Below are 72,089 nucleotides of genomic sequence, written 5' to 3' on the forward strand. Positions count from 1 at the left end.
CAACCTATTGAGCACCAACTGATGAGAATTTATTGCAGGAGTTAAGACAGGCACCTACCATGAATGTAAGAGGAATTAAAGTGCACCAGAGTGCTCTTTTATATCCAGTACTCCTGATAACGTTCTCACATGCTCACAGTAATAACTCCGCATTTGATTTTAATTGTTTAGCTGGCTGGACAGTGATCTCTATCTATCAAGCACTTACGCTATTTAAACTCACCACTGAGGTATCTGGGAACTCACGGCGGGCATCCACTGATATCTCAGTCATATGGTTTACAGCCCCTGAATGTTTACCATAATATTTTTACTTCTCTGATCCCCAAGACCATGCTCTGGGATCGAAGGCATGTGGTGGGGTCTCTGTTTAATCTGTACAGGGAGACGGAAGAGCAAACCTTGCTAATGCACCCGCACACTCTCTGTCTGGCTATGGGAACGAGCATGATGTTTCTGTTACAAAAGACTTCACTGCCTGCATTAGAAATGGCAGTGAAGTAGCCTGAGGGATATCCCTGTGTGTTGTGCTAACAACATATGTTAGATCTATGCCAACATCCTCCTCATTCGCTCTCCCAGGTGCCTTAACTACAGCTGAGACACAAAGGCTGGTGGTACCTGCTCCAAGGGGAGAAGAGCCGGGACCAAAGAGGTAAATGCTGGAGACAGCTTTCAGGAATGGAGAACATGAGTTATGTGTCATGCATTTGTTTGGTTTCAGAGCTAGCAGTAAATCCAGACCCCTGGTAGGACCTAATTACCTCCCATCTGAACACTAACTCAGAAGCTAAATGCTGTCGAGGAGAGATGGGGACTCATTTCCAAGAACACAGGCACAAACACATTTTTATTGGCCATAGAGAATGGTACTGTGTGTGCCAATATAGCATGGATGTCTGACTCAGAACATAAAGTGCAGGTGCCAGCAGCAAGAAGATGCTGCTAAGAAATACCAGCTCTCTGGGACTGCAAAGTATCAGCTGTCTGGGGAGACCAGAACTGGGAACAGAAAGAGCTGCTGATGACTGAAGACATGTTTTCTTTGCCATCTCATCAGCTCATCTCGCGCTCTTCACCCTGGAGTCGGAGTACAGAGCCGTGGCAGCAGGAGTGATGGAGCTGCCCCTTCTGAGACTGATCCAAAAACTCTGACCCCCTCTTCCTCAGGGAAACTTGCAACCTCAGAGACTCTTCATCCACATGGGAGAGGAGTGAGATGACAGCGTTAGATAAATGCAGCTATTCCTCTCCTCCTCACAGGATGTTCCTGGCAGCGGATAAGACCTCGTGGCTTGCCCTCATCCCTGGAGTCTGCTCTAGGAGGTAATCTTCGGAGAAAAGAAAATCAACAGCATTAATATATGTTGTACAGTGCCTTGCACAGTGTATCCCTGATCTGACTGGGCCTTTGGGCACACCAGACCTACAGGTAATAACAACAAACAGTGACTGTCTCTGAGGATAAGAGCGGGAAATGAAATTGTCTTTGGATAAAAATAGTTCCTTTTGATTGTGTATTTTCTGCTGGCTCTTTGCCTTCAGGCAATGTATGACAACTTAAGAAGCAGGTTTTTTTATCCCCTAGGCAATGTTTTATTGCTCTCTGCCTTAAAGTCAGTCAATATTTGTAATTATCTGTCCATCCCACAGGTAACCACAGGACTTTTTGGGGAAAAAAAAGAATGAAGATGGCAGCACAGTTTCTGACAAGATTTGGAGAATTAAGATGACAAAAAGCAGGCTGGTTGGCTTAAACCTCCTGCACTGATCCGAGAGACTTTCTTGTTTTATACATCCTCTGGTCCTTTATACTTTAATGTTATGCTTACTATGCAAAACCCATGTAGGTGCAAGTGCATGTCTTTCTGTGTGTATGCACTTGCATATGACTATATTTGCTTATTTGCATATGTGTATGAATACATGCAGCACATGTGGGTGGTGAGAAGCTAAAGGAACATTTTCAAGGTTGACAAGACCAAAATTTGATCCTTCTTCAACCAGCTGGGTTTTTCTAAGTGCATGCTGAGGCAGCAGGAGAAAGAATCCCCTTTTGGGCTAAAGCATGGAGCGAGACCGAGGCTGAAGGAGGATAAAAAACCCCAGCTCATCAGCTTGGTGCCGAAGAGTTAACTCAGCACACAGGGTTTTCTGCCAGCACAGTTATGCTGCCGACAAGCCTCGATAGTACAGACGTCCTCTCCTCCCTGGTACCCAATGCGAGCCAGCAGAAACTTGCCTGGAGATGAGTCTCTCGAACTCTGCACACAGGATCCTAACAGCCCGCGTCCCTTGCCAGCTATCAGTGACAGGGCTGACACGGAGAGACAAGAGGGCACAGCTGGCATGCAAAACCCTGCCATCAGCATGCCCGCATCTGCTGAATCTGTTGTGAGCAGTTCACCCAGCTGGGATTTTAATACAGCTACATCCCTCCTTTTGGAAAGTGGCATTCTTCCCCCTTAATAATAGAGATGTGAAAAAAAGAACCAACACCAAATTAAATGTTTTTAGGGTAGCACACATGTGTGAAATTTTAGGCCTGTTGACCTTGGCAGGGTCCCCGTAAGAAATTAGTACAAAATTAGTGGCATTTGTTGTTCTGAGAGGCCGTCAGCCACGAAGGCAAAGGCAGGCAGAGGGAGAAGCAGCCCGCTGATGCAGGGCCCAATCCTGGAGATCCTGCCTGCGATCCCGCGGCACTCCGCAGGTTTGGGTGCAGGATGCCTGGTGGGTAGTGGCGAAATGAGGGGGTGGATGTGTGGCACAGTCAGTCCTACGCTTCACAGTTCCTCAATTGCAGCTGCCATCAGTGGGAGTTTATGGCACCAGGCACCCTACACCCAAACCTGCGAAGCACGGCGGGAGCTCACGGGTGCTGACAGCTCTTGTCACCTCCCGGGAAGTGCTCAGACCCACACAGGACCGGGCCACACACACCACTCCCACCTGGCATCTCGCCTGTCGGCTACTGACACCGGCTGCGAACTCTAACAGATTTTTTTATTCCGTGGATGGACAGACAGCTCTCGACTTGACCCAGCAGATTCCTTTCCTTTCTTCCACGGCCTTTATATTTTAGTGAAACGCCTTAAATAGCATTTGTGTAATATCATGCTTTTCTGCTGACCCATATTCTTAGCACAGGTTCAAACCCTGCCGGCAGCTGCTCCAGGTTCAGCTTGTTAAATCCTCCCTGGGTAGCTGGGGAAGCAGAATTAGTTATCTGGGAGGAGAACCAGGTGCTAGGAGCATGGGAGGGAAACGTAAGGGACAGCCCCGTTCCCGGAGGTGCTAGGGCTGAGCCCCGTGTTCGATTTCTCTTTTGCTGTGACTCTCACAAGCCAAAGCCCCTCGCAGGCATGAACCTGGGCACTGATTTAAAGGCTGTGTGCTCTGCTAGAGATAGGGGAAGGATTTAGGGCTGGAGATGATTTCTGAATCCTGATGCTGGATTTTGAGGTGCCTGGTGCTTGGGGTGGAGTCCAGAGCCAGAGAGGAGGTGCTGAGTTCCCTGCACCTCCGAATAAAGCCAGAAGAGCCAGTGGGCTGAGTATACAGCTCAGTGTAGCTTACCCCATACGAAATGCTGACACTGGCTGTATAACATAACGGCACCACTTCCCCTGCCTCATAGGACATGGATGCATGCACGCTGCAAGAAAGAGCTGATTTGCAATTGATGCTCACAGAGCTGAATGCATTTGGGGTTCCCTTCTTCCCACCTCCTCCCCTTTCACACAGTATCCTCGTGACAAGGACTTGGGATGACGGAGATCCCAAGCAAAAATCCCTTTTCTCTGAATCTCCACTCCTTTCTCTTAAAACTGGTCATTCTTCAGAACTGTATATGAAATTTGTTATATTTTACTTTCTCCTAGCATGGGGACATGTGGGTGCCAGTCCTTGCTCCAAGAGGCTCTTTTTTTGGGCAAGATTCAAGAGCAGGGTAATCCCCAGGAAGGTAGGAAAATGTGGATTTGAACTTCTGCAGGCAGGAGAGGAAACTGAACCTGTATTTGCCACAGCTAGGGTGAGTGCCTTCACCACACTGCTAGTAGGTAAATAATATGTCCCTGTTTTCTCTATCCCTACTTTGTGCTAAAAATCCATTTTCCAGTCTGGACCACCTGGAAAATACATAGTTTGTGGATGTCACTGGGCTTAAGCATGTGATAAAGACTGAGTTGCTAAGCTGTAATAAGGTACTCAGGTACTTAAGGATCCTAGAGAATATAGCTGTCAGAAATGTAGCTAAAGATTTGAGGCGTCTACAGGAGGAAGCACAGGTTTGTAGGCTCTTTCTCCTGTACCGGAGTTACCAGAATTTGCCCATATCCTCTTCCAGACTTGAGCTTTGCCCTATTCATAGCACAGTAATAGGGTTCTACCACCGATCAGTTTTATTAAGTCTCATGAAGTTGCTGAAGTAAACTTTGCCTCCAAAGCCACTATAGTATAATGAATGCTTATATTGTAAGCTGGTAAGTCCACAGTGTATGGTCCTTCCAAGAGCAAAATATTTTCTTTTCAGTCTGATAACTCATCTGGAAGCCTATAAATATGGAGGGCAATCCCATATTTCCCCAAACAAGAGATGGGCAAGGGGTTTTTTTTTTGGTTCGATGAAAAAATATGCTTAATTACAGACCTCAGAAAGAACTTAGGCAGCTCTGTAGTTGCAAATATGACAAAGAAGATCAGTCTTTCAGAGATGTGGTAACAACAAGCAGACCAGAATGGACCCATTAGCAGCATGAACCCATTCCAGTTGCCTAAATATTTCTAAAAGAACTGAGAGCGGAAGCAGACCAATAGGCACCAAAAAATCCTGTGGAATGACTTTGTTGAGCTGGCCAACTGCTCCGTAGTTCCCAAATCCACCTTTACATAAACTGGAGAGGAAATAGTAGAGCACTGCAAACACCTCTAGTAATTGACCATGCTCTGATATTGGAAAGGTAAAATATGATCATTCATCCCTCAATTTAAGAAGTCCAGGTAAAGTCCATTCTGGTTTAGCTCTGTTGAAGAGATATTGCATAGGGATACATTTTAATCTTTAATGAGAGTTTGGACCAGACAATTAATCTCTGTCTTTAATGATGAAGATGTGGATAATATTGCTGGCTTACTACTGTAAGTCGTCAGTGTTGGATGAAGGTTACTATGGGAGCAAAAAGTGATGGTATGTTTCTCCCTGGTTGAATACTTACAGGAAAATCCTTTGCTGGCTTGCTGGCCACAAATAGAACTCGCACAGGGAAAAACAAAGTTCTGCTGAACTTCAGGAGTCCCAGCATTTAGTCTTAAACTTCAGATTTTGTAGGAGGAAATGCAAAAAAAGAGAATAACACTTGCCTTTTTGGAAAGAGACAGATATCATTTAAACCCTGCCTGGGAAAGAGATTAAGTACTTGTTGGGAAGCCAGAACTGCAGTAAAACATTGATAATTTTCTTTTTTCTTTTCTTTTTTTTTTTTTTTTTTTTTTTTGTGCCACACATTCACTCAAATCCAAATAAATATTTCCCTTCTCAGATACTTTTCTCTCAGGAGTTACTGAACATTGTGACACTTTGAGGGAAGGTGTCTGCTCTGCTCCTCCCCTTTCCCACTTTTTTTTACAGAGGTGCTACAGGGCTCCCTCCAGAAGTCCCTTACCCTCCTCTTGGAGCAGTCCCCAAGTTCCAGCACTGCAGAGACCACCAGAAGGTGCCTGTGCCAAGCACTGAAGGCCTCTGCTGACATGCTGTGGGCATTCAGGGCACGGCTGAGGCCACAGCAGAGCCTGGAGGAGATGCCACATTGCCCCCGAGGAGTGCTAAAACACTGCCAAGGACTTTAATGCTCTCCAGAGCAGCTGAGGACCCAGAGGGCACAAGCATAATCCGTAACCATATTGGTCCCTTCCCTCCCACGCCACCCCCTCGCCTCCCACGCACACCCCGCTGTGATCTGTGTTCATCCAAAGTGACATTACGCTCGGGTACTTTTTGAATACCTGAATCCCTGAGTCAGACAGACAGACTTGTCTGTAATTTCCTAAGCTCTGCCATGGATGGTTATAATTGTCAGTTCTGGCATCTGCCAAGAAGCCCCTTGAGACAGGGGCACCAACAGACTTTTGCCAGGGCTTATGTTCTGTGCTGAATATCCCACGGGAGCAGCTCAGCTACATAAAAAAACACTAGTCTGTAATATTTTGGATTTCTCAGAGAAGCCTCCAACACACTGACTCGTACCTAGGAGCTGTTACGTGCCCCAAGTCAAATACATGTAATTATAAAGTAACTGCAAGGGTGAACAATGTATCACACATCATCATTTGAACATATGGACTCGCAGATTCTATGTAATGAGCAATAGTCTGTGTATTGCTCGGATCTCATACAGCCTGGGGAGTAGGTTATATATTCATACAGTGTGATGTGGCACTTCTTCAGCTTATATGTCCCCACAAAAACAGAGGAGCTGCCGCAGCCCTGCAGTGATGCTGCTGGATGTGAGACTGGTCAGAAAACCACCAGTTTTAGGTCTATGTGCATCAAGTCCGTGAGCCCATTCTTAGAAATGGCCGTGCTAAACCCCAGCTCCACAGGGTGCCTAACCAAAAACTGGCATAGGTTATGTCTCCTCTAGTGAAACAGGCCCAGGGCACAGGCACAAGGAGTTGCATGCTGTTCTCGGCACTGTCAAATGGTCAGTATGGGCCCTGGAAAGGTTTTGATGTGGATCGAATAGTGCTCTTCCAGCCAGCAGCCAGGGTCAGGGACTGCCACAGGCCAGACTGCTCTCGTGCCTGGGCACTGCGAGGGGAAAGGATTTCATTACTCCGGTTTATGCAGCCGGCATTCAACACACGTAGGTCCAAAGCTGGGAGTATCGGCTCAGCTCAGCTCAGCCCTGGAGCTCCTCCATCCCTACCCGTGCCTTCCCCCTGAGCCCCACTGCCCCAGGCCAGGCTGCTCCACCAGCTCAACTGAAGGCATTGCCTCACCTTGCTAACATCCCCGCGGCCACAAAATTCTCCTGGAACTGGGGATTTCTGGGCTCAAACACACACAACACCAGCTAGATCTGGCCTAACCCCGGGTCTGCAGCCCCATCTTGGTATGGAAAAGTAGGGGTAGTTAGCAGCAATGTCTTCATCAGCTGTTTTTCTAGAAGGGGGAGTGTTTCTCTGCGGGTTGCTTGTGCTGAGGGCAAGACACGCACCTCTGCGTCATGCATGGACACAGTGACAGCTGTGACAGCTGTGACCCAACCGTCAGATCTCCTGTGAAGCATAAGTAGCCCTGGTTCCTATCCCAGGGATTCAGGACTAGGAAGTCCCAGGTCCGATGTCGTAGCACCCGGGAGCAGGTGGGCTTTCCGACAGATCCGGAGTTTGCTGCTACAAATGGTAACCTCAAATTTCCGTTCTATGGGGAATTCCAACATTTTTCATTCATCGTTGGCATAAAAAGCCCCCAGGTTTAAACTTCCCATACTGCAGATACTTGTGAGGAAATATAATTGCCGTCAGCTGAAAGGTTTTGCTTCTGTTTTGATTTGGAGAGCTTTTTCAATTTTTTAATTTAATTTTTATATATGAATAGAGCATAATAATTATTTTAATTATAAACAATATCAGATATGGTAATGCAATAATTCATTAGTATTCTAATTGTTAAGTGTTACTGTAACTGGTATTTGCTTTGGTAATTGGTATTTTAATTGGCAATTGCTGTTCCAAATGGCCATTGGGGTAATTCTTACTAGTGACTGGTAATTACAATGGAAATTGTTAATTGGTATTCTAATTGGTTTGGTAATTCATATTTGGTTTTCTCATTGGTAACAGAGCAAAGTGGCCATTTGTAATAGATAATTGGTTTGGTAATTGATTTAGCAATTGGCATTGTAGCGAGTACAAAATAAGTGATCAAAACACACACATTTATTAATAATATAAAATATATAACATTTTGAAATGAAAGCTAGTTTAGGAAACTGACAATCAAATGTTTCCAAACCAAAAAACTCTTACGAAAATGTCTAATTTTAAGAAAAATGCCTTATTTTAAGGACTTATTTTTAAAAACGGAAATTTGTGGGCATCAACAAGATCCTTTCAATGTTTCAATTTCAGCAAATAGTTATTTTCCATTAAATAAGTATTCTCCTGGAGAATTTTTGACTGGCTTAACTGTACCATCCTGCGGCATCAACACCCAAACCTGCTACAGAGCTGGTCTGTCACCCGCCTGCTACCCCTGAGGGACAACATAGCAGGGTGAAGCATCTCTGCAGGTACACAGGCAGTTTTGTAGGCACCTACCTCACTCACAACCCCATGGCATCAGCATAGCTGCCTCTGAAGAAAGTCCTAAATGTTACTGAACCAAGGGTGAGTTTACACGGGCAATAGGTGTTGCCTCCTCTCCTCTTATTAAGATGACTTGACATGTGTAGGATCACGTGGCCGGGGATCAGCCCCATGGCTGAGCTGGTCCTGCTGAAACCCAGCCCCAACAGTACCCACTTGCACACCTCCTGGGCATGGTCCCCGGAGGAGCATTTCCTCGTTATCCTGCTTTGAAACATCCCCTCCTGAACCATCACGTCTCCCTGCAGATAGGGGAGAATTTTCCCCAAGGTTGCTCTTCAACCAGGATATTTAATGCTGTATGAAGTCAGATATGGCAAAAGAAGCTGGGTCATCAAACAGATTGTTCCTCATTTCCCATATACACGTGATGATTGTTTCCAGTACTGGGGGTCCTTTGTTTGACATATTCTGCAATACAGGGAATTCATAGTGCAATCCATTGGGTGGGAAACCATGCGACTTTAAAAAAAAAAGACTTTGGAGTGCTGATATGCTAATGACATCCTTATAAAGACAGCAAGACTAAGATCTGAAGGGAAGAGTAACTAAAATTGCTCACTACAGCCTTTGATGCAAAAAATACTTGGTTGCTTATATAACTGATGGTACAAATTTTCACAGAGAAATATCCAGAACTGCCAGCACTATTTCTGTCCTATTATGGCCTTTGGAAAACTATTGATTTTCTTTCAGATGCATCAAGTTGAGCATCCAATGTACATTCTTCCTGGCCAAGATGGTTTGCCTGAAGATGTTTGAATATCTGGCTCATTAGACTGTGTGCTTCCATGATCAGCATAGAAATCCAAGATAGAAAAGACCCCTTTGGTCATCCAGCCCAACCCTTGGCACTGCAGAATTGTTCCCTCTCCCTCCTATACATTTTTGGTTGTTTTATCCAGCCCAGTTATAAAAGCTTCAGATAATGGATTCCCCCTGGAAAACCGCTCCCCACCAGTGACCACTGTTATTATGAACTGGGACTGGGATTACATCCAGTTACAAGAAGGGAGATTTCAATGCGATACGTACAAAAGGAGAGTGGGGGAAGCAGCCAAAGGAAAGCTATGAACTGAATACAAAGAGCCTGTGTTTCAAAGTAAAAGACCCACCGCTTAACAAGAGAGTATAAATTTTGAGACTGCATCTATTCCAGACAATCAGGAGGTAATCTAGACCTTTAACTACAAAACAGAAATTCCTCAGAGTTGGGTGGGTTTTTTCCATCAGCCAAACGTCCTTCAGCAGGTAGCAGGAGTTTTGACGAGAGTTCAGTTGCTAAGACAGACATTTTGAGGGCCTGATCTTCAAACTGTGAAATTCTGCTTGTAATTTCACCTACCTGAATTCCAAGAGAGATTTCCTTCTCTTTCCTCTCCTTCAAATAATAATAAGGACGGGAAATTATTTTTAAGAGGCTCCTTATAAACTGAAATATGAGGGTGCATTTCTAACATCATTTTTGAGACCACCTTTATCCTTCTTAAATTATTTTCAAGCTCTATGAGGGTTTCAGCAAAACAATTCAAAATGCTTGTCTCCACTACCCAGTAATTCAAGGCTGATTTGTAAATCCTTACACAATGTTAATGGATTTTGTAGTGTGTAATTATATTTTTCAAACACTTCTCCTTTTTCTTAGTCTTTTCCCAAGTCTTCTTTAATTTAACCAATCAAAAATCCATTTATTTCTGATTTGAAAATTAGTTAATGCAAATAAAGCCCGGCTGACATTTGCAAGTCATTTGCAAACACCCTTATAATCTGCAATCACTACTCTTTCCTCTTCCAAAACCACATTTACTCGTGTCTCTGTGTGATTGATTGTGTGCTGGGTATATACTTTGAGACACATCAAGAAAACATGATAAATTGCAGCTGGTAAGTATGTGTGCCACATACTAATTATTATTCACATGTAAGAGTTTTGGCTATGTCTACGTTGGAGCCCACAGCAGAGACTCCTTCAAAATTAATGATGAAGATACCTGAAGAAGTTCTTCCAACACAGCAAAGACACTAGCTGGGGTCAAAACCACAAAGCAGCCACCCTGTGCACCATTGTGCCTAATAAAGCCCACGTGCACTGAGTTCTGGCTCCATGCTTTATTGATATACTGTATTGCTTCTGGATCCGGTGCAAGTATTAGTATGGGCAGATCATACCACACTCCTTTGCAGGGTAGGCTTGTCCTTCATTAATCTACGGGCAGTGTTGAAAGATTTGCTACCTTATTTCTGTCACAAGAAAAAGCAAGAGAACCATAAGTCTTATTAAAAAGCACAACATTAAAGACCTAGGTTTCTACCTTCCCCCAACTCTTCATTTCTGAACTAACCTCTCCCCCAGTATCATCAAATGCTTATCTTCTCTCCTTTTGCATATATTTTTGAAGCTAGTTTAAGCTTGAAGCTAATCTTAAAGCTGGTATCAGCCTCTGGCTGGGGACACCTTCCATGCTAGTAGCAGTGCTGGTCAAGTGATTGCTAACATTACTGATTTGGCACTTTTTCTTTTTTTTTTCCTTCCTTCTCCCCAAGAGAAACTGCAGGGAAAATACAGGACATCTTGTTTTGAATTCTGACTTACATGTTTGATAGTTTCAGTAGCAGTTAAAAAACCACAAGGTTACATCACCAAGTTAACCTTCACTTCTGCAAAGTGCAGTAACCTTATGGTCCTGGAGAAGGTGGTTCAACAGCAACATTGGCCTAAGGACCAGCAATCTTCAAGTGCACTTCCATTGCAGGCAGCAATGCAGCATGAGGATATCAGACAGGTTTAAACACATTAGCTCAGGTACTGGAAGCTGATTTACTGCAGTGCCACAGAGCTCTACATGTGCTAATTTAAGTTGCTTCTCAACTAACAGCTGTGTCCTTGCAGTAATTGCTATGACTTCTATCTGTTGTTTTCTAGAGTCTCACTACAAGAGAGGCCAAAGTGGAATCAACTCTAGATTGACATCTACATTTTGGTATGTACGTGCAGGTGTTTAGGTGTTAAACATAGCTGTCCAAGCCCCCAAGGTAAGTCAGCAGAGAGGCAGTCAGTGCAGTCAGTGGAATTTGCAGACTAATTCAATTAGCTCCAACTTACAAACTTATAGCTTGACCGGGTTTCCAGAACTACGTGCATCTGAAGTGCCTGGATATCTGAGATGTCTATCCTGGAGCAGCAGGTATGATCAGGACCTACAGAAGATCCATGCACTTCTGAAAGGGTAGCTGTAGGCAAAATGCAATGCTCTAAAGAGGACTAGATTGCACTGAGGTGTGTCGTTATGTCTGTTCAGTAGTGGGTCACCTGAGTCACTTGCCATGATCTCTTGACTGTATTGACTACGTCTTCACAGACTACCATGGGAGCTCAGACACCCTACATGCAGACACCTACAAGTAGTCACTTACATTTAGGTATCTTAATATGGGGGTGGCCGTCACTCCCAGATGTGTAACTCCCAGAGTACATCATACTGATGAGTAAGTTTGCTGCTGTGATGACCCTAAAGGATGGATGTAGGCTTCAGCCTGTACTGAAGGACCAGACCACAGTGACTTCCCATTCGGGTGCACAGCAGTGTCTCAGTACACAAGTAAGGGTACTCCGCTCTTCTCCTTTCCTTCCCTCTCAGGTCCCCAAGATCTTCACCAACCTCACCACTGCAAATGCTCACATAGTTCCAGGATGTACTACAGAAAAAAATTACACCCCTATTCCTGCCCTTAACAAGTCATGTCCTGTCCCCCACCTCCCAATATCTAAAATCTCCCCTTCCTTCCTGATGAGGTCAGGAAAGTTTTGCTTCATGTCCTTCATATGGAACAGCCTAGCCCTAAATACAAGAGATGACAGGCAAATGAGGGTACAACATCCACTGGGAAGTGGGTAGGGGTGAAAAAGGACGTGAGTAACCAAAAAACAATGATGTAGCAGCTCCAATTAGACTCGTCTCTGTCAGTGAAACTTGGGGAGGGGGGTCAGTTATTGGTGGCTTGGTTTCTTGCTTTCCTCTCTTCAATGTGAGACGTCGGTGGCTAGGCAGCTGGTGTGCTGTGACAGCTGCTTCTCACGCTGTTCATAATCGCCCCATTGATACCTTGCGCTGCCTCTGGCTGTTTGTTGTATCCACCTGTTGCCTTTGGTCTGAGCTCCTAAACCCTGTGTTACAAGGGCTGTTGCTTTCCAGGGTGCTCTCTCCAACCCTGCCACGGGCCCCCCATGTGCTATCACAAGGTGAGCAGTAAACAATGAAGCACCCAATTATTTTAGGAACAGTGCCGCAGGAGCTGGTGAAAAGGTTTAAGCTAAGCAAAGTTGGATTTCTGGTAGAAAGATTTGGCGCTGGACATGTTTTATTATGGCCATTTGGCTAATTACTAATGTACTATTTCACCATCTCTCACTGCACTAATGTCAATGGAAAGAAAAAACAGTAAGGAGAAAAAATACATTTACGATGGTTTTGTATGTGTTTTTTTTAAATTCCTGTGTCCATATATTCCCAATATGGGGCTCTGGAAAATTTGGAGTCTTCAGATCTGTAGAGACTTTCATCTGCTTCTAAACACTGCCAGCTCAATGGACGGATTGATTGCACTTGGGACAGACAATCACATTATAAAATGATGTATTTCATAAAAATAATACTTCCCTTTTTTTCTCCCAATTCAGCCAAGTATTCCAGAGCATACTACCCAAAATTATACAGGAAAAGTAGTGAATTTACAAAGTATCTGTTATCTGCAAGAGACACTGACTCCAGTGGTGTTGTTGCCTGCATTGCATTCTCTAGTTTAGCAGAGAGGGAGGTGGCAAAAGCTGGAGTTTTTTATATAATATGAAGATTCACAGTGACTTTACACACAGTTTAGATGAAACAATGAGGAAACTAATATTCAGAAAATACTGAAGACTCAATAGAAAAGCTCTAGTTTATCTCAGACAGTATCTGAACCTTTCCATGGAGGGTTTGCTCATGCCAGCGTGCACACATTGTTTATCAGAACATCATGTTCCTAAAGAATTTGACCTTGACTGTGGTTCTTCCTGGGTAACAGAGGCCTACAGAAATGAAATCTAAAGTAATGAGTAATACGGAAGCACAGAAACTCTAGATCGGAGGGATCTCTGGAGGTCATCTGGTCCAGTCCATATTCAAAGCACAAGTCACAGAAGGTAGCTCTGGACTTTCCCTAGTTGACTTTCAAATATTTCCAAGGACAGAGACTCTACACGCTCTCTGGGCAGCTTGCTCCACAGCTTCACCACCTTCACTGTGAAAAAAAAATCCTAATATTTCATGTGAATTTCCCTTGCTGCAACTTAGCCTTTTTTAACCATTTGTTAAAAAAGACTGAAAAGTCTTTACATCATCTCTTATGAAGTAGAGAAGGATTATCCACCTGCTAGCCTGAAGAATCTGGGCACAGAAACATTATTACAAGGAACAAGAACTGAAACAAAATTTTAGGCTGATTTCCCAAGGAAAAGAGGTTCACAAGATCACATATTCAATGTCTTTGTGTTTGTTGCCCACTAATAATTTCTGAACTTGATAGTTTGTTTCAACCAAGTATGATGGAAGTATAGCAATCTCAGTTCTACAAGTTTGGTGAAAACCGGTGTGTGGGTAGATGAGATAGACCATTGTCAGTACCCTCACTGACAAAAAGCTGCAATTTGAACTCAATTGTTATTAGATACCTGAGGATCCACACAGCACAAAGGCATTCTGAATGCCCCAGCTGAAAGAAAAGATGTGATCAGATGGCTAGCGTTGTATTAGTCATCAGAGAATCCAACCACGGGATACAAATCCATAGGGAACTAGGCTTCATTAGTTCTGCTGCTCATGAAATGCTGTGGTTTTTTTACCTTTACTCTTATGCTTCAGCTGAGTGGTCATAAATTTCTACGAGCAAAAAAGCTCCTTCATATAATCTCCCTTTATATATCACCCTTCTCTTACATGAGAAAGAGAATGGCTAAGAATAGCTGGTCAGATGATTTACTATTACAATTTTCTGCGGGTATATGGGATTTCTGGATGTCACTCAGCTGCCCTTAACAATAGCAAGGACACAATTGTTTCCATAGTAATACCCATTCCAAAGGGGTGAAGGTGTGTGTGTTGGGGGGAGAGTACAAAGCAAGTGGGAGGCACAGTTACACAGACTTGCATCAAGGACAAAAATCAGGCACAAGAGAATTTGATTCTGCGATCCTTGCTATAGAAATTCCTCTTTTAAGGTCATCCTATTGCACCAAATCCAGCAGAAAACTGACTTGGGCAAGTGTGCAGGCTAAGACTCTTTCACATTTTAGACAATGTAAATATGTGGGAAAGCTTTACGTCTTTTGTCACTCTTCTGTCTTGAATAACTTAACCACAACTGCACCACTGTTAATGAGAGAAGACATCCCTAGTTTGTGGTGACAGAATAGTACACCTCGCCATACTATTTCATTTCTTACTCAGTACATTAGACAAGTGTGGTCCAGCAGGCTAGCCTCCTAAATAACCTAATGGTCTAAAATAGATGGTCTCTCTGTGTTGCTCTTAAAAAGAGTTAACCAAATAACTTCCTGACAAACAGGCTAAACGTCTTACACCTTTTCATCTAAAAATACCTTTGGAACAGAGAAATTCTGCTGCTGCAGCATCTGTCAGGGCTTTTCTGCCGCATTCTAGTATTCTTGGTCACCCTAAAGAAAACAAGCATTGCAGAAACAAAGGAAAGCCAACACTGAAGTAAACAAAGCACTTCTGCCTCTCTCTTCTACGGTTTAATAGAAAATGCTCATCACATGGTCTCCCAGCTGCAGCAGGAGAAGTACCCAAGAAGGTTTTAATAAAAATAGCTTTTATAAATGACTGAGGGAGGAAGGAAATTGAAGAATTTATCCGTGATTCCATTTGTCCAAGATGGCTCCTGGTGCTGGTGCTAAAAGCTCTGCTATTGACTCAGCCGGTTATGTGACCCTTTGAGCCAGAGCCAATACAGATGAGCAGAAGATAAGCTCAAGCCTCAGAAATAGGAAAAGAGCATTGGAACGTAGATAATAAAATAATCTAGTTCATCTTCTAGTCCTTAAATGATCCTGTTGTTTTTTAATATTCTGCAATATGAGCTGTGAATCTAAATATTCAGTAGCTGTGAAAAGAGCACATTTTATTTCTGAATCTCCTCCCCAGGTTGGAGTTCAGAAGTCAGCTTTCCCTAGCCAACCCTAAAGGATGCTTCCAAGACAGTGCTCTCTCAGGGAGACGTCATGTTGTTGATTTTCCTTGAGATAAAACACATCTTCTGGCCCTTAATTTTTTTAGTGTTTTCTTCATAAAGTGAATTGATTCTGGAAGCCAAAAACCCCTTTCCAACCACAAAATGATGTGAGAAAATCTAACTCTTCTCAATAGGGCTTCAAGATGGGGTCGTGCCAAAACACAATCACAGGAGGGCTTCCTCTGAAGAACCCCTCTCCCACCAGCTGTTTGTCCCGTTCTCTTCCTTAAGTTAATGCTGCAAGGTGAGCTGCATGAGCTGATCCCAGGCTGATCTGCGTCCAGAACCTCATTGCCATTAAGGTAGATTTATTTTCCAGTGGATCCAGGGACGGTGTGGGGCTGTGAAGTGATCAGCTGTCAGCACCCATTTCCCCCTCGCCCTAGTAAAGAAAATGTTGAGTGGGCTTCAGCTTTGTGATTTGGGTTTTGTTGTTTAAACCTGCAGTTGTAAAGCACACACACCCCCACCCCCCTCTGCTTTACAGAGCTGAAAACGCTAGGTGACCACTCCGTCACACAGGTGCCACAAGATTTAAGGTGAATATTCTGAAACAACAAAACCTGAGCTGACAGTGCTTCCGTGACCAAAGTATTTTATTAAATGAAAACAAGCATGCAAGTGTACATTTTATGCTGAGTACTATATGACACTATAATGAATAATTTGTGGGGCAGGAAGGGATAGCATTAGCAATCTTTGACCATATGAACAGATGTAGCCACAATAATTGTAATAATTGTGGAAAAGGCATAGAAAAGCTGGTAGGGGCAAAAGAAGTAGCCAGACTGTCTCTTGAGGACCAGACTGTGATACAGCCTGAGGGCTGGCACAAAAAAAGAAAGGGAAGGTTGTGTTTCTTTCTCCTTTGGAGTCGCTGCATGTTTCTCCTGAAATGCAGGGGCAAGCAGGTTCTCCAGACTCACTACGCTTTCCTGTGCCGGGCAAACTGATGGGAAGACCCAGCCTGGGGAGGGAGCGGAAGCTGACGGGAGCCTTAAGCACTCACACCTCGGGCTACCCAGGGGCACAGCTGTACCAGTGCACACCGAGCAGAGTGTGCTACAACAGGGAAAAGACCCACTGCAGTCCTCTGCAACCTGTGGGGATGGATGAGGAGAGCAGATGCTGAGGTACCAAGTCCCTTTTCCTTCTGCAGCAGTGACAGAGCAGTGCGCCTTTCCCTGGGATAGCACTTACGCACTGCTACTTTCAGTCCGTTTTATCATAGCTGGGTTTTATAGTCATTACGATAGCAGTTGAGCTCTTTCCCTCACCCTCCAATAACGGCCTCATTTTATTAAGTGCCGTACAAACACATACACAGAAAGAGTGCCTCCTCCGCACAGCTACATCTCTGAACGAACTGGAGCTAGAAAATGTGTAGTTCTCATCCAAACTCGTAACTGTTTCTTTTTTCTGGAACTGAACATGTATGCCACATAGACAAGATATATACTGTCCCTATTTAAAAACTGATGTGATGGGTTGTTTTCATATCTAGCAGGAACAAGGAAAATGCGAACAAAAGTCAGGAGAGAAAACAAATCTGTATATTTCCATGAAAGAACCAATCTATTTTAGAATCATCTTAGGCCGTGTTTTCAGTTGGGTTTTGTTTGTTTATTTGTTGGTTTCTTTTGCCATACTGATGAATTATATCAATTTGCATCGCACAGAAGTTGCAGATACAATCCTATGCCTATTTCCATTAAATGCAACATTCAGAGCACCCAACATCACTTGGAGACTTTCCTGACTTTGCTGCCTCTGTACACCAGCAAAGGTAGAGCATCAGGAAAAAGCTTTGTCATCTTGTTTTTCTCAATTCCTTCCCTTCACCACACAGTTGTTTTGTTTATTTATTTACTTTAGGAACCCACTTTTTTTTTTATACTTTGCTATGCATATTTATAATGAAAAGATGATCTGTGTCCTCATTACTGCTCTATTGCTCGATGGTGAAAAAACACGTTAACAAAGGAAAATGCTTTTCAGTCAGCTCATAATGTTCCCTGCTGTTCAACTGGGACTGTAAAGAGTATGGTTTAATGAAAGAAGGTGAGAAGGTGAAAAAAAAAAAAAGAGGGTGTTTCTCTGCATTGAAAGATCACTTAGGAGCAGCAGTGATTTCCTTTGTGTTAGAAAAATACAAAAAATAAGGTTCAAAAGCAGCATCCCCAAGGTCAAAGAGGCCCATCCTCTCTAACACAGTATACTCACTCTCCTCCCCGGCAACCTCCTTTTTCCACCTGGACCAGCATTTTGTAATGGAGAGAAAAGAAACTCATATGCCTCAGCCAGCTTTTAGCTCTGAAGGAACATGCAAAAATGCCATAGCAGGCGCTCGAAGCTGCATGCACCATTAACGGAGCAGCTCATGAACCCTTACCTAGAGCTGCAGCCACAGATTCAAACTCTGCAGGAAAAGAGACTCCAAAATCATGATCTTTAAGCTCATGAGATTACTGCCATTTGCTCCGGAGACTTGCGATGGAGAGTGAGTCAATACCAAGCCACACAGAGCAGAGCACACAGCGCCGAATGGTTCAAAGCACAGAGCCAATTAGAGTCGCTGAAGCTGGAAGGTGCTGCTCCGAACGGGAGCACCGTGTCATGGCTTCACACTGAACACAGCAGCTTCTTTCCAGTGTGCCGGAGTCGAGACTGGAGCATCAGAGGGAGACTGAGAAAGGAAGGAGGAGCGGACGGTGGACTTCAGCCCAAAGGAACATTTCGAAGAGTCCTTCCCCAGGCATCAGCAAATGTGTGACAGGCAACAGATGTCAGATAAGCAATTCCCCGCCTCTGAATCTGGGAAAGCCTTTGTTTTAGAGCAGAGGTTTCTCCGTAGCAAGTGCTCACCGATCGTCTGGCTCTTCTTCTTTTCTGTCATCTTTGTCCGGAGTTGGTGGAAGGAACATGATACAGCACAGTATCGCTGCCATCAGAGCAAAAGAAAAAACCTTGTTAGTACCCTGCAGTGCCACCCACAACAGAATAGGCAAAACATTGCAAAAAATCAATATAGCAGAAGATTAAGCTCAAATGCATTCTGCCTGGTATGGTTACTAACACCTGTCAGTAGTAAACTGAGAATTTTTTAAAAACGTATGCATTCGTAACTGTGTTACATGTCTCTCTCCTCTTTTTAATTCATTGAGTTCATAACCTAAATTACATAGAACAGTGGCTAAATTGGTTCATCATTGCTCAACTCCAATTTAAAAGGACAAAGCAAGAAGCTGAAGAGAATAATATTTAGGGAACTGGATAGCTTCGGGGGATAGTTAATGATGGGATAGAGAGACTTGAATGCCTGCATCACTGGTTTTAATTTGGTTCAGGGGCAGTAGTGACACAAAGTCATTACTGTATGAGAGCTGTTCGTTTTCCTGCGTGAGATGAGTTGGTGGTCTCGGTCTGTTCCTAGCTGGTGGACATCTGCGTTACAAAAGCCAGCAGCACATCTCCCACTCTCAGCAGCTGGCGGAGTCGAAAAGCCAAGGTCAGGCTGGGGGAAGAGGCAGGGCTACCGTGCCACCTGAGCAACAGGCTGAAGCGTGCTGCGGGGACAGCCCAAAACAAGGACACTGCCATGCCTCGCCAGTGTCACGAACAGTGACTGCCTGCTGGCAGCTCAACCCTTTCACAAGGGACCAACATTTGACTAAATATGGAGCGGGATAAATAGCAAAGCCCCTGGGTAAGCCACTCACTTTCATGGGTTCTGTCATTCCCTGGGCTGGTTTTTTTTCATTTGTCGGATGGCAGTAAAGCTACTTCTGGACAATAACATTTCTGATTGGCTTTTTATTGTTATTATTTGCAATGTGTTAGTGCCTGCAGGTCACAGACGGGATTATGACTGTTGTGATAGCTGCTCGCAAACTACTAGTAAGAGATGGTTCTCGCTTTGATGACCTTATAGTTTAAACAGAAAAGCCTGAGAGTGGTGAAAGAAAGGAGATACTATTATCCTCATTTTACAGCTGGGGAGCACCAGCACAGAAAGACGGACAGCAGGACGTCCTGAGGTGCTGAGCTCATGGAGCTCTTGCTGAATTCAGTGAAAGTTGCGGGTGTTCAACACTACTGAAAAAAGGGGGCCAACATCACACAACAAGTAAGGAGGAGAATCAGGACTTGATGGGTCCCAACCCAACCTTGCTTGTTTGACAGCTTGCGGAGAAAACTTAGAAAAGCTGAAAAATCATGTTGCCTTGAGAGTACTTGTCTGTGCCGCAGCAGCACCTGAACATGTCAGGTCCTCCGGCTCTGTGGTTTGGGAAGAGACGGCTAGCACAGGAAATGGTCAAGGTTTAAGGTCTTGTTTTTCAACCTTTTCTTCTCCTTGTCCAAAGGAATTTCTATCATGGCCCTGAAGATATGCAGGGGCAGAACTGTATTTATGGTGAAGACCCTCTTCAACTTTTTCCAGAGACTTTATGCCTGTGAAATGGTGGAAGGGCTTGTGGGCACCCATGGTGCTCATTGCTATCCTAGCAGCAAAGTCTCCTAAACTGGACAGATAAAGATGAGCCTTTGGGACAAGCAGCCAGTCTTCTAAATTAGGAACTGGACATAAGACCAAATCTTGTCTCTCATTTGAAAATGATTTAAGAAACTGCCACATAAACCTTGTGAAAACCCATTTGCCTGTGGGCAGGACACAGGATAAGAGTGTTAGAAGCCAGTGTACTTCCAAGTGCCTCTTGGGAGATCATTTATGTCTTGTTTGATAGTTGTATCTACCTATGGATGAAGAGAGAAAAGTGAGCAAAACCTCCAAGCTTATATGAGGCAGCAGCAGGAAACACTCTTGAAGAGAAGAGGTGGAGAAATCTTGAAAGCAGCCATGGAACTCCAGGGTCTGTAAAACCAGAAAGCAAGCGATCTTTCAGAGATAACTGAAGCATCTAACCTGATTGTTGTATGGATTTTTGCTAAGTCGATCATCAAGCTCACTTATTAGGCACATCTGATCAACTTAAATAGATAAATAAAATGCTTCATGGATGGAAGACAACATTCATAAAGTGGCAGACAAAGTTTATTTTTCATAAAAATATGAAATACAGGTATTTGGAAAAAAAAAAACCTGAGAGGGCAAGAATTGGTGGAATTTGTGATTTAGAAAGAGCATAGGATCAGCTGGATTATCTCATCTGTTACCCCCTTTCCTCTTCTTCCTGAAAGGAGAACGGAAGGAAATTCCAGTTGCAACAGTACTGGGGGTGGCCAGCAGATACATGACGGATGCACTGCTTTGAAATATGTTAACTGGGAGCAACCAAAAGAAAAGTGAGAACATCTGCTCTCAGGGTCTAGGTCCACCCTCATCTTTTCCTTCAGACCTTATCTTTGTTATTGAATGGTTTTCTCTCAACTGGCAGCAAGGCTTAAAGTGCGAGTAAAGACAAGACTGCAAGTAGCCCTCCACTATTTAAGCATTTTGTAATCATGCACTTTAAAAAGGCAGCCGTCGATGTGTTCTGGAATTCCATCCTGTGGTTGAGAGCCCAACAAAATTCAGATATTCTAGCTTCCCTAGGTGTCTGGAGTTTAAAATTTTGCTCCAAATCAGAATAGCAGAATTCTTTACCTCGAGAAAGTTGTGGAGAACATTAATTTCAGATCGATGGAAATATGCGATTCAGCTTTTCAAATTTTGTATTATTTTGTAAAATATAATATAAAAGGAAATATTTTGAAACCAAAACTCATTTTGAAGGAAGAAATTGAAACATTTAGCTTGGAAATGTCAAAACGAGGTGTTCCCACACTGTTGGAACATCCCTTCACCACTTACTCTTTTTTAAATGACATTTTCTGTGCAACCGACACAAGTTTGCAAAGCGTTTCGATTTTGACAGGGTTGCATTTTCCAGTGGAAAGCTGTTCCTTGAGAGGTTTTCCAACCAGCTCCACTAGGAACAGGTGTCACAGGATTGCAGCAACCTTCCCTTTGCCAAATTGCTAAATTAAAGGCAAGATCCTGGAAAAGTGGCTGGGCTGTGGAAGGCATGAGGGGCCACAGGACGCCCCACCGTGAAGAAGGTTGAGAACCTGGTGCCTGAACCACCTCTGGCGACCCATACGTCTTGTCTCCTGTGGAACTGCTACGCTTGTGGGCTGAACTGGCAGTAGCAACCGTGGGGGATTTTAGGGGGAAAAAAAAAACCATAGTGTGTGGGCATGGCTACATGCTCAACACTGCAATTTCCCTCTCTACCATCCGAGTTTAGAAGTGACAGAAAGAAGGATTACCCCGAGACTGGAGTAACTCCCAGTTCAGGATGGGGATCTTTAGCAAGCCATGAATGTGGAGGTGGGATGAGCAGTAACACGTGCCCTTAAATTCCCTCCGTGGGCTGATTTTAGTCCGGCGATGTCCACTGGATGTGACTTGCCTTTGCCGAGGGGATGTGTCCCTCCACGAACGTGGAAGAGAAGCTTAACCTGGTAAGTTCACACTAAAAGCAAAAGTACCCAACTCTTTCAAAGAGTTAAAAAAATCTTCCGCTGAGGAGGAGAAGTCAGTACCTTCTGAAATGCACAGCCAAAGAGAAATCTGTTCTGATTTACTGCAGTGTTAAGTAAAGTTCTTTTTACACACCACCACTTCCGAATGACCAAACAGACAGACTGACTAATATCGGAAACTCGAGCTGGGCACAAATGAGTTAGCCTTTTTTTCTTTTCCACTTTTCTCACAGGAATGCCGTTTGAAATTATCTCCTTTCTTGTTAATTTAACGATTATCATCGGAAAGAGCCAGCGGTGGAAAAAATATAGGCAGTAATTATGATCTTGCAGACTCGCTGTGGGACTAGATGCAAGGAAAACACTGGATTGTGAGAATGGGTCTGTGCTCCTTGGCAGATGCACTTCCCTGGACGGAGCCCTGAGATTTTGGGTGCCTCAGGCCTTGGGGGCCCAGCTCGAGAAACCTTCAAGAGGAAGACTCACTGCCAGATGGCAGGCACATCTCAAGTTGGGCACCCCTAAAAAATACAGCCACCCGCAATCTTTAACCCTCACTTGTGAACAGCTGAGTGCTTTTTTTCCTGAGAAACAAGGAATACGGCATATTCCTCCTCCATGGGTGGATGTGGTAGATGGACCAGTTAATGTCTTTAGACACTATGTCAAATGATAAATATTTATCATGTTTCTGTATTAATACGTGTGAAGGCAAATACATATTTATGACACTGCAGAGGCAGAAGCACGCGGAGCAAAGCCAGCTGGATATTACAGTCTTTAGGAACTGGCTGTTGAATAAAGCCCAGCTTTCCGGTTTTGCCCATTGCCTGTCCGCCTTTGGAGCCATTTCGTCCCACGGAGATGAGGGATTCCCCAGCACTTCTGAGGGCTGCCATGACGGCCGTCGTGTAAGCCCCAAAATAGGGGCTCACAAGGCAGGACTCAAGGATAGTGAGGATAAGGGAAATAAACGATGGCAAAACCCTGGCGTTTCACAGGAAATACTGGCACAAGGAAGGGGCTCGGCCTTGAGGGACGCCCTGCGAGCGCAGCCGCGGCCTGAGGCCCAACGGCCGCCGACCCACCCAGCCCCCCGGGTGCACCAACCCCGAGGCCCCGGGGCAAGCGCGGGGGCCTGTCCCCGCTCTGCCCACGCCACGCCGGCGGGAAGCTGGGGCCGCCCGCCTCAGCCCCCGGCGGGGCGGAGAAGGGCGGGGGAGGTCGGGCCGGGCCCCGCGGCGGGGCAGCGCTGCCCCCCCCGCCCCGGCGGGGAGGCGCCGTCCGCCCCCGCGGGCCGGAGGAGGCGCTGCCTTCCACATTGGCTGGAGGCCCCGCGCGCCGCCTCCCCCGGCCCGGCTCCCCCGCGCTCGGCGGGGCGCCGCGGCGGAGCGCTGGCACGACGGGGCTCATCACGATTAATCATCCACGGCCCCACCGCGGGGCGAACGGCGGCCGGGGGCGCGGGGCACGGCCCGAGCCGGATGGGGCGGTTGGTGCCCGCTCTCCGCCGCCGCCCGCTGCCCCCCCCCGCCACCCCCGTGTCCCCTGGTGTCCCCGTGTCCCTCCCCCCGGGGTGAAGTTTGGCGGCCGGCGCCGCCGCCGCCCGTCTCCCCCGGCGCTGCCCGCGCGTGCGGGGCGCCTCCGCCGCTGCCAGGGCCGGGACAAAAGGCACACTGACACGTGATGGGAGCCGGGCTTCATAAATGGGACCGGAGAGGGGCGGAAGGCGGGGGGGGGACGCGGCGGCGGCGTGTGCCGGAGCCGCGCCGGGCGCCCGGCGGCTCCCGCGCTGCCTCCCCGCGCCCAGGCGGCGGCGGGCGGCGGGCGGAGGCGGCGGAGGAGGGCCGGGGGCGGCGGCCTGGGGGGGGGGGCGGCACATGGAGCGGCGGCGGCGGCGGCGGGGCGGCGGAGCCCGGCGCGCCGCCTGAGCTGGGCGAGCGAGGGCGGCGGTGGTCGGCCAGGAGGCGGCGAGGGGAGGGAAGGAAAGAAGGGGAGGCAGCCGGGGGGAGAAGTCTCCCACCTCCTCCTTCCCTTCGCCGGCACCGCCTCCTCGGCGCTCCCCAGTGCCGGGGTGCCCGGGCGGGGCGGCGCTCCCGCTCCCTGCCGGGGGTCGGCGCGGCCGGAGCAGGCGGGGGACGCGGCCGGTGCCGTGCGGAGGGTAAGGAAGGCGGGGGGCGGGAGGGTGCGGCGGGTGCCCCCCCCCCCCCCGGCCGGAGGCCAGGTGGCCGTCGTCGCCCTCAAAGTTTGTTGGCGGCGTGGGTGGGGGGGAGTCCGGGGGGTGACACCGCCTGCCCCGACGGCGGAGCGGCCGGAGGGGAGGCGGCTGCCTGCGGGAGCATCCCTCCCCGGGATCCGCCGCCGCATCCCGCGGCGCCGCGACCCGCGCTGCGGAGGGGGCCGCGGGGAGCGCGGGTCTCGCCCCTGCCCCGGGCACGGCCCCGCGCCGCCGCCTCGGGCGGCTGGGGAGAGTTGGAGGGTGCCCCGGGGCCACCCCGGAAAAGTCGGTGGCCCGAGGTGCGTGGTTTGCTTTCGTGAGCCCGGCCGGAGGACGGGGGGGGGGACCCCGGCTGCCGAGGGGAGCCCGGCAGCGGGCGGAGGGGCGGGAGGCTGGTGGCGTTACGGCTAACACGCGTCTATTCTTCTGTGCGCGGAGCCGGCAGCCTCCCAGGTTCCCACAGGACCTTAGCTGACATCGGAGGTTTCTCCTCCCGTCCTAACCCACCGGTGATTTACAGCGGGTGGCATTCAGCCCGGTTTTCCTGCGCACTTTTCCTCCCAAAACTCTGCCGTTAGAGGCTGTCACCGAAATAAAAGGAGGTTCGTGATTTTGTGCGCAGTGATGTTCCATTAGATGTCACTTAGGCATCCAGCATCTTCAGAATATCCCAGTAGGGTTTTTGGTTGGTTGGTTGGTTTTTGTGTGAAATTCAGAGGTCTGGGGGGAAAACACCCGAAAAAGAGTGAGCTTTTTAAACTTCACGCAGTGTTTGTCATGTGAAATCTTCAGCTGTTGAGAAATAATTCTGAGTAACCAGATGGGCTTATTTTAAACGGGCATCTTTTTGTCTCAAAGACGTCTGCAAATCTCCATTGAGAACACCCCTGGATGAGGTACGTACCAAGCCTTTGGTAGGAGAGAGCTCGTTACTGTGATTTCAGTTTGATTAAGTAAAATGGTGTCAGAAGATTAAGTCCATAGTTTTCCATCTTTCTCTAAAATTATCATCAGTGTTATTTTCTGTACGGCAGCAAATGATTGTATTAGCAGTTTCGGCATATGTTTTCTTCTTTCAGAAGATAAAGGGACATATATAACATAGAGCCAAATAGCAAAATACTCCTTCTTGAGTATCTACAAGTTTTTTTAAAAAAAAAAGTAGTGTGGCTTTTTTAACCTGTTAAAGGTGTAGTAATGTTTCTTTTTTTTTTTTCCCTTAGATGTGTCATCTTGTTTTCATTGTTATTGTTCACCTTGTCTTAAAGGAATATAGCATTCATTGCTGGGGGTGGCATTGCTGTTCACATGTACCAAGATCATGCAAAGGATCAGAGTGATATTTAATATGATATTTAATAACAAAATGTGCAACATTGCAAAAATTACTTGGATGTGCTTAATTCTTTTCAGATTACACCTCATATGAACTGCCAGCACGGGTTTTCCCTTCTCAAGAAAGGAAAAAAACCCCGTGACTATAGTAGGAATATTTATTATGCAGGCACAGTTTATTAAATCAGCCGTAAAAGAAATGAACGTAACATCTTTAAACAGTTTAGAAGATGAATGTGTAATTCCTGATTTGCTTGAGGTTAAAATTAGTTTTGTAGCAACCAAGAACAGCTTTGCTTTATTATCTGTTGGTCTTTGGAATGAGAGGCAGAACCATTTGAATAAAAACATTTTAAAGCAGAATTGATAAAAGCAATAACTGTTTGACTGAGCCAGCAGGCATCTATTGCCAGGGGGGAAAAAAAGTTGGCTAGGTAAAGAAATTGACTATTTGCTGTGAATTTACCTCGTTGAGCATTTGATAACACCTAAACCCACAGTAATCAAATCAAAATACCTATAAAACTCAAGGTGAAGGTGGAAGCAGGTTGTAGTATCGTGAGGATGAGCCGGTGGGCGCCTTTGATCCTGGCTGTTGTTCTTTGGTGAATTATGTTAGCTCAGTTGCATAAAGGACCCCATTAAGGGCTTTCATGCTCTGCTGAAGGAATGGCAGGTCTTAGCCAATGCAAGCCTTCCTTTTCCTTTCTCTGTTCACAGGTTTCTGATTGGGCAAGGGAAGTTTAGAAATGAAATAACTTTTTTTTTTTTTTAAGTCATTTCTCACTTTCAACCTTTAACGTGGCCATCCCAAAATGCTTGCAGACTGTCATCCAGCTGGGAATTTTGGTGCTGAAAGTGTTACGCGCTAGAGAGGGAGAGCTGGGATGGCTTTCCTTTTTATTGAGTAGAGGTAGGTGAGGAGATTAAGAGGCAAGGGAGAACCCAAACCCATATATTCACTTAGTATTGCCCAATAATTTTACAAATACATTGCCATTCCTGGTTCTGCAGGTCTCATGCACTGTCTTCCACTCACCTAGTTTCTCTACTTCTGCACGTTTTAAGAGAAATTACTGTAACTTCTCCAACGCAAACTTTGTGACCTCTCTCTAGTCATGCCATCGGCTACCTAGGCATCCGCAGAATTAATTTTTCTCAGCGGTGATTGCTCTTCATTTCTTTGCAGATGTCTGTATTGGCTTTATCCGAGTCTCCTTCTGAAACAGTAAATGATTTTAGAAATGTTTCGCTGCGATTTCCTAAATAGTTTAGGCTATGTAAAATGATGAATGCTCTACAAAACCACTTATCAACCATTTAAGTGAGAATTTGGAGATTTTTCTCTTCTCTAGCAGCAAATTCACGCAGTCTGCTGCTGATTTAAAATATGTACTGCGGGCGACCCTAACACTGGGATTTGGCCAAGTTCAAAGCAGCTGTGCAGATGGACACAGAAAACAGAAGGCAGAGGGAAATAGACCCTTTTAATCATAACAAGGCTGCTCTTGTTTTCCTATCTATAGTGCAAATGCATGCCAGCCCCTCATACTTAAAAGCAAGCTTGCAAATGTGCCAGAATAGACAGCAACAGCATTTGTTATTAATGCAAAGTTAAAAATGTGACAACGTGTCTTCTCAGTACTGCTCTTTAGGTCTCCATTTCTAGACTGACACTGTACTGCTGCAAAAAGTGCACATCCAGTCGCTGTCGGTGGGATAAGAATTTCGCCCCCCCCCAGAACTCAGGCTCTTTGAAAGTGTGTGGCTTTGTTAATGGTCGCTGAAACCAGCCACGACCTGTCCTTTTGAAATGGTTATAATGACTTATAAATCAATTTCTCATTAGAAAGAACTTTTTTTTTTCCTTTTTCCCGAAGGTGCCATTGTTGCCCATGAAAAATGATTGGGTTTGCAACATAAGGTTGGAGCACATTTTATTCTGCCATTTGTGCCTCATGCAGGGGCATTATGGTGATGCACACACCAAGCCTGATTCTGCCTCTCTTCAGTAGGAACATCCTTTTTTGATCAAGCTACCCACGTCCAAATTACAGATAAAAATAGATATTTCACTACTGTGTGTGTTAGTATAATGTCACTCCTCATACTTTGGACTATTGATGAAACGGGATGTTCTACACGTTTCAGGTGTTGCCTTGTTTGTGTAGATTGAGGCCAGATAGCATCAAGTAGTACCTCATCCTGTGTTAACCTGTTTTATGGCAGTTGTATATTCTTAAGAAAGGCGTGTTTACTCACTACAAAGTACTGAGCAGGAGCAGTTCTATAGGGAATACTGTCAGTTGCCTTTCAGCCCTCGCTGGAGTAATTTTCATATTTCTGCATTTTAGGAAACCTTTCAAAGTTTGTGCTTAGGGACTTAAGGGGCTCCCACCTTCCCTTTTTGGCGGATATGTGAAACATGCTCAGAAATCACTGTTTTTAGTCAGTTCTGCCTCTGCTTTAAACAGTGCAGTACTGGAGTCCAGACTATGCATGTGCCTGGAAAATTAGGTGACATACGTTTGGAGTGTGTATATAGGTACCTATATGTATATATACATGCAAAATAATTTTTACAGGATCTCAGTGATAGATGTACTCGTTTTAGATTCTTTCTTTTCCCCGGGAAGGCTGTGTATAAGGGAATTCAAAAAGATATTCAGCAGTCATCTTGCCTGTATTTTTTGTACCTACACTTCTAGCTTGTCTGCTTGTCCTCTGGCACTGGGAATTTGAGTTTACGCATGACAAACACTACCGCAGCGTTAGTGAGACTTTAGTTGTTCCTCTAGGCATGTGTATGTGTTTGTGTATGTCTATCTGTAAGTTTATGCATAGAAATATATATGTATACACACACACACAAATAAAAAGTCATAACTCATCCCTCAGTATCTTTTAACTATTTCTCCAAATCTGATGTAAGACTGGCTGGAGTCTCTCTGCAATTTGTTGTTCTGGCTACTTGGATATCAGATTCTACTGTAATTCTTTCTCACTTCTCCTCTTCTCTCCCTCTCTCCTTTTTTTAAAAAAGAAAAGCATCTGCATGTTTCGAAGACATGCACCATTGCCAAGCAATCTGGTGTAGTGGCTTAATATGCTGGCAAATAATTTCACAAGTTGTTTGTGTGTGTGAAGGCAGTATATTTGAATATCATTATATTCTGAATGTAGCTATGAAGAGAGTTATCTGAGCTTATTTAAATTTTATGAAAGGCCAGACAGCTCCAGAAATGAAAGAATGTTTTACATTTTTTAATTGGAGTGCATATTTTCATCCTTCGCTAATGCTGATGGTGTGGGACATTGCATTTACCAAAAGCCTTTCTGTCCTAGCTTCTGAGCACTGCCAATACTTGGTGGCCTAATAACAATTTTCAGGAGAAGTAGACTTCTGAGGACCGAGGTAGAAGCGATGTTGCTTTGCGATGTGTTGCTGACCTTCTGTGCACTAACACTCTGTCATTGCCTGTAAACCCCTCTTCCCTTTTCCCCTTTTGGTGTGTTTATCTGCTGTATGGGTCACTCAGTGGCTCCATTTGAGCACTCTCTCTTCCTTTCCACCTCTGAGGTCCGTATCCTGTACTTCATTTTCCTTAAGCAGTTTGATTTTTATTAATGTCCCTGGCCAGATTTGCTCAACTGATCTCTCCTGAGTGTCCCCAGCTTGGTCCTATGTGTCAGTGCGTACAGAGCTGTCCTTTTCCGTGACCTTACCAAAGATGGCTTCTCGGAGCCCTTTGCGTCTTCCTTTGCCGTTTGAATACAGATCAGAAACGGACTTTCAAAAGAGCAAGTCATTGCCTGCAGAGCAGTGGGTCTGTTCTTTCTTTATGGTGAGATCTGAAAATCCCACTAGCTATATCCTTCAGCTTACGGAGGTGTCTCTGAAGTTCACATAGCTTGGAAGAGGAGGGAGGTTTTCTCTCGTGAGTTTTCTCCTTCACCTGATCTGCTTTCCCCAAGCTGATCACAAAGGCAATTCTTCTCTTTCCCTAAAATCTGCATCCCTGCCTCCCAGGGGCTCCTTCCACTTCGGTCTTCCTTTCTTACCTTTCCCTGGTTTGCTCCCGTCTCACCTGGAGACGTCCTATTCCCTGTATCAGGACAGTAATTACCTCTCCTCTCTCCTCCCAGTCTCCTTCACACCAATCACTTAACCCACATTACCTTTGCTCTCAGCATCTCCTTGCTATCTCACAAAGTCTTTGATTAAAACTTGTTACGACCACAGTTTGTTGCGGGGAGAGAAGGAGGCAGACGTGCGCTCTGTGCAGTTTATGAGAGTTCTCCCTGGAGCCTGATGTTTTTGCTACCTTTCTGTCTCTAATCCTTATTCTTTTAATAAAGTTCACTACTGTTTTCTGCTGCAACAAATTCTTGACCTTTTTTGTTCTGCTCTGGTCATTACATGGAAGCTGTTTTCTTGGAGTGGTTATCACTTTTTCTTTTTTTTTTCCCCTAATAAATGTGTTTTTCCCCCAGTTTCATCCTCTAGACGTTACATTCTTCTGGGGACCTTTAGCATTTAGCATCCAGTGGAGCCTGGGTCTTTTATGTCCTGCTCTGCTCTTTCAAATGACTTCTCTCCCTTCAACTACATGTTGTGTGCTAAGCTGCTGTCTCTTCTAGGTACTTCCAGGAGACTGAGTGTTCAGCCCCCATCTTTTTTGCACCTGGCTGGGCTTCTCTGTCTCCATTTAACATTTATGTCAATTCTGCTTAGCAGTAATAAGCACCTGCACCTTTTGGCATTAGCGAATGGCTAGAAAAGAGGCTGGAAATGAAGCAATTTCTGTTGGAATATTGAAATCCAAGATAAACCCTTTTGTGAAAAATAAAGAGTTTGAGAGTTCAAAATTGACCAGGTTAATGAGTTCTCTTCCATTTTCTATAAAATGTAAATACCATAGTATTGTATCAAACTTTTCGTATTACCTGTTCATTCTGCTTTATTGGGAAATGGGTCCCTAAACCGGAGCTGATTTTAAGCAAATACCAGGTCACTCTTCCTTCACTGTTTGCTTTTCATCTGAGCCTTTCATACTTCAGCAAGCCTCTTCATCCTCTCCCAAAACTCTATCTTTAGATGAAATTAAGATATATAAAGTAAACTGTGAAAGATCTTAAAATCCCACATTGTTTTAAGATAGCCACCTCCGCCTTCCCTCCTTTCTCCCAAAAGCTGGGCAGGCCAGGTAGCTGTAGGTTCCCATTAACGTGACCCTGACGGTCCCCTTGCAGGTTTGTGACTTCAGTACTTCGTCTGTGTCCGACTTGGTAGGAAATGTGTGCGTAGGGGGGTTGTATTTCACAAGCTGAGGGTTTTCGAGTGAACTCAGGAGCTTTGGGGGTTTTTCACAGGCAGATGGAGCAGCTGTCCCTGCTCTTCCCCCTGCGGCTGGGTGGGATGTGGGAGACACATCCTTGGTTTGCTTAATTGAGGGAAGGAGCTTCAAGCTAAGCCTCTCACTTACCGGGCATGCACCCTGCCTGCTGGAATATCAGTTAGTGCCTTTATTTCTGGATGTTTAACTCTTGATCCAACGTGGAACAAATCGAGCCGTTTCAAGATGGGCAGCAGAACGGAGAGGCTGCCAGCACGCTCACCTGGCTCGCAGGAGAGCAAAGTTCGGGTCCTTCACCTGCACCAAACGGAGCAGGACTTCAGCCTCACTTTTGAACCTCTCTGATCTTAGACACACGCATATTCCCTGGCTGTTTGGGAGGCAAGGCACAGCCTCTTTTTCTCTGTGCCTGCAAGTCACCTGTGCTAAAACTGGCACATGCGTCTCACCAACAAAACTTTGGAGGGACGAAATAATGTTATTTCTTTTAAAAACATTGTCGGTCATTGATTAACGCTGTTTTCCCCCTTGTTTTGTTTTTGTCGTTCAGATTGTCAGCTGCTGGATGCTGGGCGGTGTCACATAGGGGCAGTTTGCCCCCAAATTAGAACAATCCAGCCCCTATCCTGCTAGTGTGCAAACGGTATGTTAATTAACATAAATGACCATGTAGCTGTGGTTTCTTGCTAATTAAGGTTCAACTTGCCGAAGATATCATCACATTACGTAAGAACAAAACTTGGTTCAGTACTTGCATGCCCTAGTTTACCCCATAGCTGATAGTGCCTTGCTGTAACTCGAAGATAGCATCCCTCATTTGCTCCTCTCATAGTGTCTGTGCTCCTTCCCGATCCCTCATGCAGAGAAAATTCCCACTGAAGTGAATGCAAGGTTTCCTGAATTAGGAGTGACAGCGTATTTGCCATTTATAGCCTAGGAGTAGCACAGTGTTGGAGATGGAGTAGTAAAACAGTAAATAGGATAGGGGTAACATTGCTTTCACATTCTTGTCGACGTGTTTTTTCCTTGCTTGGTGTTACTGAGTCTTAGAGTGCCATTTCTCAGACTGCACATTTCTTTCTCCGAGGCTTAGAAACCTTGTTCTGTCCTCGAAGCAGTATTGTTCATCGCCATATGGGATAAGGTAATTATTAGCCATATAAATTTTCATTTTATAGGACAGTTCTAATTCCTGGAGGCCAACAGTTACTATGGTAGATCTCGTTTCTCTCACACTTTTTCAGCTGACTGCACATGAGTATAAATTACTGCTGTTTCTCCTGTGGTAGTACTTTGTGGACCCAGTTTGGTAGGAGTCCCAGTGTACTGGCCACTATGCAAACTTAACAGAAGATAAAGCCCTTCTCTGAAGGACTTACAAGCCTTATAACATGTAAACAAGGAGAATGCATTTACATATTTTTGTGCATTCAAAAACTATGTTTCAGTTATACCTACTTGTCCTTTAGTCTGTTCTTAATTAGCTGTGGGTATCATAGAAGAAAGGTATAGGCATGGAGATCAAAATATTTTCTAAAATAGAAGCTAGAAAGGTTTGATTCTGGATTTTCCTTTCTTGTTTTGATTCCTTTTCTTGCCACGTCAACATTTTTGCAGTTATCAGTAGCATCATTGTATTGCTCATAATTACTTTCCGAGGAAGAAAGCAAATATTCACTATTTCTATTCAGGCTATTAAAATTGCTCTATCAATCATCCTGGTTTGAAAATTATAATAAATTCAGCCCTTTCTTTAGACAATGATAAAAACTTTCAAGCCCTCCCTCTCCCCCAGAACAGCAGGGGAAGATAGGTAATAGCATTTTAATGAAGTCGTGTTCTTGTTCCCCGAGTGAACTGGTTCTGTGGACCAATTCTCCCTGTTGTCTGAGATGAGTTACCAGCCCTTTACGTATTTTATATTTTATATTTTACCTAAGGGGTCTTCATATTCTGATAGCATCCAAGCTTTTTTTAAGGCTATATGTAACCATGCAGTGGAGGTCAGTTGCTCCCTCAACTCTTCACTAATTCTTTTGCTCTGAGGGCAAAGCCTTGCAAACTTGTGTCTCCAACCTTCAGCTGATGTTTAACACCTCGCATGTTTGAACCCCGGTAAAGCAGGCTGGAAAAAAGGGCTAGAGGAAGTTAAATCCAGGTCTCTGCAGACAGCTAAGCGGTGTGTTTGTAAAAGCCACTCCATCTAGTGGCAGTCGCTTTGCACAGCTGGTCTGGCAGTGCCCGTCGACAGCCACCGGTTGATGGGAGAAAAGTCTAAAATGGTGTGTTCAGCTATGGGTTTCCTGGTTTTGGTCTTCAAGATCAAAGGTGCTTGAAATTTTTATCTATTGTTTAATCCTTATCCGTAATCATAATTCATTACTTGCTGTGAATTGCTGCATGCAGTCATGGAAATACATAGAAAATTTTGAGTGCCGGCATCAGCGCAGGCTCTTCCTCATCTTTAATCAATGTTTCAGTTCTTTTTAAAGCTGTTTTAAAATGAGTGAGATAGTAGAGCTCATTTAAGGAAGGGACAAAGCTGAGAGCCTTGGAGACTCAAAGGCTCTGTTGGAAGAGTGGATTCTGGCAGGGCAGGGAGGCTTTCCCTCGCTGCCACCCTGCCTGTGAGGGGACCTTGCTGCGGCACACGGCCGTCACCCCAGCCCTGTCCAGAGAGGAGAGATCTGTGTGGGCGACCCTTGTCATCGAGGGAAGCTGTGAGAAGCCACAGAGGCTCCCAGGGTATTTCATGTAGAGATGGTCATGGGTCTTGGGCAGTATGGGTTTGGGTTGCGTTGAAGCCAACTGCAGAGAGCAGTGTGACCACGTGGCGTGGGGTGTCCCTTTTTCGTGGGCAGTGCCTGCTTGCCACTCCAGGTTCGGACAGAAGAGCTCAGAGCCAAAATTTGTGTGGCACTGGCATGTGCACCTGACCAAACAAAAAGACCAAGAACGAGACCGCTGCTTCTGCCATTGGCTTTTCAGTCTATGTCAAGTCATGCAACACCTCAGACTGTGACCTGGACTCTCCTGATAACCGCAGTGCCAAAGGTCCAGTCTTGTTTTCACTAGACAGCCTTGGAAAACCTCACTGATTGCTTCAGTGCGTTTCAGTATTGTAGCTTATACCAGGACAAGCTAGTATCTAAATTAAAATAAACGAAATTCCAGTAAAGTGCAATTCCAGATCAAGCGAATGGCTGTTTTACTGCAACTTTAATAAAAATCAACTGCTACTTGAATAGGTGCATGCACATATACTGCTAGAAATTTCCAATTATGATACTCCCAGCAGCAAACAAAAACAAAATTAATGTCAGCTGCATCCCCCAAAGCCTAAACTACACCACTAATGAACTCCCAAGTACTCTCAAAGAAAACTCTCTTTGCAGAGAAAATAAGGTGGAAATTACTGTAATAATCTCAATGTAAAAATACAGAGGAAAAAAAGTCATTGAAATTCAGAGTAAGACTTGCCTCTCCTGATCCCATTAACCATGTTGTTAGCATAGCATATGCATGCATAGTGATATTGTCACATAACTCACTGCCACCTTCAAAAGAGCACGCAGGAATTCGTGTTCTTTCATTTGTATTTCAAACAAAGGTAGGGGTTGCATGGCGGCTTGCACCTTATTCTGAGGAAGTCTGTACTTAACATGACTCCAGCAGGAACCAGCTACCTCATAACAATTTGTTTGTCTGTCTAGCAGAAGTGCTCAGTTGCATGCAATTTTTGAAGCTTTAGTGAAACATAATCTTCTCGACATGGGGCTGTGGCTTTAATCATTAAAATGGTTGTCTTTCTTCTGTCAGAAATAAGCTGGAATAACAGAGAATACCACAACCATCTTTACATGTTTATAGAACTACTTGATTTATTTAATATTTTTTGGGTAGTTTTCAAATGAATAACACATTCTTCACTTCTGCTTTTAAACTGGTGTTATAATGCCAAGTTTAAAGTTGCCAGACTTCACCCAAAGCAGATTTGTCAGTTGTCAGCAGGGTCATCTTTGCAACACGTAACATCTGCAAATTCTACTAGGAACAGCTGTAAAGCACCTTCTGGAAGAAAAGTACCTTACGTATTAGATTATTGCTGTTAATTTTTAATGTGTGCTTCAGTGACATTTCCCTCCCTCCCTGCTCACACCCTCAAAATCAAATTCCTTAATATTGTCTATCTGTCTAATAATTATGTTGTTATTTGCTGAGCAAATGATGTCTGCAAAAGCTGACACAGCCAGTATGTGTTGTGTGTTAGACTATCCTGGTAAGGGTTGTTTATACTCGTCGTTGTTCGCAGCACTGGAGTTGCAGTGTCTTCTGGAGGTCTAGGTTCATATATTCCCTTTAACACTCAATGTCCAGGCCTCCTGAATCGAATGCAAAACTTTAAAGAACTATGGAAAAAGTCTTGAGTGTTCAGATGCTATGTGTAAGTGCAGTATAAATATCTCATCAGCCAAATGATCTCTGCTTCTTTTGGAAATGCTCATGATTTCTTCTGGTTTTAAGTATTGGTATTGTTGTAAAGAAGAATCCTTTTCTTCTTTCTTTTTGTTTTCATGGGAAAACTGAGCCATGGTACCTACTGTGCGAGTCTCCTCTTTAGGAGTTGAGGTGATCAGTACTCTGGGTTTTGGCAGATAATCTCTCGTGGTCTTTCTGGCTGTTTATTGTCAGTTGTGTAAAGTGAACTGGTTAAGTCAGTACAAGCCTATATATGGCATCTGGGATCTCCTGAGTGTCACAAACAATATTCTCCATTCTAAAAGCATGAAGAAGCTTGGTTTTGCTCCTGTTGCTGATGTAATCATCGAGATGTGCCATAGCAGATACAGAATAGCTGTAGCACACCGAAGCAATAATTCTGGCTCTTATTTACATTCAGACCACTCTCAGCCACTCTGGCAGTGGAAGGGGGCCCTAAAGCAGATGTTCAATGCATATTCAAGGCATGTTATATGGGCAAAGTTACATAAAGGAGCACAGCATAAGAAGAGCTGTGAGACCTGTCTTACATGTTGATGCACGTAAGATGCTCAGATGCTGATGAGGGTGCTCTCCCAAGGGTACCCTGACCAGGAGTTACACCCTGCAATTAATCACCATCCATGAGCAAAGGCTGGGCATGACGGGACTCGGAGACCACTGGCTACCTGGGGACCTTCTGCTGGGCTCTCTGTTTCTGAGGGGACAGAATGTGTTTGAGGGTGTCCCCAGTGGGACGAGTTACATTTCCATGCTTCTCACAGGAGCAGTGGCTCCTGGTCCCTTTTGCCTGGAGTTTTGGCCAGAGCTGCACTCTGACCCAAACTTGGTGCCGTGTTTTTCTAGGCAAGCGTGAACTGCCCTGATTGAGGCTTCTGATCTACGCAGAATGGATCACTGATGCACTCACTGACTTAGCAGTGCTGTAACCTTTCCTGAAACTGTGGACAGGGCTGGGTAACAACCCGCCTCCCCCATATAGCCCAAACATCCCAGTTACCTTGGTTTGCTTAGCAGAAGGAAGGAATAGAGTAATGAAGCTATATCCAGATCCCTGTATTTGTAGACGAAATACTTTGCTAATAAATTTGCAATAACAAATTCAGGATGTTAGTAGACCTCAGATTGCTATAACAGGGTAATGTGAATATACAGGCATACTGGGTGAACTGTGAAACTTAGAGTGCGTGACTCTTTCCCTGTTCTGTCTCTGTTGTCAGGTTTTCAAAACCCTCGGTGCCTTTTGAAAGAAAAGCAATGAAGGTGATGATTCAGTTTAATGCTGCTCCTGCAGTGGCACTTGGTATTATCTAAATGAAGCAAGCCCAGGGAATGTTGGTCTGCAAGGTACTTTGCAATCAGAAGCCAAGTTCAGATCTAGAGAAAAATATCTTTCTGGTGGAGCAGCTCGGAAGGTTTTGATGAGAAATGAAAATGACTTTCCTGTGGAATACTCAATTCCCTGTGCCTCCGTTTTTCATGTCACTTCTTAGTGTAATTCAGTTCTAGTGAAATCCAGGTGATTTCTTTCTAAGTGCTCGACTCACCCTGATTCCTGCAGGTGGCAAAGGCTAGACCTGCACTGAATACAAGAGAAAGGTTGATTTTGTTTAACACATTTCAACTAAGTTGTTTGTGGAGTTTGCCTCCTTGTTAATGAAGTCTGATCTTTTCCCCTTCTAGGATTTCCTCCGATGCATTTTTCCCTCCCCCAAGTCTCTCTGAAACCAACAAGACTGGGGTTATGAAGTCAATCCTAGATGGCCTCGCAGATACAACTTTCCGAACAATCACGACAGATCTCCTTTACGTGGGCTCCAACGATATCCAATACGAAGACATGAAAGGCGACATGGCATCCAAGCTGGGATACTACCCCCAGAAGTTCCCTCTCTCCTCCTTCAGGGGTGATCCTTTCCAAGAAAAAATGACTGTGGGAGATGATCCCCTGTTGAGCATTATTCCCTCAGATCAGGTCAACATCACAGAGTTTTACAACAAGTCCCTGTCCACGTTTAAGGATAATGAGGAGAACATACAGTGTGGGGAGAACTTCATGGATATGGAGTGCTTTATGATCCTGAACCCCAGCCAGCAGCTGGCCATCGCCGTGCTGTCGCTCACCCTGGGCACCTTCACGGTCCTAGAGAACCTTCTTGTCCTGTGCGTCATCCTCCACTCCCGAAGCCTCCGGTGTAGACCCTCCTACCATTTCATCGGCAGCCTGGCTGTGGCCGACCTCCTGGGCAGTGTGATTTTTGTCTACAGTTTTGTGGATTTCCATGTTTTCCACCGGAAGGACAGCCCCAACGTCTTCTTGTTCAAACTGGGTGGAGTTACAGCCTCCTTCACCGCCTCCGTAGGTAGCCTTTTCCTCACGGCAATAGACCGCTACATATCTATACACAGGCCACTAGCTTACAAAAGGATTGTTACCCGACCAAAGGCTGTCGTAGCGTTTTGTGTGATGTGGACCATCGCTATTGTAATAGCCGTTCTTCCTCTGCTCGGCTGGAACTGCAAAAAGCTCAATTCCGTTTGTTCGGACATATTCCCTCTCATCGACGAGACATACCTGATGTTCTGGATCGGGGTCACCAGCATCCTCTTGCTGTTCATTGTCTATGCCTACATGTACATACTGTGGAAGGCTCACAGCCACGCTGTTCGCATGATTCAGCGGGGCACGCAGAAAAGCATAATCATTCAGTCTACGGAGGATGGTAAGGTACAGATCACTAGGCCTGATCAAACTCGAATGGACATCAGGTTAGCCAAAACCTTGGTCCTTATCCTAGTCGTTTTAATCATATGCTGGGGCCCTCTCCTCGCCATCATGGTGTACGATGTCTTTGGGAAAATGAACAAGCTCATCAAGACTGTCTTTGCCTTCTGTAGCATGCTCTGTTTGCTGAATTCAACAGTGAATCCCATCATCTACGCTCTGAGGAGCAAGGACTTGCGACACGCCTTCCGCAGCATGTTCCCCACCTGCGAAGGAACCGCGCAGCCCCTCGATAACAGCATGGAGTCTGACTGCCAGCACAAACACGCCAACAACGCGGGGAACGTGCACAGGGCTGCCGAGAGCTGCATTAAGAGCACAGTTAAGATTGCCAAAGTTACCATGTCTGTCTCCACAGACACGACTGCTGAAGCGTTGTAAGTCAGAGACTTCTCAGCATTGTGAGAAAAGGAGTTAGTTTAAAAAAAAAAAAAAATCAACAACAGAGAAAACCAAACCCGTGGCTTAACGTGTTTGTACCCTTCTGTAATATTTTTTTGGTTTGTCATTGTAAGCTGAGCAATGATTGTGTTCAGAGCATTACCATCAGCCAGTTCTTCAGGTTTTACAATTAGGGATTCAAGCTAAATTTTCAAAATTTTTTTTCTCAGAAAGTGTTTACTGAATAATATTAAGTTTCCTGAAAGAGCACAGAGAAAGTACCAGGTTAGCAATGGTTCCTTCTGGGGGTGTGAAGAAAAATTGTGAAACCTAATTGAAAACTAATGCATCCTAAACCAATACCATCAAATAAGAAAAAAAGCCTTGTAATCATGCTGTTCATTTCAATGTGAAGTGTATTTCATGTCTGTAAGTAATAGGAGTTTTTGATTTTTTCCAAAAGCGGCAGTGCTGAGTTTTAGAGGTTTTGTAAAACGTGTCGTGTCCTGTGAATTGTATGCTGTTTTATTATGTGTTATTGATATTTGTCTGATTAAACAAAGTGATAAGGTAGACTTCCGTGGAAATAATGTGAAACGTGATATGTAAACCCCATTGAAAACACTGTATTTGAAGAATTCCTATGAGCTATTTTGGAAATTTTACACTTATAGTGGTCTTCTGTGGACTTAGAGGAGAGGCTTTGTGTTCTTCTACTAAAATTATTTCCCCACTACCTTTTACTTTCACATGCATACGAGAGTAACAGCAACAAAGGAATAGAGGAGGAATGTAAGAGAGAAATGCACTGGTTCAGACTTTTAAATACCACTGCGTTTATAGAGAAGGACGTTTATGGTTGTACAGACTATTGCCCTGCTCTTGGGCGTTGCGTGAATACGAACACTGAAAAGCAAAGGTCCCGGATTGCTCCTTTAACGGGCAACTGGTTTTAAGCCACGTGCTAGTGCTGGACCACTGAAGACAGCATGTGTCAGACTCAATGTGCGATGTTATCACTGTGCAGTCAATGTATACTTGAAGTGTGTCGCATTCCTGTATCCCAGGTTTAAGCAGATTCAGAGCCTGAGATGCCAAACTCCCGTCTTCACTAAAAGAGGAGGAAATATTGTCAGACTTAGACATTTTCTTATTGTGTGAGCGTGTATATAAATAAATATCTATGTGTGTGTATGTGTGTGTGCGTGTGTGTGTGTAAGTATACTAATCAGTGTGAGTCATGGTAGCATAACTAAGATAGGACACTATGACCAAATGTAAACTGTATTTCTTGTTGCACGCTTTGCACACGAATTCTGTTTCTAAAATTGAGTTCTTCCAACTGATTACTGATGAAAGTACCGTATTAAGAACATCCCAATCCACTCTGAGGGGTGTATCCATGTGCTAGAGAAAGCAACCTTTCAGTTGTACTTGAGAATAAGGGGAAATGAAGCAGAGCATGGCATGAGCCCGCACTGACAACTGCAGTGGCTGTCGATGGTGTTCCTGAAAACTGAGAAAGCCAGAAATAAATGAGAATTTGTTTTAAGGCCGTCAGTATTCAAATCTGATTGCTTGAAATGAGGTGAGTCTCAGTGTGAAACCAGGATACGGATGACAAGGTTTGACACTATCAGCTTCGAGGAAGAAGTTATTGAAGGAGAATGGTGACTCTGTTCCATGGTGGGATTGTTTCTGCAGCCTGGGACTTTCACAAGGAGCATGTTACCAGATAGTCTTTGAGGCATGGATATTCTGTAATTCCGTTCTGAATCAGAAGGTGTGGGGTCCTCTTCTCTGCTGCCTTGCTTTTTTGGACCGTTTCCTCACCCTTCTTCTGGCTGATGTCTGCCAAAATAGCTGCAAAGGTGGCTTAGCCTGTTGGCTGCCTGACACTTGCCGCAAGAGGGGTGACTCCCTCCGTGGCACCGGGTAAGTGGAGCCAAATCCATGCTGCCCTGCCACCCGTCCTCGGGGTTATGTAGGGAGAGAGAGGGGGGCAGCAGCCCTGGGTCTCTGGCCGCCGTGGTGTCCCCATGGCATTTCTGATACCTCAGTGCAGGCCAGAGCAGCCGGTAGTGCAAACGGCCCAGCTGATTTCAGCCACTGGCTCTGCAGGGGCATGAGTGGCTCCAAGTTCAGGCTTGGTGAGGGGTGGCACATTTTAAAGATCTCATCAGGCGAGGTGCTGAGCAGCAGCTGGAAGACACAGGGGTACTTTCCTCCTCCACCCCCCCTCCCTTGCAGCTTACCTGGGTGGTAGCACAGGGCACCACGCTCTCAAGGGGGCTGCGGCAGTCAGCCGAAACCGACGGATTGCAGAGGATTCCTGGAGGATGTGCAAGTCCTCCTTCTGAAAGATCTTTCTCATATCTAGGTCTAGTCTGTCCTAAAGCAGTCCTCTTAGAGGAGGCGGGGAAAGCCCATTTGAAATGTAAAGGTATTTTAAGAGCCATTTTTGAAACTGTCTTCTTGTGAATTAAATACAAACTTTGTGGACTTCTGTTGTGCATTCAAGTTCTAAATTTTACATGATAAATCATGGGACAATGGGGCTGTCTTGGCACTTAACTTGGTGCTTACTGATATAATAAGAAATAGCATCCTGTGAAATGTTACTGTCTATCATCAGTATCTTCATTTGCATAATGAGTTTTTCTAAAGCTCTGGGAACTCTGTTGGTTCACTTAGAACCATTTATTAAAGAGGTGGCAACAATTTCCCTACACATTGCACACTAAGTAGAACTACTCTTTCATTAGAAAAATCTGCTGCCGTTCCAAGATAAGCCGTACTTAAACTTCAGCTTTAGGTAGGCCCAATTTGCAGTTGTCTACCTTCACTTAGTGATAGCACAGCCAAACAATACTGTGTTCCACGGCCACCCACACCATCATCATCAACCAACCAACGATAGTTGCAGTTACCTGTACGTACCAACTCCAAGTGTCGCGTATCTACCGAGAAGATCATCTATGTCACGTGTGCAGAGTTAGATTCTCAACAGTCTAATTGTATATTTGTATAATATAATCTCCTCGATGCTGTGCAATCACTATCCACATCTTCTTGCACTGGCCTTTCGATGAACATTTTAGTGTGTCTATTGTGACATAGACAGCGCATTTTACCTGCTGTTATTGGGCTGAATGTATGTAAATAAGTGAAAAATAAAAAAGTCATCTGTACAAGCAGTGGCCTAAAAAGTCTGTAATTGTAGACTAGGACAATTGTTGAAGTTGCTGTGACATCTCAAATACTACCTTTGAATAAACTGTTTACAGGGTCTCTTGGGATGCTGTTTCGTAGTGAAAGGAAAATCTTTCCTTGTGATAATATGAGGTGAAGAAATTGGATTACCTGAGGTTTTTATTTCCAGTGTTTCAAAGTGGAGAACATAACTCTTCATTGTCTGTAAATCTAACATTATTACTTCCTCTTAGAAGAATATTGTATCATTAGATGTTTGTTTGAGCTGGTAACATCCTTGCAACTGCTGCAATATTTTTCATTAGCAACCTGTATAATAGTTTGTACACAAGTACTGTTCAGATTGTCATGAGAAGTAGCTTTGACCATTTACCTACCAGTAGCAGAATAGTATTTCTGTAAGATTTTCAGTGTATTCCTACCATATCATATTTTATTTCTATAATGTAATTAAACTGTTATTTATTCAAGGAGAAAAAGTATTCCTCTACTTTTTTGTTTTCCAAATTTTGAGATAACTGAGGAAGCCACGTGATGATGCTGCCTCATCCCACAATCTGGTGCTCTACGTTTTGTTTATAAGTTTGTCTGTCAGATTCTGAAACAACTGCTTAAACAACTTGACAACAGGTTGTCAAGCTTTGTGGGTTTTAATTGTACGTTGATATGTTTGAAGGAGGAGGTAGATTATATATTTTACATTTGTGTATTCAGTACTATGGAGACAAGAGGGAAATTACACAGTTAAAACTGAATCTCCTGTTTCATTATGTAGGCAATTTCCCCTTTCCTCTGTATTAGCCAAAATGCAATAAATCTCTTTTGCCTTCCTCAGATGCATGTTTGCACAGAGATGTCACATTAAGACAAACCCATATACTTTAGAAAAACAAAACACAAAAGAGCAGAAGAAAGGAATACAAACTAAAACAGTGCTGCCAACAGCAACGACAACCTAAATTAATTATTGGTGGTTGTAAATGTAATCAAAGACTTGAGACAAACAAAAAGTTAGTAGCTTTGGCCACTGCCAGTGGGGGCAGAGTTATGGGTGTAGGGGGGGATGATGAAGTGGTCCAACAGGGATGTACAAAAGCCGTGCAGGGAGAGCAAGCTCAACCATGCCACTGCCTACGGGGCACACAGAAGTGCTCCCACTGCTGCTCATCCACAACTGAAAGGAAGGGTTGAAAAAACGCTTCTAATCTCTTTGTGGTCCCACACGCCCGATCGAAAGCCCACTAAATGCTGTAGAAAGGTCTCCACCCATTTCAAAGGATCAGTTTTCCATATGACTTAATCGCAGATTCATGTTACTTGGGCAATTTTCCTTCTCCACATTCATGATTTGAAAACAGTGGAGGTCCTTAGGGGATGAAGTGAGCGTGTCCTGGGGCCTTGGATCATGGTTGTGCCACAATATTTGTATTTTTAAAAATCAGGTCACTGATGAATTGAGAAAGTCTTGGCAAGACAAAAGCAACTAGAAATGAAAGATAAGCTCTTAATCTTTAACTGCATACTACATTTAAATGAAGAAGTCTGAATATTTCTGCTGAAAGCTGTCACTTCCAAAGCAGCCAGGAGACAATTCTCACTGTATTCACATGCTCACTAGAAAACAAGGGCTATACTGCCACAAACCGACAGTTCCTCTTGACGGTAACACCTGACTGCATTTGTAAGTCCATTCTAAACAACACAAGAGGACATAATGACAACTTTCCCAGCAACTGCTTTCCCACACTATACCAGCTTAGGAAGCGTGCGGGCAAATACACTGTCATCGTTTCAGCCTTTCACATTAACATCCACTACTGTTTCCGCTCTTCTGACAGTTGTTTTAAGAAGTCACAATGTCATCATGCACACACATCATCAATAAAACATCTGCATTTTATTGTTTGTTTTAAAAAATATGTTTTGTCTTCAGTGAAAGTCCAGCTTTGGCTTGATTTAAAAATTAAGTTATAATATCTGGGAACAGATTATAAAGAAGAGAAAAAAATCATTTTGCCTGTGTTTAAGAAAGAATAGGGGGGGGTGTTATTTGACAGTTTAGAATACATGTCTTCCTCCATTCTGCCTTTGTCCATTGGCCTTTTTAGGTAATCGATATAAAGAGTTTTCTTTAAATAGCAGCACAATGTATGAAGCACATGATTGCCTTTAACAGAGCTCCTTAATATGAACGGTCATCTAATACTAATCTTTAAAATTCAGTTAGGAGAAAAAGTGATAATAAGACCAAGGTAATCTTAATGACTATGGTGTGACATGCCCTGGTATTGCTTTCCAATAAATCATCTTTGGTATTCAGAGCAGCACTCAGTTTAATGTTAAAGCATATTAAGGTATGGAATCCTGTCTCAATAAAGTCACTAAGAATTTTTTATTGACTTCAGCAGAAATGATATCTTACCCCAGATTTTCAAACTATGAGTCTGCATTTGGAAAATGCAATTTTATATTCCATTGTATTTGCATTTTCACTGACATTAAAACAAAGATGAGACAGAATAAATAACAGCCTCTGTATTCATTGGGGTTTTTTTACCTCCAAGATAATCTATTTTGAATTCTGGTGGGTCAATGCAGAATCATAAAGTCTGGCAGGAGTTCAATGGACTTGTCATGGGAGTGAAGCAATTTATTTATCCATATGTGTGCAGATGGGGTAGAGAACATCATGAACAAAACTGCTCTCAGTAATGCTGACAGAGTCGCTTCCTGACTGCTTGCACTGATGCTGTTTTGACGCTGTTTCTTTCCTTCTCTCCATATATATGCATACGTGTGTGCGTGGTGAAAACGGGCCACACGCATATTCAAAGTCTTTCCCCAAAATAAAGAAGTATCTCTACATGTATTAATAATAATAATAATAATAATAATAATAATAATGTGAAACAACTTCACAGCCACTGATTTCACGAAGGGGAAGCCTCTTCTGCCATTTGTAGCCATATCTGGATGGATCAAGCCCTACCATTGCTCTCTGAACCATTTCTTCTTTTTCCCCATGGATCTCACTGAAAGTCCCTCCAGGGCTCAGCACCACAGGGATACGCCACTTTCCACCGAGCTGAAGAGAGAGAGAAAGGAAGAGAGCTGGGAACTCCCCGGTTCTTGTTTGTGGCAGGCTGTTCCTGGAGCCACTGTGTGTGTGTAATGCTGCAGGGGTCTCTGGGGACTCCCCCACGGTGTCCCTGTCCTCCAGGGCAGGGCTTGGTGGTTGCTGTAACCTGGCTGACAGCAGAAACCTCATCAAGAGGGGTGAAGAATAGTCATCTCTGGTTGAAACTCTGAAAAGAAAGGATTTAAGGTGTAGCAGGGTAATGATGCAGAGGTGGGGACCTGCTATGCGTCATTTCGTAGTTACAGAATAAGGATTAGGGGTATCATTTTAATAGAGGAACGTGGGGAATTATACAGGCTATGGATCCATCCAGTAAACACTCCTCCCAAACCTTCACAAGGGTAATAATAAATCCTGTAAGGCCTTTCATCAGCAGACTGGGAAAAAAATATAATCATTGTCTCCGCAATGCTTGGAACCTAATTCAAAGTCATTTTTAAATTATACACCTACCTGCTACCAATGCAGTCTGAGTAGGCAAAATTAACAACAGGCATGCTCAGTAAATCCAGGGTTTAAAGCTTTAGCTAGAATGTTAGTCTAAATTGAGTAATACTATCAGTCATGAGAATTAGAGTTATCTGCCTCCTTATCTTTTCCTATTTATTTGAGGGTTTTTATTTATTCTTATTACAACACTAGCAAAACCTGACAGCTCTGGCAGAGGGAGGGACTGTCTCTCCGCATGCGGCTGGTGGTGTTGCTGAGTTGCCTGCAGCAGTGGGGCCAGGGCACCCAGGTGCTGCAAAACACTGATCTGGACAAGGAGGCGAAGAGAGAGGATTTGCCATTTCATAGGAAGCCTAGTAGGAGACGAGAAAAGAGCAAAGCGTTCCGGGGTGCAGCTCCTTCCCCAAGCATGTCCTACATCCCCTTACAGCTTGGGAGGTGCTGGGTGGACGCTGCCGCAGGGGGAGGAAAGCTTCAGGTTCAACCTCCCCCCACTCCCACCTCAGCAGCTGATGATGGGCTCCTTGGCAGGGACACAGCCAAAATTGTTGCACCCAAGGGTTAGTGCCCGTGGCGAGGCACTTGCAAAGGGAGCTGGCTGAGTTGTCTCACTCAATGGCAATGCAGGCAGCAGTTGCACCTGGTGCTGGAAAGGACCACTCCTATAGTGACCGACAGCTGACTTCCTAAATAGATATCTAAGCTGAGACCTTTTGGGTTCTCCCATTCAAGACATTCAGCCCTGATTTGAAGTGAAAGTGTCCATCATTTCATTTCTTTTTAATCCCATTCAAAATACTGCTAAGCCCTGCAGATGCTTTATTTTATTATTGCAGACATGATGAAGCTACTGGCTATCATAAGAAAGGACAGAGGGGGCCTTCAAACTCAGTGCCGCTCTATTCGTATGCTTTTGCTCTTTGCCCTTTCTTGCTGATTACACGAGGTTTTTAAATAGTTGTTTGGGATCTAATCTTAGCTGCTGTGTCAGCTGGCCCCTGCTGAGGCTTAAATCCTTCTGCTGACTATGAAAGCGTAGACTGAAGTCTCAAAAAGGAACAGGGCACTTGCCTTCTAGAGAGCAGAATGTAGAGGTGGGAATGAATAGGAAAGTGTTTCTTGTAGGAAAGTGAACAACAGCAAAGCATGAGAACATGGGCTGATGTACATTTTCTGTGGTCCCTTGCCCTCTGGCAGTTTGTGCCTTCTTTCTGTGCTGCCACCTCCATAGTGCCAACACAAGCGCTTACATGGCTGCCTGGTGAGTCAGATCCAGCTGAACTGATCCAGCTAAAAAATAACTTTTTTTTTTTCTTTTTTGGACATGTTATGCCTGCCAGATCATTTCCAGACTGTATGACCTGGGTTTCAGAGCTGGGAACTGGTGCAGGATTTGTCACATATGGGCAACTAAACAGCTCCATCAAACCAGGTTCCTGCTGTGCCAAGCGTGTAATGGGAGTTTCAGGGTCTTGTTGTTCATTATCAGAACAGTCTAAAAGTGTTCTGCACTTCCAAACAGGAGTGCTGAGGGAAACTTGAGTTTTAGAGCCCATTGAAGCACCAAAACCGCAGGAGCTGCATCTGTGTCCTTCAAAGGCAAAGTCCTCCCCAGAGCGAAGAAAACTCTCCCCATTCTCAGTGCCAGTGACTTTGCTGGCATGAATACACTTTTTTTTTTTCCAACAACAAAAGTAACAACAAAAGTAAGAGTAAAAAAAACAAATTTTGGGTTGGAAAATTCCCTTTGTCTTTTCATTCTCTTGAAAGTTACCTATGCTCCTGTTGAGTCTTTGGAAATGCCCATACTCAGGTGGATGGGCAGAACATGCAAGTCATCCCTCCAGCTACCAGCCACACGGCTGACTCGCCGTGGGCACACCTTGCCATGGTGAACGCCTCTCTGCACTGGGTGAGCTTGGTGCTGCAGCGGCCCTCATATCGCTGTGTGAGCACCCCTTGGTGCAGGTGCCCATCACCTCTGGGACAAACTCCTCTCACTGCCTGCTTCATGTTGCCCGTCTCTGTACTGCTGTATCTGTTTCTGTGTTGTTACTACTGGGAATCAAAGTGGTAACTTACTGGGGATTGAAGCAGTTTTAGTTTCTCATCACTGCAGAGAGGCACGGAGATGCTTTGCAGAAGGAGCTGCTGACCAATTGGTGGGCAATTGTGGAAGCAAACTACATCTCAGGTGCGTCTGCAGCACTCAGGCGGGGCAACCACTACAACCTCTTCAGCAGCATGAACACTCGGTGTCTTTTTCTTCTCCAATTTTATTACCAATGACAACATGAGCACTTGGGAAATGTTCACTCTTAGAAAAAACAAGTCAAACTTTGATTTTACTTTGATTTTTTTTAATCCATGTGGATATGGAGAAGGCTGTGAGGTACTCAACTTTTTTGCCTGTCTTCACCAACAAGTGCTCCAGCCACACCGCCCAAGTTGCAGAAGGCAAAGGCAGGGACTGGGAGAATGAAGAACCACCCACCATAGGAGAAGATCAGGTTCGAGACCATCTAAGGAACCTGAAGGTGCACAAGTCCATGGGACCTGATGAGATGCATCCGCAGGTCCTGAGGGAACTGGTGGATGAAGTTGCTAAGCCACTTTCCATCATATTTGAGAAGTCATGGCAGTCCAGGGAAGTTCCCACTGACTGGAAAAGGGGAAACATAACCCCCATTTTTAAAAAGGGAAAAAAGGAACACCTGGGGAACTACAGGCCAGTCAGTCTGACCTCTGTGCCTGGCAGGATCATGGAGCAGATCCTCCTGGAAACTATGCTAAGGCACATGGAAAATCAGGAGGTGATTGGTGACGGCCAACATGGCTTCACTAAGGGCAAATCACGCCTGACAAATTTGGTGGCTGCCTTCTATGACAGGGTTACAGCATTGGTGGACAAGGGAAGAGCAACTGATGTCATCTACCTGGACTTGTGCAAAGCATTTAACACTGTCCCACACGACATCCTTGTCTCTAAATTGGAGAGACATGGATTTGACGGATGGACCACTCGGTGGGTAAGAAATTGGCTGGATGGTCTCACTCAAAGAGTTGCAGTCAATGGCTCGATGTCCAAGTAGAGACCAGTGACGAGTGGCGTTCCTCAGGGGTCAGTATTGGGACCAGCACTGTTTAACATCTTTGTTGGTGACATGGACAGTGGGATTGAGTGCACCCTCAGCAAGTTTGCCGACGACACCAAGCTGTGTGGTGCGGTCAACACGCTGGAGGGAAGGGATGCCATCCAGAGGGACCTTGACAGGCTTGAGAGGTGGGCCCGTGCGAACCTCATGAAGTTCAACAAGGCCAAGTGCAAGGTCCTGCACATGGGTCGGGGCAATCCCAAGCACAAATACAGGCTGGGTGATGAGTGGATTGAGAGCAGCCCTGCAGAGAAGGACTTGGGGGTTTTGGTTGATGAGAAACTCAACATGACCCAGCAATGTGCGTTTGCAGCCCAGAAAGCCAACCGTATCCTGGGCTGCATCAAAAGAAGCATGACCAGCAGGTTGAGGGAGGTGATTCTCCCCCTCTACTCTGCTCTCGTGACACCCCACCTGGAGTACTGCATTCTGCTCTGGGCCCCGCCCCACCCAACATAAGAAGGACATGGACCTGTTGGAGTGAGTCCAGAGGAGGGCCACGAAGATGATCAGAGGGCTGGAGCACCTCTCCTATGAAGACAGGTGTTGTGGTTTAAGCCCAGCCAGCAACAAAGCACCATGAGGCCGCTCCATCATTCCTCCCCCCCAGCGGGATGGGGAGGAGAAAATACAATGAAAGGCTCAAGGGATCACTCACCAATTATGGTCACAGGCAAAACAGACTCGACTTAGGGAAAAAGAAATCAATTTAATTTGTTACCAGTCAAATCAGAATAGAGTAATGAGAAATAAAACCATATCTTAAAAACACACCTTCCCCCCACCCCTCCCTTCTTCCAGGGCTCAGCTTTGCTCCCGATTCCTCTACCTCCTCCCTCCCAGCACTGCAGGGGACAGGAATGGGGGTTGCAGCCAGTTCATCACACGCTGTTTCTGCTGCTCCTTCCTCCTCAGGGGGAGGACTCCTCACACTCTTCCCCTGCTCCAGCGTGGGGTCCCTCTCACGGGCATCAGCCCTGAATGACCTTCTCCAACAAGAGTCCTTTCCACGGGCTGCAGTCCTCCATGGGCTGCAGTCCTCCATGAATTGCTCCAGCATGGGCTTTCCCATGGAGTCATGGCCTTCTCCGGGCCCAGCCACCTGCTCCGGCGTGGGGTCCTCCACGGGCTGCAGGGGAGTCTCTGCTCCACCATGAACCTCCACGGGCTGCAGGGGAATCTCTGCTCCACTGTTAACCTCCATGGGCTGCAGGGGGACAGCCTGCCCTCTCACCACGGGCTGCAGGGGAATCTCTGCTCTGGCGCACCTCTTCCCTCTTCTTCTTCACTGACCTTGGTATCTGCACAGCTGTTTGTTTCTCTCACATCCCACTCCTCTCTTCACTGCAGGTTTTTTTTTCAGCAGTCTTTTTCCCCTTCTTAAATATGTTATATCACAGAGGCGCTACCACTGTCGCTGACTGGCTTGGCCTTGGCCAGAGGTGGGTCCGAGTTGCAGCTGGGGAAGCTTCTAGCAGCTTCTCACAGGAGCCACCCCTGCAGCCCCTCCGCCACTACACAAACCCTACACAACAGGCTGAGAGAGCTGGGGTTGTTCAGCCTGGAGAAGAGAAGGCTCCGGGGAGACCTTATAGCAGCCTTCCAGTACCTAAAGGGGGCCTACAAGAAAGCTGGAGAGGGACTTTTTACAAGGGCATGTAGTGATAGGGCAAGGGGTAATGGCTTTAAACTGAAAGAGGGTAGGTTTAGATGAGATGTAAGGAAGAAGTTCTTCACTGTGAGGGCGGTGAGACACTGGAACAGGTTGCCCAGAGAGGTTGTGGATGCCCCCTCCCTGGAAGTGTTCAAGGCCAAGTTGGATGGGGCTTTGAGCAACCTGGTCTAGTGGAAGGTGTCCCTGTCCGTGGCTGGGGGGTTGAAACTAGATGACCTTTAAAGGTCCCTTACAACCCAAACCATTCTATGATTCTATGATTCTATGTATTGTTAAAAAAAGAAACTATCTAGTTCTGTATCAAAAAAAAAAAATCTTCTCTATAGGCTGGGTTGGTAAATAAATCAGCAGGAGAAGCTGCTGTAAATTAGAAGAGCTCTACCACATTCACAAGCAGAGCAATAGAGGCCAGTCATACATCAGTCAGTCACACTGCTGAGCTGTGGATGTGTTTACTCCACAAAAGCAATTGCAACCATATCTTTTCACAGGAGGGCAAAGTACCCCACATTTTCCCTGGGGTGCAAAGATGCACATGGGAAGCTGGTAGTCATCATCATCCCTGGCAGTCCAGACTGTACCTCTCCTCACACTAACACATGTGTGTACCTCGTGTACCCTTAAGCCATCCTAACCTAAACTGGGAGCCAAATGAGCCAGACATTACCAGTAATGTGTAAGCTCTCTGGCCAAAGAGGAATAGACTCATAATGTTCTCCTTTGCAAGTCACTGAGTTAATGGCCTGTTTTTACATATATTGCTGTTACACCTGGCAACTCATGATAATAGAGGCTTGAGGTATTAGCAACAGCACGAAAAAAATAAACAGCCTTTATCAAACCATTCTTATGAGGGAAAAAAACAGCATTGCATATGTCAAAGGCTGCATTATTAGAGCGGTAGTCTGCAGCTAAAAGGCCACACAAGCCTTTACTTCTAACTGCTAACTCAGGTCTCCTCAAGAGACTTGACTGGGATTTAAAGGGTAAGTATTGTGGAATGGTCTGCAGAGTAGAGAGCCGTCCCCTTAATGCTGTCTTTTCAAGACATTATTCTTTCCATTTGTATAGAGACAATTGCTCCAGCTAACCTGCCTGTCCTGTACCCTAGGAAACCTGACAAATTAAAACTAACTGCCTAATCCATCAAACAAATGGTTTGCCCTGGCTCCATCAAAAGTAAATAAATAGCTATCCCCCCTCCCTGAAAAATAAAATATTTCAACATCAAAGAAAGCTTCTTCCCTGCCTCATCTTTCCCTCTCCACATGCCCAAAGGGAGGGCCTTACAGCACAGCCACAAGGTCTGCAGAAGACCAGCATCTAAGGACTATCCATTAGCACAGGTATTTTCTCTCTAATACATCCATGAGCTCAGGGATCCAGGGGAGACTTGGGAGTGACACAGCAAACCACATCTCAGCCCCTCTGGTGGGGCTCCAAGATAAAAAACAAACCTTGAGGCTGATGGCTTGTCAGCCAGGGGCAGGTCTTGCAGAGCACTCAGCTTTGCCTCTTCCTTCCCTGCTGCCTTCATCAGCCTGCAAACACAATCTTTTCCAGTGCTCCTCACAGCATCTAACTTTGCTTTGAAAGTCTGAATGTATTTACTGCCTTTGATTTCCTGGCTGGGGACGTGTGCTTGGAGCCTGCTAATGAAGCTCGAAGAGCAGAGTCAAAGCACTTTCTCAATGCTGGCTGGCACAGGTGGAAGGAAACTGTCTGGCAACAGTCACCATCCTTGCATGCATGCTAGAAGACAACACCATGAAACACCGTACAGCAAGGACAGGCACAGGGCTGGGGCTGTGCATCCCTGCACAGGCAACTCTGCCTGATGCCTTCCCTGTCCTGTACTGCCACGAGCCATAAGCAGTTCTAAATCCCACCATATGCCAACTTCAGGCACCCTAAGCCTCATTAATTCAGGATGGATTGGCAGCATCTAGTATCTAAAGGCACTTAAAATCTTTAGCAACCACCATCAGCACCTCCATTCTGGAGCATAAAGGTTCATATGCACCTAAAGAGGAGCTCTGGGGCGGCACCCTGGTCCTGATCTGAATAGATAGGCAAGGGATGGCTGCCTCAGTCATCTACCCTTCGCCTTAGACTCCAGCCACATCTAACCTCTTGCAGCAGCAGCGCCGGGTTCGGCAGCAGGCACGACGATGGGTATCGCTAGCTGGCCAGGATTTAATTGAACACAGATAGAACTGAGGCAGCCTGAGCCTGATGCAAAGTGCTTCCAGTCCTCGCTTCTCCTTGGGGTCCGCAAGCCACAAAAACAACAGTGCTTCCCAGTTTGGTCATAAAACTTCCTTAAAGCTATTTGTTGTTTGTTTTTTGAAGTGAAGCTTTCATTATCTATAATAGACATTCAGAGACACTCACAGCTACTTATTGCTAATAAAAATAAACATTAGGCCTGGACAGGCTAGGTACATCAGTACACTTGTTCAATAGCTGCTTCTTCCTTGCCTGAGTACCAGACAGGAATGACCACTCAAGAGCCTCTTCTCTGGAAGTACCATTATTTGTAGAGAAGTTGCCAGTTCTTGGGGGAGCAAAACACAACACAAAAAAAGAGATTCTCTGTGGTGGATCCCCGATGGACCATGCCCAGGAAGCCCATCTACCACACCACAGTATAGCTGCTCATCCATCTCCCCACGCTTTGTACCCTGTTACAGGAGGTTTGTTTCAGAAGGAGAGCAGCAGAGGCCAGGACAGTCCCCTGATGCGTACCTGGCCCCCAGAGAGACACGCTGCCAGGTGCAGCAGGTTTTTCAGCCAGCTCGGCCAAGGGAACACACGGCAGCACGGCCCTTCTTGCCAATCTCACGATGAGCTGGGAGGGCAGGAGGGAGGATACGCATCTGGATAAAGACTGTGTTACTGTCCTGAGCCTCTTTGTCCTGGGAAGGACAAGACTTAGTTTTCAGGCTGTGCTGAACTGACTGAGAAAGCTCATCACCTCCCAGGACTGGACTCAAGCATTGTGTTTATGCGTGACCATATCTTGATGGCACCTGGACTATATCCTAAATGGATGGAGGAGAAGGCAGTAGGGCTTCCTCCTGCAGATCACAACCAGACACATGAATGCCATTTCTTGTGAGGGAAAATTGGAAAAGGTGCCAAAAAAGCCATAGAAATGATTTAATGGCTTGAGAATCAATTCTTCTGTGAGAGACCTAGCTCGTGACATTTGTTTTTTTGTCAAAGAGAAGACTGAAAGATGACTTTCTTGTAGCATGTGAAGTATTTCCATGGGAGGAAATACCAGCTACTAAAAGGCTCTTTAACCAGCAGAAAAATGCATAACAAGAGCCAGTGGCTGGAAGCTGAAGCTAGACAAATTAAAATGGGAAATAAGGCATATATTTTTAAGAGTGGGGGTAATTAACCACTGGAACAAATCCTCAAGGGAGGCTGTGGATTCTTATCTCTGGAGAGTTTCAAGTCATGGCTGGATGCCTTTCTAGAAGATGTACTTTAGCCAAAGAAGCTATTAGGTTCAATACATGGGTAATTGTGTGAAATGTAATGGCCTGTGATATAGAGGAAGAAAGAACAGATGACCTAATGTTTCTTTCTGGCCTTAAACCTAAGAAGCTATTCATCTAGATGGAAGCCCTGTGCCTATAGCTGAGAATTTGATCCAAGGCCCCCACTGCAACATTTATAAACCTGTGAAAAATGAGTGTATAAATGCGCCAAAGAGAATAGAATCAAACGATGAATGCGGAGCTAAGGACAAAGAAACTCACCCATAAAATAATTTATTTCTATTTTTTTATGAATTATGCTGGAATGCAATGAGCACCTATAGAAACCAGGACTGTGAGGCAGTAATTTACACTGGAGAAATTAAAATGAAATGGGAAGATACGAGACTATGTTTGGAGACTGTCAGGTTTCTGCGATAAAATTGCGTTAGTAATTAATAATCTCCCAGAAAAGAGAGAGAGAGAGATCATCTGCTACCATGTGTCTATTAGCAGATAAATCCAAAGTGAAAGATATCCCCTCTGGGACTACTTGATGGATTATATTAAATTTAATGGTAATGGAAGGAATACTGTAATTGGAAGATGCTGGAGGGAAAAGATATGGTGGGAGCAAGAGAAGGAGGTGCACTGCTGATACGGAAGACCCCATGGTACAGGAATGGGCTCAGTTCCTGCCAAACTGCACCAAAAGAGCAGAAGATGCTCCATTCCCCATAGGCAAGGACCAGAAAATGTACAGGATGATCTTAGCTAATATAGAAGCCAATCTGTATTATCCCCAAGGGAGGTACATTTGGCAACTGCAGTGTGGAAAATAAATATTAGAAATGCCAGAATTTTTTGAATCTATGAGTATATTTCAGAGGAATAAAATGACAAGTTCAATTAGGTTCCTCGAAGCAGAGGAGAGAAACTGATTAATCAGGCATGGAAGTTCCTAAGTAACCAAAACAACTGTGTGGGCTTTCTCCTCTTGACTCATGTTACAGGAGGAGGGTGTATCTATTTGAAAATGGAATATATTTCCACATGCTCTATAAAGGAATGTCCAAACATATCTAGATAGAAAATGGTCCCTGTCATCTAGGTCTCTCCAGAGCCTCTCCTATGTTGTGTGAAGCTCTGGAATATGTACAGGAATTTTAGGGTGTTTTCTTTGAAGATAAAGTGGCTTTTTAAAGAATACGTGGACTTGGTGCTAACATCCCAAAGGGGCAATATAAACTTCATAAGTAAACTTGTATTGAGCAGAAAGATAACTACACCAAATGGCAACCTAGATTAAAATAAAACAGCAACATATTTATAATGTCTGAAGTCCAAAGGCTTCTTGGAAAAATAGCCATGTCTGTCAGAAACACATGATGTGGAGAACCATATCCCTGCAAATTGCCAGCAGAATAGCAAGAGTTACCGTCCTTGGCCAGTGAAACATCAAATTATTATTGCATCTGAGCTGGCTCTTTCCCAGAGCATTGGATACCGTCTCTACCAGCCTCGGAAAGCTGCCTTCTGCAGATGGGCTTTTTCAGAGGTGTCGTACACCTCACCGCTCAGGGGAAGAGACAAACAAAAGCCAACGCATGTGACACAGAACTGAACCGTGCAAACAATATCATGCAAGAGGATGCATCCTGATCATAGAGCTACAGGATGTCTGCAGAGAAATTCAGTTTTCCAGTAGTGCTCTGTTTGCTCACTCTGGCTGAAGGCTGAGGGAGGGGGAAGGGAGCCCCCACTAGTCTCAAAACCCTCATGTTTTGAAAGGGATTTTGAGGTCGCTTTTTATGTCATTTTTGGTGACAGCTGATTGAATTTGATCACGACAGTGAGTAGGAGGGTGACCAAGGTAGGCCTGTACTCTTTGGTCGTGAGCGCGGCAGAGCAGAAAGCCACTGACACGGCTGCCACGCTCATCTTGTTTTGGGTTTTTCTCCATCGCCCAGCACCCAGCCCTCCTCTGCGCCGTGCTCCCTGATGCTTCTGCACCCGGGTGCCCCTGCCTGCCGCTGGAGCAGGTGGGTGCGTGGCCTCCCAGTGTCACAACACGTTCGTGGGTGTTAGCATCACGAGCAACTCAAGCAGCATCACTAATCTGTGTAGCGTTGCCTCTCCTCAACAGCACCAGCCACTCCAACCCAGGGATCGCTAGTTTATTTTTATGGAATAGTTTGTTCATGTGGACTTGTAGGTGCTTCCCACAGGAGAATGTCTCGGAGTAGGAAATGTTCCAAATAACGTATGAGCGGCTATGTACATCCACCGCAGAGAAGTGAGAGCTAATAGATGAAGCACAAAGCTCAGCACTGAACCCTCGCAGTGCTTAACCCTGATTCTGCCAGTGACTTGCTGCAAGAATGGGGACGAGCTATTTAGCTAATGCCTCTCCCCCCCACCTCCGGCGGTTATTAGAAGGATGAATTATTTAATGTGTGTACACAGCTTTGATGTTGTATGCACCATTTCATATGTACATAAGTGCTAAAGATTATGGGGTGGTTCTGTCATCGCTAGAACATTAAACACGCACTTCTGGGCTTAATTAGGTGTGTAAAAACGGCTGTACACAGCCACACTGGAAAATGTGAGTCCTGATGTATAAATAATTGTGAGGCCATGGCAAAATGGATCTCAGCAAGAGAAAGCCCATCTGGATTTAACCTTGGCCAAAGCCTGCTAAAGTGCCTCTAATGGCCTCTAAGCTCTTAAGGTGTCCAGAGAGGATTCCCACCTCAGTCCTTTCCTGGTCTGCCCAGTGTGAGTTTGAGCAGAACAGGATGATTATTTCATTAAAAAAAAAATCAAACAACAACCTGGACAGAAGTCATGAAAGCTTTACTGTAAGCTCAGATCTTGGGCACAGGCTTGTCAGAAGTTTTGCAGAGGCTTCTGTGTACTCTGGGAAGGAAGGTGGTGGGCCGTGAGTCGCCTGGCCCCTGGGTGCATAAAGCCACCCCGAAGCATGTTTCATGGCTTGCCTGTCCTCTCCACTGCTCTGCTTTATGTGTGATATGTCGCATCCAAATACGTGCTAGCCACTAGCCTTTAGTTGCCCTGGAGGAATGCTCCACTTGCAGAGCCAACATATTGACACCGGTGAAACACTTTATGCAAGTCACAGAATCCCAGAATCCCAGAATGGTTTGGGTTGGAAGGGACCTTAAAGATCACCTAGTCCAACCCCCCCTGCCATGGGCAGGGACATAAGTCAGCATGGCGCAGTAAGCTGCGATTTGCATTTGTGCAATTTATTCCTGTTTGGGGGCTGGCTAATCTCCACCAGTGCAAATAGCAGCTTTGCCTGTATGCACTTGGGGACAACGCTGACAAAGCCCCATCAGCGGCTGTCACCAGTGGATATAATATGGCAAAATCCCCAAACCAAACAAGACCTTAATTTCTCATTGAGTTTTGAGTTTCCTGAAATCTAAACTTGAAAGAGGTTTCATCCCTTGCTCAAGGGGTAAAATCCTCTGGCAAGAGAAGGTAAATAAAAGTTCACAGTGCACAGGCTTTCTGCAAATAAACGCCTGAGTATCTCGCCAATGGGATCAGTGTGATGTAACTGAAACAGCATCTCAGCCTCATCTGTGTTGCAGGACCTTGGGAAAAGTAAGTTCAGCTTCTTCTGATGATCCTGTGTCATCACAGGAATGTTTTCAGAGTACATTCTTCATATGTTAATAGTTTTGCACGTTATTAAACTGGATCTAATTATGCTTGGTTTGCTAGGAGCAGCAAATCATATTCACAATTGTGTTTTCATCAAAAAAAATATTCTATATAAAGATTTCATTAAGATGTTAATGGCTACCGGAATTATATGCACATAAATAATAAACAAGAATACCTACCCATTATTAGAAAATAATTTCCACATATACCAAGCCATTTACTTTAATTTGTTTTAGATTTTAAGTGGAAAGTAGTGTGCCTGGCTAGAATTAGCAAAGGATCCTCTGTTATGAAAACGTGGCTTTATTTTCTTCTCTGCAGAGTGCCGCTTGCCAGGCCACACTAAAAGAATAGGCGATGACCTTTTAGCATCGATAAAAAGAATGGCTTATATAAAAAATCTAATGATAGGAAACTGTGCAGGTTTAAGTCACTGAAGGAGTCAGCACAATAAAGCACAGACTATGAGACAAATGTGTGAGGACAGCAGACACTTTTCTGTCTATGGATCCTGTATTTTAACCAAGCAAGGGTAAACTCCAAACCTTCAAAGAGGCCTGGATGGGATGACCATGTCCCTTGCCAGAATCCCTCTGAATTTACTGGTCTTTCTTTGCGGAGAATCCACTGCGAGACGGGAAGTGAGCTCCCTGGCCCATGAGCGACCACCAGCCCCGACATAGCAAGGGCAGCAAGGACTGTGGCCAAAATCCTGACAGAGGTCCCTCCTCCACTGAAGTGGCAGCAGCTGGCAATGACACCGGTGAGCTCAGTCACATCACAGGAAAGCATCTGTGCTTGTGCCTATTGGTCTCAAGGTGTAATGACAAGATGGGGTTTATTTTTGGCCTCTAGAAAGAGGATTTCTTGCTCTTGCAGAGTATATTGGACACTGAGATCAAACACACCCTATGTAAGGTCCGCTGACATGCCCTGTTGGGCAACAGTCATCTTTGGTGACATGGAGAGAAGAATGAAAAGGAAAATACAAAAGGTCTGGCAGTATCAACAAATTCTTCTTTCTGTGCCTTCCCTCTAGCACCACAGGCTGACTCCGTGTGCAGGAACGGAGAGCTTTCGCTCAGGAGAAAACTGGAAAGGAACAAGAGGAATGTAAATGCAGTGTGAATCACAAAACACACTCAGAATTATAAAAAGTCTCTACCTCAAGAGGAGCCACAATAGAAGCCTGAAAGCCTGAGCAAGAGGAACTAGGAAATAGAAAAAGGAAATTGAATTTTTAAGACCCTATATGTTTAGATGGTGTTATCTTCAAGACAACAAACAGCAAGGGGCCAGGAAATTCAAAATTAAATCCAACACTCTCCTTATTTCCTGATTTTCTCTTGTTAAGCATAAAAAGCACAGCCAGGATCAAGTTAACGTTATATTTCCTGCCATGTTACTCTATTGGCATCATTTTTGTTGCTATGTATATGTGGGTTGACCCACTCTGAAATAAAAAAAAAAAAACCATTAATTGCCTTGACATGCAGAGAGAGGTAAGCCAAGAATTTCAGAGCTGTAGTTCACAAGAAATGTAGCAAGCCCAACTGCTGGTCCCACAAGGCTTTTTGTAAATCCAAGGTGAATGTCTCATGGATGGAGTTCACGTCTGATGGCAGATTCTGTTGTTATTAGATGACATTTATTGATTAGCGTGAGCTATCTGACAAGTGTTTATCCTACCAGAATTTAAATCATGTAGCTCTTTGGTGCTGCTCCGACACAGCTGCCACCTTCTGCAGTGCATTAATTCCTGTGAGTTGACTATGAAAGGCAGGAGGTAAACTTCATGAACTCACTCCACAGTCCTTTGCACCCACCGTCTCATCACGGCTGCTGGCTACCTGAAGCTCTCGGCATGCTCTGCTGCAGGGAGAGATCATCCGAGGCACAAGGTGATGATCTGAGCAATAGGACGTTTCCAGCCCTGTGGGCAGTTCCTGTGCAGGGAGGTTCATCTGGGGAAACACACCCAGTGAGGCAGTGGGACGTGTGGGGTGGTGAAATGAGGCCCAGCCAGCTCCCCTCCAGCCATAAGGCATTAGTCCGCCATGGTTGGCCATGGCCAAAGCCCTAGAGGAGCACACCTACCTATCAGAAATAGAAAGCCAAAGCCGAAGGCATACCTAGCACAAACACACAAAACAGAGTTCATCGCACATAGGTGACACCTGTCCCCAGCCCTTATTAGCAGGGTGTGCAGGGCAGCATGGTTTCTCACTGCAGTCCCAAGAAAGGTGCTGTTTGTCTGGCAGAGAGAGGTAAGTCCACAGACACTGCCAGTCATGTCCCTGAACCAGCAGCAGGAACTCCTGGGGTGAGGAGGTGACACCCATGACCCCAAAGAGTGGTGCAAGGAAACCCATGCCTTCCCCAGGCTCATCCTCAGCGTGGGGTGAGGAGCCCGAGGAGGGAGGACGCCCAGTCTGTCGCCGTGGCCTGCGAAACTCAGCCGTAAGAGCAGATGTGGGGGACAACGGGGTGTGCGTTAGTGCCAATGCAGCTTATTCCCTAGGCAAAGGGGATTTTGAAGCCACCTGTGTGGATTGCAGCCCCCCAGTTGGCCAGACACCAGTTGTCATGGGCTTGGCACAGGCACCAAAATGTGTCCAGCCATAGGCTGGAAGTGGTCCTACCCTAGTCCTCTTTCTGCAGCCGGGGCCCTCCCAGCCACTGAGGCTCAGCACAACCTTTCAGGAGCTTCCTCGTTATCAGGAAACAGTTTGGACTCAAACCTTATGAACAACAAGGTTTTGCCCCCATGAGCTCTGGGGGCTCAGCGGCCTCAAGCTCGAGGGCTTGCTCTCCTCAAGTGCTTCCCCCTGCATTAACGCTGACTCTGATACAAGCCCCTTCTTTTGTTTTTTGAGTGAAGTCCATCGCTGGCCGGAGGGCAAACAGCAGCCAGGAGGTGTTGCAGACCCCACAGGTGCTGCCTGGTTCCCGCTGGCTGTGTCCTGTGCCCTCCACCAGTGCCCGCGCTCTGCCAGCAGCCAGCAGCACACAGGTCCCAAAACACAGCCCAGGAGCTCAGCCACGGTTTTCAAAGCAAAGAGTTAGACTTTGATTATTACTTTGAGATTATTGTTACGGAGCAGTTTTAGTCATCATGACCTGACTTTTCACTAATATCTATGAGAGTTGACCCAAACTTCTGAGCTAATTCTGTGCTTTCAAAAACTATTTTTTGGCCATCCTGGAATCCTCAGAACTGAGGCTGAGAGGTGGCAGGACATTGTACTTTTTCCTATGCCAATTTTAATTTTAAAAACTGCCTCCTTTTACCCATAGTCCATAGTTTTTTAAAGGAACAAGGGAGGGAGGGAGGGACAGAGGAGTGCAGGAAGGGAGGAAGGGGGAAGGGGGGAAGAAAGGAAAAGAAAGGAGGAGGGGGAAAGGGAAGGGGAGAGAGAGAGAAAGAGAGAAAGAAAGAGGCAAAGGAAGAGAAAAAAGAACAAGAGAAGAGGAGGGAGGGAGGAAGGGAGGGAGGGAGGGAGGGAAGGAAGGAAGGAAGGGAGGGAGGGAGGGAGGGAAGGAAGGAAGGAAGGAAGGAAGGAAGGAAGGAAGGAAGGAAGGAAGGAAGGAAATTTGCTCTGTAGCCAGCAAGGTTAGGTGAATTATACTTGCATTTAGAAGTGACACTTGAAAAGAAGGATTCTACACTGTATTCTGATCCTTCCATTTTGCTTCCTATTTAATGTGTTTTCATTCACACTGGAGAAGTCTAGCAATACAATTCGCATTTCAAGCAATCCTGTGAATCAGTCTGCCAGAGACAGACAGATATAGTTCTTTCTCTGCTAAGGTCTGATGTGTCACTGCTTGATGAACCAATCTTGCCAAACACAAGCTGAAATTTTAAGATACCACTGAAGGGTATGGTAAGTCCTTTCCAGGATTTGCCATGAAGTTTTATCACAAGGATTGAAAGTTAGAAATAAAAGCCACCAAACCTGGTGGCATGGAGCTGCTGTAAGTGATGCCTGAATACAGCCCTGCTGTGACATGCTTTATGGAAACCATGAGCAAGAAAACCTATGAAAATGAGACACTAAATTTGCCATTCTAACTTTTGAAACTTTGGAGGTCTCTGGGCTTTCTTTTGCCACTCTGTCCCCTCTCCAGTTAAAAATGCTTGAATAAAACAAGAAGGAAAAACAAAGAAAGATTGGAGGGGACGACAGTCATAGACCATTATTAATTTTATTTGTCCTGAAGGGAGAAAGATAGAGGGATGGAATTCCAACTTTGTAGAAAAAGTTGGGTTTTTCATTATGTAAAATGTTGAAACATAAATTTCACACTCTTTAGAATGAAATATAATGTGAAGAATCTATCCAATTTGGACCAGCACTAGCCCCAGGCAGAGGAGATCTTCCCCAGATGCACGTATCGTGCAATATTTTGTATGAGTCAGGAGGCAAGGGAGTAAGAGAGGTCTCCAGCAAAGAGAAGAAGCAAAGAAAAAGCACCCAAAAGCACTTTTGAGTGCAAGTTAACAGACTGTCCTCTTTATAAACTAACCTCCTGTTCTGCGGAATTGTGCAGCAACCGAAGACCCCATCCCAGATCCATTTTCTCAGCTGAAGGAAAGGCAGACCTATGTCTCCCAGGAAAGCACCTCAGCTACCAGGCTAGGGGTTAACATGCAGGATTTCTCCCTGCATGCCACACTCCACCCTCTCTACCCAAGTTGTACTAGTGTGTAGAAACATGAGAGATTCCTGGCGTACGGCATGAAGGGAATCAGGGACCTGCCCTTATGCAGCCTCACTGCCAAGAGGCTAGGAGTGGTGAAACAGCAGTCTGTGCTGCGTCTCTTAGTTTATCATACAACTGTTTAATGTAAAATGCAGACACAGGCATCCCCCTCAAACTGAACAGGATTCAGGGTTGTGTTCCTACTAGCACCTTTGTACATCTAGGCCAACGAATCTTGAATCCTACTCTGAATAGTGGCTGTGCTCCAACAGACGCTTCTGGTGAAGACAAAATGAGTGGAGGACGTGAAGATGGATGAAGCAGTAAATGAAGTTGGGAGAAGCATATGGAACAATCAGGAACATATAGGAACAACTCTTATCCCCGTGTGATTTACTAGGGCCAAATGAGAAGTTGGTTCAGGAACAAGGAATGTAGTTTGTATCTACTGAACGAGGAACTGTTTTATAAAGATGTGACTCTGCAAAGGATTTAGGATGTAGGGATAGCAAGCAGCTGAACACAGACATCAGTGTCATAGGGCATATATGGTTCTTGGTTGAACAGATAATGCTGAAAAATTAGAAGCTGTCAAAAAGAGTCAGAAAAAGTACCCAAACATGAGAGAGGAAAGCTCTTGAGAAGACCTTTAAGAGGCTTAGTCATAAAAGAAGACTGAAAAATGATTGATTAGTGTGTGTTGGTGAAGAAAAATTTTTCCATGAAGAAAAAATACGAAGCACTAAAAGACTGCTGATTTTAGCAGAACCAAAAACCAATGGTTGAAAGATGAAGCCAGATGTGTTTGTATTTTGAATGAGGAGCAATTCTTATTTAGCACAGAAGGCAATAAACCTCTGGAACAAATTGCCAAGGGAAGTGCAGGCCTTCCAGTCTTTCAGCGTCCCCAAAGCAAAGCTGGGTGCTTTTCCGGCAGGTGTTGTTTAAGCACAAGACTTCACTTGAGTTACCAGCCTCAGCACAAGAGTAATAGACAGACAGGGAAGAGCCTCTTACAGACACAAGATCAGACCAGATGATCCGGTGGGTCCTTCTGGATGTGTGCTCTGTGAACATATGAACTTAAGGTCTTTAAAGCTTTCTTAGAAAATCACAAATGTCTTCCCCTGAGATTAGCAAGTGCAGCACATGGGCAGCCTGGATAAAAGCAGTGCTTCAACAATAAAAATAAAAGATTCAATTATACATGACTTGCCTCTATGCTATTCAAAGGGAGCTGGCATTTTGACTTCCACTGGCTGAGAACCTGCTGTGAATACCAGTTGGACCAGGAAGACTGATGACATTTTGAAAGAACTACATCATTCACCTGATGAACTTTTTATGAGACAAGGAATTTACCTTTATCCATTTATCTACAAAGATAAAAGTGTGCAGGCTCTAAAAGTGAAAAACAGGTAAAAAACCTGACTGCCTTTTCAGTACCATTTACAATGAAGTAAATACACACACTAATCTACCAATTTATAAGGTTTGTCTCTCAGCATCCTGCCCCATTAAATTCCTCAGTGGCCTTCTCTTTCTGCTTTTTCAGTTGTTTGGACGAAGTCCTAGCCCAACATCAGTCTATAGCCAAACTTAATGGGGGAGAAGAGAGGAATTCTTTCAGCCTCTGCTTTGCCTTTAAAATGCCTTCCTGCTAATCTGCTTGGGTTCCCCAGGTTTGCTTAACCAGCCCCGCCAATCCTGACAGCTTTGGTGGGTCCTCTGCTCCCCAGCTCTTCTGCCCCTTCTGTATGAGTGTGTTGCAGGAACAAGCCTGCACCGCGCTTTCAAGTGCACACCAGAGACAGGGGCTGGACCAGTGCTGTACAGTCCACATACACACTGACATTTCTTAACACTCAAACTTGCAATGCCTTTAAAGTTTTCTGTGATTTCTTAAACTCTGTACTAACAATTCAGGTGTTCTGCCAGGTGGCACCATACTTATAACAACATACACCATCAACAGGGTTGGGACTTTCAGCTCCAGGACAGGGCTCTGGATACTCGAGCTAGTGCAGTAACATATTCACCCTTCAAGGTAACTGCAAACGCAGGAGGCAAGAGACAGAGTTTGCTAATGGGTCTTATAGATGTTTGCTAGCAGCAGAGGTACAAAGAAGCTCAGAAAAACTGCCCCTAATCCAGGCTCATGATGGAAGAGTATTCAAGTGGACACAGGTACCTCCAAACAAATCCTCTGTTCTGACCTCTTCTGTCTTGTCCCTTCAAAAACTGTGCCTGCTGTAGTCCCATGTCTCCCTTGCTCATTCTTCCAGTCTCTACTCTTCAGGTTTCCTACCCCAGTTTCTGTTTTCTTATCCATTCAGTCCTAGTCTTCCCCCCTAGTCTTGTTCTTCATCGCTCCAGTTCCCCCGCCCTCCTGTCCCAGCATTCAGACCCAGGTTGTTTCCCCAGTTTCAATGCCTTCATCCTGCCTTTCTTCTCTCCATATTCATACTCAGCATGCTTGGCTCCCTGTTTGATCTCTCTCTCTGCCTCCCAGGGTCTCACAATCCCAGTCTCCTTCCCCATGTTGGTCACAATTCCTGTCCGGCTTTCTATCCAGCCAGTACTTCCCCTCGGTGAAGATCCTGCTCACAGGCATCTCTCTTTTCACATTATCTGCTCCTTCTCCTCACTCCCATCAGGTTTCTAAGCACAGCCTCTTTGTCCCCCTAATCTCAGGATGCTGCTTAATTTCTTTTTTCTTCTCAGCCTTCCTTCCATAACAACTTCTCTAGCACTCCCAGTCTTTGCTCCTGTCGTGGTTTAACCCCAGCCAGCAACTAAGCACCACGCAGCTGCTTCCCCCTCCCCTTCCCAGTTTCCCCCATCCCAGCCTGCTCTCACCAGCCCCTCTCAAAATACTCACCCAGCCTGTCTCAATCTTCTTGCTCTTTCCTACTTCTCCTCCATCACCTCCGAGTCACAGTGTCGTTCCTTTCCTGTTCAGTCTTAGTCTTACCACACTAAGGAAGAGCTGCTGATGGGAGAATAGGCTAGGAGGGGGGAAACTGGAATGGGAGCAGAAATAGGAATGCGAGAGAAATGGTCAGGGTGGGATTAGCAGCCTATTTTTCCATTGAGTGTGTCCCCAGAAAAAAATAAAACATTTGACTGCACTTTCTGCATACCCAGAAAGAAAGATAGTAGCCTGAGGATCACATATTCATCATGGAAAATTTCTGCCTTGAAGACTAAAATTTGGCAGTTATAAGTAGCAGAAAATTGGATCATTGCAAATATCAAGGGATCTTAATTAACAATTTGCCATTATTCTAGGTGTAATACAACATAATGTTATCCCAAAATAGTAACTGCTTCATCTGCACGACAACTTCGTACTATTATTCAGTTCTTATGTTGTGATAACATGTGATACCCTCAATAAGGATCAGGACATCGTGTTATAAGACTTCGTAGGCACATATACTACAAAACCATCTCTTTGGGAAAGGACTTACAGTCCAAAATGAAGATTTAATCGGCTCAAGTTTTCCGATTTTGCCCAGTAACTTTCTGATTATAAGAACATGAGGATAGAGTGCAAAACACACGCAGGTTAAGTAATTTTAAATAACCAATTATCCATATCCAGCCATGCTGGATTTGGGGTTTAATTGCTTCAGACATGCACGCTTTTTCTCCAGTTATCTTTTCACAGCCCACAAACACAATTTCCTGTTAAAGTAGCATTGTCCTGAAAATTCACCATAATGAATTTTCCAGTCTGAGCACTCTGACCCAGTTCTAAGTCAAAAGTTTTTCTATACAGCTAAGTAAAAAACTTACTAAATCATAAGTGAACAACATTGGCCCAATATAACGAGATTCTCATAATGAAGTGGAAGCTGAATGCTCAGCTCCTGAAAAATCCATCTCTACACTTTACAGATAAACAACTGGAAACCGCAAAGCTCTATTTCCAAACCCATATAAAATGCTGTACATTTGACTTAACATATAGCTGTAGCTTTCTGATTCATAAAATCATAAATCAAATTATTTGCTTATTTTCTCCCCGTAATAGCTGCACAATTTTGCCACCAATCATGGAGCACTGAATCGGTTTCCAACTAGCATTTATTTATTTTATTTTATAAAGCATCAGGTAAAAAATGACCCATATTTCTGTGGCAATCTCTCTCCTGTATGCATAGCAGCAAAGAAAGAAAAAACATGAGTACTTATTATTTTGTTAAGTGTGTTTGACTAAATGAAGTTATAAAAAAATAATGAAAATCTCTGCATTTCACCATAAAAAATTCATTTCCAAAAAGAGCCAGTAAAGCTGTCAAAGAAAAAAAATTCATTTCTGTGGTATATACTATTAGACCATACATAAATGAGACTGCACATACATCAAGACTTAAATAACTATATAAATGCATCCTAAATTTCCTGAGACAGATGGTGGATCATATACAGACAAGATATGCATTCCAAAAAGATTTTTCTTTAAGAAGAATAAGGAAGGGAAGATGAAAGAACAGTGGGGAAATGTTTAAAGTACTATTAAATTAAAACAAAACCCACAAGATTATGCTGCAATATTAGACAATGCAAATGAAAGCAAGGGATGACACAGTCATTTTGGCCCTGCTTCAGGAAATCGCTTAAACACATGTATGAGGACATCTTAGTTCAGGAAAGAATGTAAGTACAAGCTTAAATTTAAGCATGATGAGATTTTCACCTTCACTCTGGCCCCTGGATCCTGGATCCAACAGCTGGAGTAGTGGGAGGAGATACTAGAAGTCCTCTGTACAGCAAAGGCAGGTGAAAAGGTCCCCTGGCAGATGAACTGAGCTTGATGGCCCTCCAAGATGTGGTGTAGGAGGGCGTCTGCATGAGGGGGAATCTACGAGCTCCCAGGGCGCTGGGATTTCTGTACAGATCACACTTTATAGAGCAGACCAGGAAGGCTGCCTAGTCTGCATTGGCCAAAAGCTCTTGTAGGCTCCCGAGATCACGAAGATATTTTTATGTGACCTTTGTCCCTTCTTCTAGTTCTTCTGTGCTTCTCCCCTTAGAAAACCAGCAGATTCTCACTTCAGGAGCTTAAATACCACTGGCTTAAACAGGAATTGGGCACATGCCTAAGGTCTGAGAATAAGAATACTTTTGTACCTTGGGGTAATCAGTAAAGATAATGTTTCCACTGCACTCAGCAAGCAGAAGGAGATAGAAATACTGTACTTAAATCTGTAGAAAAGGAGAAACTCTTGTTGGTTCTCTTAATTAGCCCACTACCAGACAGTAACAATGAAAACATTCTTTACATTTCTCAGGCACTGCAGATAAAAGGAGTTATATCAAGTACAGTTATATATCCTAGATGGTTGTCGTGGTTTAACCCCAGCTGGCAACTAAGCACCACACAGACTCTCGCTCACTTCCCCCCGGTGGGATGGGGGAGAGAATCAGAAGAGGAAAAGTGAGAAAACTTGTGGGTTGAGATAAAGACAGTTTAATAGGTAAAGCAAAAGCCATGCGCGCAAGCAAAGCAGAAGAAGGAATTCATTCACCACTTCCCATCGGCAGGCAGGTGTTCAGCCATCTCCAGGAAAGCAGGGCTCCATCATGCAAAACAGTTACTTGGGAAGACAAAACGCCATCACTCCGAACATCCCCCCTTCCTTCTTCTTCCTCCAGCTTTATATGCTGAGCATGACATCATATGGTATGGAATATCCCTTTGGTCAGTTGGGGTCAGCTGTCCTGGCTGTCTCCCCTCCCACCTTCTTGTGCACCCCCAGCCTACTCGCTGGTGGGGTGGGGTGAGGAGCAGAAAAGGCCTTGACTCTGTGTAAGCACTGCTTAGCAGTAATGAAAACATCCCTGTATTATCAACACTGTTTCCAGCACAAATCCAAAACATAGCCCCATACTAGCTACTATGAAGAAGATTAACTCTACCCCAGCCAAAACCAGCACAATGGTGAATAGTTCTTGCCAGAAGTGTTCACGCAGATTGTAACATGTTCTTTATCTCTTTAAAAATACTTAAGTTAAAACACTTGTTTCTGGATGTCCTTTATCTGTCATGGCTGTCCACCCTGTTACCAAACTAATAAGTATATTATTCAGATTACGGGATCAAAAGTCAGGGAAGGTTGCTATGGGTTGTGCTAAGATAATAATTTTGCGCTTCCTATGTGTTTTATACTGCATCTAGTACAAAGAGCAATTCATTCAAGTCTATATTTAGGGTGAGAGAATGATAACATAGTGGATGTGTGATGGCTGCTTTGACAGAGTAATCTTAACATCAGGAATTTCCTTACTTCTTGGAGTTTCTGATTGCGGCTTCAACAACAGAACAGCCTGTTTACCCTATCTGTTGAGCAGCAAGGCACTCTTCCGTATTTTATGCTATAGTTTTTGCATGAAATTTTCTAGTGATTTTTTTTACGATTTTGTAGGTAGCTTTAAGGAGTTACAAAAGAACAAAAAAAGCAGAAGATAAATCATATTTTACAAAATATAAGCCAATAAAGAATAAAATCTCCTTGATCTACCCTAAGGACCCCCACACTCACCAGTACGGATTAGTTCAGCTGTTTCTAAATTTCATTTTCTGAACTACTCTGCTTATGTATCTATTCCTTTTTGCTGGATTTGCCAGCAGACCATGGAAATTTAAAACCCTCAAAATATCAACCCAAATAAGACCGGAGGTTCTTTGCAAATGTTATTAAAATACAAAATGGTTGTATAATAGTACACCTTTGCATCATTATGGAAAAGAATATTCTAGTTCCCTCTCTTTCGCTTTCGGTTATGCCACACCCTAATTACAACATGAAAGCAAGAGTTCAAAAGTCAATCGCAGAGCTGGTAGCAGGGCTTCATATTTACCATACTTTCAGTGGAAACATTTTCCTGAGTAATAACAACTGGGTTTGGTCTATTTTTAAGACCAGCATTCCAGACCTAATCCCAGACTCGCCACAATACGCTGTCTTTGACTGCATGGGATCAAAAACTCTCCTTGAATGTGTAAGCTAGTTTTGCGAACTGCAGAATTGTTATTGTCTGCTTCTTCCTTCTCTACGCATTTTCTTCTTAATTTTGCAAGATTTTTAAGTTTGTCCACCAAATGATATGACATAGCTAATGATAGTGTTACCAAAAATATCATTTCCTTTTTAAAAAAAGATATTTTTATAGAATTAAGTGCACGTCATTTTTGAATATTATGTTTTATTTGCAAAAATGTAAATGATCTTTTCACTAAACAGCAAACAAAATGATGTATCTCTGAAAAATATGATAATGCTTTTTTAAGGATGTGCAGATGGTGCAGTTAGAACATCTGCAGCAACAGAGGATTTGAAGAGAACAGGAATTCTTTGAGAGGATGAGTTACTACCTCCAATCTATTTTTTTGCAATTTTTTTGCAATGTTCTTTACTGAGAAGCATTCTCTACCCTGGAGTGCTCAATATTTGGCCTCTTTTCAGAGCTTCTACTATACTCAAGAGAAAATCTTAATCACAAAATCTATTAAACATTTTAATCAGTCCACAGTCCATTTTTCAACACGTCATCAGCTCAGTTTTTTCATTTGCATCAAACAATGATTGTTTACAGAAACAGAAAGCACCTTCATAAACAAGACAGTCATGTAATGGAGGAGGGTTAGAGAAGGTCAGCAAGGATGGTCAGAGGTATGGTACCGTTTCAGAATGAAGAATCACTAAGTAATCTTGCACTTTTTAGTCCAGAAAGAAAATAACCAGGGAATATGTTAGAGGTCTAAAAGACAGTCCCTTTCAGGGAGAGGACAGTGCGGATTGACAGCTCGCTGCCTTTTCAAGAAGTAAGGTGTGACAAATGAAGCTAGCAGGAAGTGGGTTCAAGCTGGACAAAAGATGTGGTTGCGCTGTGGATCTCCTTGCCGTAGGATGTTTTATGTGACAGAAGCTTACACACGTACAAGGGGACATTGAACAAAGCCATGGAAAAGAAATCCATTCAAGATTGCTAACTGCTTAGAAATCGCATCTGGTTCAGAAAACCTGCAAATGCCTGGAAGCTGGAGGAATACACGTGGAAAACATCATACAGCCTTGACGTGTTTTTGTACTCTTCCCTAGACATCCTTCTTTTGTCCATTGATTTGATTACAGAGGTAGATGAATCCTTGGTCTGACCCTATGGGGCTACTCTTCAGTTCACATATTTTGGTCCCCTTGATGGCAGAAATGGTTACGTGTGCAAATGTGCAGGTAAAAATTTAATGAAACTTATGAAGCAACTTTTAATGATCTTCTCTACCATTACACATCCTTCCATGTGTCAAGAAGAAACTGGATTATAGTGATTACATAGCAGGTGCTGTGCTTGAAGATCATCAAGGAGATAAGGAGCACTTTACAAAAAATGATCTCTGCCTAGACTGTATGCCTAGTTTCATCTAGTCTAGATTAACATCTTCACAAAATTAAGACATGTTAAATATGTCATTTTCAACATCCTCACAAAAATCTGGCTTTGGTTCTCCAGTTCAGAGGTGCTCAGACTATTAAACTACCTGGGGAATGATGTCCACCTCAAAACAGAAGCATTTTTACCCATTTCACTTGAAATCCAGTAATCCAAGACAGTGAATGAACTGTAAAAACTAGTTCTTAAAACCAGTATTTCAAACATATTTTAATCTTCTTTATATCGTATTTCTATGTAATCCAATTTTATTATTTTTTTCTAATTCTGTTCATTATGCAAGTCATGGAAGGACTTATGTACTTCACCCTCTGTGAGTGAGGGCTCTGCCACTTCTTGTATTATGGCTAATGCAGATGGTGAGAACACTGTAGCTGCAGGTGGAGACTCCAATTCCTTGAAAGGCCAATGCGGACCCTGAGGCGGGGGGCTATTTATTCCATGTTACACAGTGATCTTTTGTTGGCCCGCTTCTTGTCTTGGTTGTCTTGCCCAGATTTTGATTTCCAAATAGATTTTACAACAGCCCTGAAATGGAAGAAAGAATTAAACAAAAACATACCTTTAAGTTGGTTTACATAAATTGCTCTAAATCATTCCCTTTCCATCCACAATCACTGTAACTGCTTTGTAAAGTACTTCCTTCCAGTCTCCAGAAGCTTGTTCCTGTTTTCTCTACTGGCAACACAAATATTAAACTACAGAGAAACTTAAATAGTTCACCCCAGGTCATGTTTGTCATTAGTAATACCATATTTTGATCAAATAAAACGTAAATCACATTGTATGCTGTCCACCTACCAGTGAAGAATCATAAAGACCATGGCAAAGATCACACCAACAGTCACAATGATTCCAGTTACCAGGCAAAAGACCAGAATGGCATCTGTCATCATTCTCCTTGATTGACCTGTTTCTGTTCTCCTTGATTTTTTTGTTTCCATTTCTGAAGAAAAGAAATACATGGTCATTATTATATTCAAATTTTCAAATGAATCAGGCATTTAATCTGATGGACAGGACTGAAAAGGAGCAGGGCTTGATTATTTACTTTCTGACATCTTTCACAACCTTCAGGCCTTTACTGTACCAGCAAAAGTTAGAATAGTAACATTTTATACCTTCTTTGCAAAGGCATATCTAACCAAGGAAGATGCAAAGAAATGGAGATCAAGGCATGTGGAGTGGGATACATGTCACTTAACAGCTGTGAAACACAAAGAACTGCAATTCCTAAAGACAAGGAAAAAATTTAAGAGAGGGAAAAGTATCTATTTGGTACATGTTAAGAATGACTAATATAACAATATTTTTGCTTTAAGAAATGCTTTAATGTAAGATTTGAAGACATGTCCACGTAAGATATGCGAATGAT

General features: G+C 44.5%; 2 protein-coding genes across 3 annotated transcripts in view; one reads left to right on the forward strand and one right to left on the reverse strand.

Annotated features, from left to right (window-relative positions):
- The first annotated feature begins 31,675 nt into the window (after window positions 1-31,675).
- CNR1 (cannabinoid receptor 1) lies at window positions 31,676-38,726 on the forward strand. Of its 2 annotated transcripts, none has more exons than XM_050894557.1 (2): window positions 31,676-31,702; window positions 37,243-38,726. In XM_050894557.1, the coding sequence occupies exon 2, from the start codon at window positions 37,304-37,306 to the stop codon at window positions 38,723-38,725; it is 1,422 nt and encodes a 473-aa protein (XP_050750514.1). In that variant the 5' UTR covers window positions 31,676-31,702; window positions 37,243-37,303; the 3' UTR covers window position 38,726. The 2 variants fall into 2 exon arrangements, with proteins under 2 accessions (XP_050750514.1, XP_050750513.1); XM_050894556.1 differs by lacking the exon at window positions 31,676-31,702 and having other exon boundaries at window positions 37,304-37,369; window positions 37,445-38,726.
- Window positions 38,727-70,987: 32,261 nt separating this feature from the next.
- Window positions 70,988-72,089, reverse strand: part of SPACA1 (sperm acrosome associated 1) — a 15,551-nt gene continuing 14,449 nt past the window's right edge. Inside the window, exons 6-7 of the mRNA XM_050893966.1 lie at window positions 71,516-71,660; window positions 70,988-71,242 (exon numbers count right to left, since the gene is read on the reverse strand). Coding sequence (XP_050749923.1) covers window positions 71,149-71,242; window positions 71,516-71,660 — 239 coding nt within the window. The 3' untranslated portion in view covers window positions 70,988-71,148. The remainder of the gene's footprint in view (window positions 71,243-71,515; window positions 71,661-72,089) is intronic.

Source organism: Gymnogyps californianus, chromosome 3 (genome assembly GCF_018139145.2).
Source record: "Gymnogyps californianus isolate 813 chromosome 3, ASM1813914v2, whole genome shotgun sequence".
Lineage (NCBI taxonomy): Eukaryota > Metazoa > Chordata > Aves > Accipitriformes > Cathartidae > Gymnogyps > Gymnogyps californianus.

Excerpts from the sequence above, each read along its gene's own strand:
- CNR1 (XM_050894557.1), top strand. The coding sequence starts at position 37,304 with ATGAAGTCAATCCTAGATGGCCTCGCAGATACAACTTTCCGAACAATC.